Source organism: Lynx rufus, unplaced genomic scaffold, assembly GCF_022079265.1.
Source record: "Lynx rufus isolate CCGP_SWC_20201006 ecotype Redwood Valley unplaced genomic scaffold, mLynRuf1.p SCAF_5, whole genome shotgun sequence".
Classification (NCBI taxonomy): domain Eukaryota; kingdom Metazoa; phylum Chordata; class Mammalia; order Carnivora; family Felidae; genus Lynx; species Lynx rufus.
In genome coordinates this window covers 142,103,783-142,175,871 of record NW_025814867.1, presented here as the reverse complement: position 1 = coordinate 142,175,871, position 72,089 = coordinate 142,103,783, and the positions used below count along the sequence as shown (strand labels likewise).

The window sequence follows — 72,089 nt, the reverse complement described above, 5'->3', positions numbered from 1 at the left end:
ATTTATGGAAATGCACTAATTGGGTTTCAACTATGTGAAAACAGAAACTAAAATTATTATATACTTTGAACTTTATGCCCACATTTAAGCGATTCAGACAGAATACTTGATACATTCCCTAGTCTGAAAGAACTAGAACTAGAACTTTGTAGTCTGACTTATTTATATCTGAGTCTACTCTTTTTTTGATTTGGGTAATTCCCTTAAGATTCCTCCAATCTTAATTTATGTATTGGTAAAATGGGGACATTAGTCTTTATTTTTTAAGAATAAGACAGCAATTGGGGCACGTGGGTGGCTCAGTCAGTTAAGCGTCCGACTTCAGCTCAGGTTATGATCTCACAGCTCATGAGTTCGAGCCCCGCATCGGGCTCTGTGCTGACGGCTCAGAGCCTGGAGCCTGCTTCGGATTCTGTGCCTCCCTCTCTCTCTCTCTGCCCCTTCCCGCCCCCCTCATGCTCTGTCTCTCTCTTTCTCAAAAATAAATAAACGTTAAAAAAAATTAAAAAAAAAAGAATAAGACAACAAGTAAGTGAAAAAAAAGATGTGTGTGCAGTGCCTGGCATACAACCGATTCTAAATAAACATTACCTAATTTAATGTAACATGATATAACTGCACATATCAGTAGATGGAACAATGGCAACATTCATTTTACATGTTGCTTTATAGACATCACAAAGCAAAGGTACACTATTAACAAAACTGGTCTTCATTTGCAAGTTAACCATTCCCTAATCACTTAAATCTCTCCCTCCGCAAATAGCAAAGAAAGTGTAAAGACTTCTGAAAACAAACAATGTTGGCATTGAAAAGAGGCTTCCGTGCAGTTCATATTTGGTTGTACTGGAAATCTTCCACTTAGGGAGAAAACATTAATCATTTCACCAGACCGACAAACAGCCTACTAACAAATTCACAGCCCACGTTGAAAGGGTTTGGTGTTCCAAGAATGTTTTTTTAAGATTTGAATTAGTAATTTAAATTTCTTTCTGCTCATCACATCTACCTTACTGAGGCAACTAGAGCAAGAAACTTCTGGGTAGCATTATTCTCCCTTAGCTATTATGTTGGATTATGGAGACATTTTGATACTTGGCTGCAATGAAACTTCTGAATAAAAACCGTTAATATAATACATACGTATTTGTCTATTTGGTGGTTCTAGTGACAATGTGTGTAGACTCAGCTTTTACAGTACAACTACATCGCATATGTTTAATGTGAGGGGTTTTGGTTATTCTGATAACTACGTTTGTAAAGCAAAGGTTATGGTTTATCTCCAAGAAACAAAATGGGTGGCATTTATGGGAATCGTGCAGATCTGAAGCCAATAACTGGATAAGGCGAAGTTACCATGGTGTCTCACAAATACAGTTCTCGGCCCCGGTTGCATGACTTGTGAAACCTGTTTCAGATTAATATAACACCCGCCTAAAATTGATAGTATCATGATACAGGTTTTGGAGCCAGAGCGGTATGATCGGAAATCAGGAATTCGAAGGATCCAGTTGCAATCAGCTTTCTTTTTCTGAAACTGAATCAACGTGTGATTTTGTCGAGGATGATGATGGCCGATCACGGTCATGACAGAACTGTCAGGTCACAGATTTAAACCAACAGCGGAGACAATCTGTGCTCCCTTTACAGCTGTGGACGATTCTTCGGCTTCCTTTGTGTTCGTGTGTCGTCTATGAATGAGTCAATTATAACTGTCACTAAATTTTCCAAGGTCTTTAGAGCTAACAAAGAAGCTGTGGTTCCCACTGATCATACCCTGAGGCAGGCCTGTGCGAGTGGAAGAGTTGTTAAAAAACAAAACAGAACGAAACAAAACTGTATGAGTAGCCAAGACAGTAACCAGAAAGCACATTTGCATGAAGATTTCTCAATTAGATTAACTTGTCAAGCATGTACCAAAATCAAGTCACACTCTAATGAGGGTTTATTGTTTTGTTTTGTTTTGTTTTTCATAGGAATGGAATAATGTCTTTAAACAAAGAGGACTTATTGTCTGTGTTGTACCTTAGGACCTTGCCTGATGACCTGTAGTGACCCAAGACAGGAGAAAAGACCAGGGAAAGATCGGGAGATCAAAAGCACCCTACACCCTGTAGAGCAGAAAACACTGTAGGGCAGACCCAGTCCTCTGGAAAATCCAGGTAGGGCATGCCACCATTTAACAGAAGTTTACATTCCACATAACGTTCAGAAAACTCTGAGGCAGACACTAGAGCACCCCGGAAAAGAGAAATTATTTGCCAGAAACAAAAGGCCGCAGATGGAAAGCCAGTCCCTTGACAGATGTCAACTGGCGACTAAGAAGAAAAAGTAGGGACTGGTATGCTCCACACGTTACTAAAATGGGAGCTCAGACTTAATGCCTGAGATTGAGGTCAAGGGCAAATTTACAAAATCGTACACTGCCTTTGATGTCTTCACTGCTTTCTGTCCTGTAGGCAATGGGTCAGAGAACTTTTTCCGCAAAGGGTCAGATAGCAAACATTTTAGGCTTTGTGGGCCCCACTATCTGTATCACAATAGACAATTTGTCAGTGAATGGTCTTGGCTGTGTTCCACTAACGTGTTGCTTACAAAAACAGGACGGTGAGCCAGGTTTTGCCATTGGGCTGTAGTTTGCAGACCCCTGATTTAGATGTTAGAATAGAAACATGCCACGCCAAGTGACAATTTAGGTCGGTGCCAGTTAGCCTCATATGGTCAACATAATTCTGTACTGGATTTTTGGAACCAGAGGAAGTGAGTGCCAGGAGTAGTGAGTTACTATACCCCGTTTCCTCCGTGGCCTCTGCTTCTGGCTCAACCCCTTAGTTACTCCATTCAGCTACATGAGCCTTCCTGTTACTCAAACATTCAGGAAAGCTATATATAGCCTCAGAGTCTGATCTTGCTGTCACCTCTGTGCAAAATACCCTTCTCCTAGATCAGGGGAAGAGTCACGGTGCTCTGAGCTACAAAAGCACTGGTAGAGTCACAGTACTTGAGTGAGAACCAAGAGGGGAGCAGACACTGGTCTTCACTGAATTGAATACCCTGATTTTGGAAAAAAGCAGATGAACACAACACCTGGGATTGGGTACAAGGCGTGTGACTTGTCATCTCATATCAATGCCCTTCAGAGGACACCCACTGAGAGTGGACCCTAAACCACTGGGTGGATAGGGTGACTTGTTCAGTCCATGTCAACTAGCATCTCTCCTTGGCCAACACCAGGCATGCACCGTGGGCTCATGATGAAGGTAGTCATGGAAGCTGCTGGCAAGCCCGAGCACAGGCTCCCTATTCCAAAACTGATATAGTTCCTGCTGGTGCAGATTATCCTTCCCGCCAAAGCTGGGACGTTTTCTCTTGAGGATAACCAACCACTTAGTTGTAAGTTGATTACACTCTTTCCGCAAAGGTCTGCAGGGAGCCTCAGCAGGACCCATGGAAGAGTTTGCCTGTCTTATTCACAGTGCCTAAGATAGTACCCTAACCAAGGGTTTAAAGATGTACTGACGTGGGATTCTTTATTATAAGACCTCAGGCAAATAAATCTGTTTTGTGGTGAAACGGTGTAACAATGGACTCAAGCCATTGAATACTGAATATCACAACACTCAAAGAAAGGTCTGAGGGGCACCTGGGTGACTCAGTTGGTTAAACATCCAACTCTTGATTTCTGCTCAGGTTGTGATCTCACGGGTTTGAGTTCGAGCTCTGCATCCAGCTCTGTGCCGATGGTGCGGAGTGGCCCAGGGCTTAGTTTCCAAGAGCTGATCGATGGGCAGTCCTGAATACAGGTGTTTCTTAGAAATGCGAAAAGTTTGAGCAGCCGTCACCTATTGAATTAAACCTTTCTTATAGGTTATTTGGAAGCATGAAGTTAAATATGGGTGAATTTAAAAAAAAAGTCTAGAAAATGTGAAAGTCTTTGCTTCTATGTGGTAGGACTGGGGGTATGTAAAAGGTTGAGCATGGTACTTCTGGTTTGAGTAATAAATCTTATGAGTGGCAAAGCCAAAAGGAATTACAGCCAAAAGGAAATACCTGTATACTGTTGCATATTTCTCTAAATTAAACTATTAGGCTATTATCTCTTGTACATTCTTGATTTCTTGATTGAGACTGATGTCTTCTTTAAAATCTTTCTTATAATAAACCAAGAAATAGTATTTTCCATGTTAAAACGTTTCACTATATTTAACAACTGGCAATTTTCTATTCTGTATTCTCTTCCTTGATTCTACTTCCATTTATGCATAGTGTACTATTTTTTCAGAATGTCAAAACTAGGGGCTCCTGGGTGGCTCAGTGGGTTAAGTGGCCGACTTCGGCTCAGGTCATGATCTCGCGGTCTGTGAGTTCGAGCCCCGCGTCAGGCTCTGTGCTGACAGCTCAGAGCCTGGAGCCTGTTTCAGATTCTGTGTCTCCCTCTCTCTGACCCTCCCCGGTTCATGCTCTGTGTCTCAAAAATAAATAAACGTTAAAAAAATTAAAAAACTATAACTTCATACTTTGGCATGCATTTAAACTTTCCTGAATATATTTAAACAAAAAAAATCAATTTTCAGTATTTAGTTAATCTTAATTTAATGCTTTTTAAACAAAACTACTTAACTATTAATATTATGAAAGGTAAGGTATGAAAACCTTTTCAGACAATATGAGAGCTGTTGGAAAGTGTGTCAATAGAAAAATAAAATGCCATTCTAAGTGTTTCTTTTGGCCAAATGCAACCTGTAATCTGAGACTATGACATGTTAACCATTGGTCAGTTTCAAGCACTGGAACCTGTATAGGTACTGGTTACATATTAAGATAAAAGTAAGAAGATGTAGCTATGCAAATCCCACAGTGGAGAGAAGATTGTTTTCTGCAGTGGTTTTTATGAGCATATCCATACCTCTGCCGGCAAATTCTTCCACAAATGCTTCAGCAAATGCTTCAGCAAGCATTAGGTGATCAAATTTACATTTGTCACAATGGAGAGAAATGGTTTTGACCTCTTAACAGCAAAGGGATTCTGGTCTGCAATGAAACTCTAATTAGACTCCAATAGAGGATATTATAAATTTCTTCATATAGATTTTAAAGGAAAAACGAAATAGAGAACCGCTGTTGTGGCTTGATGTCTTATTGTTAGATTGTTTTGTAATTACCGATGATCCTTTCACAGAGTTTTATGTAATTTATTTCAACTTCTCTAAGACTAAAAAGACCATGATACGTACGAACCCTCATCATTTTAATACTGGTGTCTATATGTGAAGAAATAAGGCTGAAACTTTTTAATAATAGTGTAAAGTGTTTTATGCTTGTGTTTTGTAGTACAGCAGATGTCAAAACAGGTATATAGACCCACACATTTCTTAGAGAAAAGAATTTTGTTCTAATTCAGAGACAGAGTTCTAATAAAAACGACACTCTCATTTAATTGGTAGAAATGCTAAAAATCATACATGCGGAGAGGAACAACCTGGCTTTTTCATGAAACAGCATTCCCAGCATGCTGCATAGTTTTGTGTTTTTATTAGTTATTGTATTTTTATTACGTTTTGAATTATTTTCTCTTTCTCCCAGGTATTCACCTGGTATCCGAGCTAGGGAGTACAATAAGAATAAACACAAGCCTGCAGCCAAAATGAATTTGGGGCAACTACGTAAATGCTGGCAGGCCTTCATTTCTTATGAGAGCTAATCGCCTGAAATGATTAAGTAAACCACCCCCAAGCAGAAAAAAAATATATATATATACATTGATCGGAAGGTCAAACGTAAAGTGCTGTTACGGAAACAGCAAATGTAATCCTACTTTACTGCCAGAGTACCACATCTCCGTTCCAAAAGGTTTTCTGCTCTGAAAAAAATAAAAATAAATAAATAAATAACTAAAATAACAGTAAGCATTTTAGAAACGTTACAGAAGCCAAATCTCCAATAAGGGGCAATTCAGCAATGTCAAGGTTCAGGTTAAGAAAGAGTGGTTATTTCCTTTCCTCTATGTTTCTTTCAATAGCGACATGATTTTTCTATTTTCATTTGGTGAAGGAGGTGAAAGAAGCATTAAATGCAAATTCAGCAAAATAGAGCTAAGTCATACTCGCCAAAAATGACCGAAAACAAACAAACAACACGCAAAGGCATTGTTGACTGATGCTTGTGCAGTGGTTTAACACAGAATCTCATTCTGTGCTGCTGCTTGCTCCATGACTCTCTGCTTTCAGAAAATGAGTATTTCTCTTTATTTCCAAAAAAGGTTTATGCTTATGTCAGAACATTGGAACATTTTTTGCACGTGGGTCTTACCATTTTAGTTCATCCAATTTTCATCTGAGAGACCAAAATGGACCCTTCACAGCAAATATTTAATATAATATAATTTAATTTAATTTAATTTAATTTAACATTGTATGTAAAAGATGTTTTTGTGTTTATTTTTTTATTTTTTTGCTTTAAAGTGTTGGAAAGGTACGTGACTTTGAAAAAAGGCAAGTACGCAAAAGAGTTTACAATTGTCTTCGCCAGTCACCCCAAAGTACCTGTTCAGCCCAGTTCTCACTTTATTGTCCTCCAATGGATTTCTTCACTGCATTTATTCTCCTGCAAGGTAGCACTGGTGCTCTTGAAACATGAAGCCGGGGATTGCGGGCATGTCAGGACAAAGTCTGCTTCCAGAGAATAATGAGATTTCACATGTAGATTTTTCCTTGCTTAATTTGTTTTTAAATATTGTGTTTATATGTACAAGAAGTAGGATCTCCGGAGAATTGTGTGCTGCCTAGCCTAGCGCCGGATCAATGTTAGAAGTTTTGCACTGAACTTGAGAGGCACTGTGTTTTATTTTTTAACTGTATTTTTTAAATTGCCAGTTATAGGTGGCAAAATCACATAAACATCAGGATTTTTATTGGTTGGTGTTTTACCTCATCTCTCTCTCTCTCCTTCCCTCCCTCTTTCCCTCTCTCTCTCCTTCCTTCCCTTTCTCTTTCCTTCCCTCTTCCCTTCCTTCCTTCCCTCTTTTCTTCCCCCCCTCCTTCCTTCCTTCCCTCCCTCCTTCCTTCCTTCCCTCCCTTCCTTCCCTCCTTCCTTCTTTCCTTCCTTCCTTCTTTCCTTCCTTCCTTCCTTCCTCGCTTCCTTCCTTCCCCTCTTCCTTCCCCTCTTCCTTTCCCTCTTCCTTCCCCCTCCTTCCTTCCCTCCCTCTTTCCTTCCTTCCACCTTTCCTTCCCCCTTTCTTTCCTTCTTTCCTTCCTTTCTTTTTTCCTTCCTTCCCCCCCTCCCTCCTTCCTTCCTGCCCTCCCTCCTTCCTTCCTTCCCTTCTCACTTCTTTCTTTCTTTCTTTCTTTCTTTCTTTCTTTCTTTCTATCTCTCTCTTGGCAAACTATACTCAATAAATCAACAAAATTATGAAGGCTGTGTCTACAAAACAAAATATAGACAAGCAAACAAACATTTTGTGATACTGAGTTGGCCTTGGAGTATGAAAATGATTGATACAGGTTAATATTATAAATCAGTATAAAGAGCAAAAGCAATCATGTCACTATACATAGTTGTGTTTTAGCAAAATAAATTTAGCATTTATGAATTCATATGTATTTTTCATATCTTTCATACCTTAAAGCCATACGAAGATACAAGAAAACACATTCTTAAATAGCCTTCACCTACTGCTTTTTACAACATGCCTAAATCAAACTTCTTCAAGCAAAGGTTGATAGTAAATGTTATCTATACATCAACTCATGTCATCATTTGCCATAAAATCAATTATTTGGATACATTATACATGCTTGAATGGTTTGTTACCTGACTAATTTCTACCCTTTATGAGATTTAGTGGCACTTTCATATAATAATTACAATAATAAAATTTTGGAAGCTAGTCTAATAGGAATTTTTCTCATTTTTCCTTTTATAGAAAGAGTACTTAGTCTATATTCTTAACAGACGTATTTTGCTTTGCTTTTTATTACTCTTTATAACATCAAAAATAGCCTCCATATTGTGCTTTTATGTGAAAAAAATTACACTTTTTGTGCAGTTTTGAGTGAAACATACACTTCCCTTGGAGTGTGAAAATGAACTTCTCTCCCCCTTAGAGAACATTGTAATGTTCAGCTTTAATAGCCTCTCCCTAGAGTAAGGGAAAACCTTTTTATTTCTCACTATAAAAGAAAGAATGTGTCTTTGTCAAGATTTCTTTAATAACTGGGACTTGTTCTTACTGTCTTTATACGAACCAAGGTCAAGGGTTCACAAGGTTTAATAATCCCCTGTCCTCTCCCAGGACTAAAACCATGAAAACATATCCTGAGAGTAAAATCAACTTTATGTTTATTTTTCAAGCAGGTTTGAAAATATCTTATCTTTTTTCCCATCAGTCAGAACTAATATGGAAATTTGTATCAATTTTATTTATACTATATAACTTACATGAATTCTACTCCAAGAAAAATACCACATTTCATTTTATTTTCCTTTTGAAAATTCACATGTACATTCCAACACATACCTAGTCTCCAAAGCAACCACCGAAAAAAATTTGTGGAATCAGGGATTAAAATTGAGACACCATTCTTGTGAGTTACAGTAATGAAAACTGAAGCAATAGTTAAATTATCTGCTAGTTGAACATTAAATTTCTTTCCAACTTATTCATGCAGTGTATGACTTAAATTCAATTAAGTCCTCCAAAGTTGTGAGAGTTACTTACATTCTGAAAACTAATCTGATGGTCTTGTTCAGTGGAAGAAAAGTGCAAGAGACAACGGAAGGGGCCTTGGAGCAAGGGAAGGTCAACCAACAGTTGACATGTTGCCAGAGGTGAGGGCAGTTAGCGAACGTATTGCCTGAGATGCTACTTATGGAAGGAGGTGAAGATACTAAGGAAGTGTTTTAAAGTTTCTTTTTTTTTTGCTTGGAAATTCCAAATATATAGTTTTGGGTGTGCCTACTCCAAAGGCCCTCACATCTGGAAGGATGGACTGATCTTATTTGAAATTATGTCAGATTAACTGAAGACAGACTTTAACTTCTACTATTAATATGCTTATTTTAAGGCTATGGGTGTCCCCACACATTTTTGGGAGAGGAGTTAACAAATCACACAGTGAGAATGCAGACACGGTCAGCCAAGTTGTTTAATGGGGTTCCCAAAAAGACCTTCTTCCTGTCTAGCTCCAACTTGGGGCTTTGTTCCCTTACTTTATTGACAGGAATAAGGTAGGAGAAAAAACACTTTCCCCTCTTTGTCTTTAAAGAGATTGGTGGTTGATGGGGCGCCTGGGTAACTCAGTCAGTAGAGCGTTTAACTCTTGATTTTGGCTCAGGTCATGATCTCAGAGTTTGTGAGGTCAAGCCCCACATCGGACTCTGCATTGACAGCGTGAGCCTGCTTGGAATTCTGGCTCCCTCTCTCTCTCTCTGTCCTTCCCCTTGCTCTCTATCTCTCTCAAAATAAACAAAAATAAACTTCAAAAAAAAAATAAAGAGATTGGTGGTTTCAAAAGGTTTAGAGTATGACAATGCATTTAATAGCCACTCACACAAACTCACTTCACCATGAGTCTGCATATGGGAATCAATGAATTTATCCGTATCTTTATTCTTTGTGCTCAAATGACCCTCACCAATTCTCAGCTTTGTGTGACAAATTATATAACATGACACTGTGGTGGGCTATTCTTGGCAATTGTTCCCGTTAAATGAATTCTTAAAATGTTTTGTAAATCATATTTTCCTGTTATTTAGACTTCTGGTTATAAAGTTATATATCACATATAATTCATTGTAAAATGTACTATATAATATCTAATAAAGTAATAATTGCTGCTGTTTATTGAACATATGTCAGTATGCATAAATATGTATGTATGTTATGTATTTATACATAAACATATGTATGTCCATAAGTACATATAAATACATACCATGCCCTTTTTTTTTTTTTTTTTGAGAGTTCGAGAGAGGGAGTGCACTAGTGGGGAAGAGGGATGGAGAGAGAGAGAGAGAGAGAGAGAGAGAATTTAAACAGGCTCCACACACAGCATGGAGCCTGGCATGGGACTCAATCCCATGACCCTGGAATCATGACCTGAGCTGAAATCAAGAGTCAGACGCTCAACCAACTGAACCACCCTGGTACCCCTATACCATGAACTCTTAAAGATGGTGCAGGCAAACTTTCACTAATCTTTAGAGAGGCTTTATGAAGAAAGTGTGGCCTGGAGGCAGTGCTTTACATGGAATGAAAGTTTAGAGCTGTGGTGGATGTTGTGATATGATGTCCAGTCTCTTCTGAAGGACTTGCTCCCCAAACTCTCAGGAATGCTGCCAGAAGAGCTCTCAGCTGTCAGCTTGCTCAAGACATTGCCTTCAGGTAAAGGGCACCGTCTTGTCCAAGATCACTCCCCTTCTTGGGACTAGACCCCATGCATTGAGTGGGATGGTGCAGTCATATGACAGCTTAGACCACTTTGCTCCAAATACAAGAACTCCAAAGGGCCTTTCCAGCCTCTGAGCTCCCTGTGGGATTGGCCGAGCCTTTTGTTCTTCTCTCTGCCGGATCTTGCTTCCTTTCCTCCCCTCTCTGGTAGAGATCCAGAGAGACTTCCCTAAGCTAATCTCTGACCTTAGAGTCTGCTTCTTGAGAGACAAAACTTGTAACAGTGACCATATAATTATTGTCCAAGCTAAGACATTTTTTTGGGGGGGGGTGCAAATGAAAGAGTATGCCGATCAGATGGAATGCAGGTACCACAGGCATAGACTAGAATAGTCCCAAGTGAACTCAAACTAACGGTCACTCTAGGGTTGAGGAAGCATAACTACAGGTCCCATACCACCTTACTAGTTGTGGAATGTTAGGGTGATTACTGACCTTCGTATGTCTCCCTTTCCTCACGTATAAGACCAGGATAATAATACCCACCTCCCTGGAGACTTCCAAGACTTGATTTCTTTTTTACATTTTTTTAAAAGTTTTTATTTATTTTTGAGACAGAGAGAAACAGAGCATGAACGGGGGAGGGGCAGAGACAGAGGGAGACACAGAATCGGAAGCAGGCTCCAGGCTCTGAGCCATCAGCCCAGAGCCCGACGTGGGGCTCGAACTCACGGACCACGAGATCGTGACCTGAGCTGAAGTCGGACGCTTAACCGACTGAGCCACCCAGGTGTCCCTTCGAAGACTTGATTAAGATAATGTGAATAAACCATTAGTATAATGCTTAGGACTTAATACTTAGTAGCTCTTATCATCATTATATCCAGTTTAGAGCTGAAGATGTGAAGCTCAAGGAGATTAAGTAAATCCAAAGTTTACACATCTCATTAAGTGGGAGGACCAGTATTTAAATTCGGTTTTCTGACTCTAAAACCCATCCAGATAACAAAGTTGCTATACTATCTTCTTACACACCTTTTCTTGTCATTTTAAGAACTGGTTTTTTAAAACCCAATCCTCCTCAACTATCTGATACACTAAGTACTCTTTTAACTGCAAGTGACCCAAAAAAGGCACAAAAAACTCAAACAAACTTCATCAAAATGGAATTTTTTCACTCATATGATAGAAAAGTTCAGGGGGCGTTCTGTGCTCCAGCCTGGCTGCTTCCATGTCCTTGAAAGGTATCATGAGAATTTTATATCCCATATTCTATATATGGGCTGCTTTTCTCAGCGCTGGCTTTATTTTTAGTCACACTTTTCCACATGTTTGGAAAGATGGCTATTAGCTGCACGCCAGTGTAGCATGTAATTCCAGACTTGAGAAAAGCACATTTTTTTTCCCCACCATCCACACTAATCCCCTTTTTTGGTCCTATTCGACATAAATACCCATCAGAGTTTTACACATTCCTCTCCCTCCTTAAACCTCCAACACGCCTTCCCTTTCCTCTCTCGGCTGATGGCCTGGATTTTCATTTCACTGAGAAAATGAAATCAATCAAAAGAGAATTTCTGATAATCCCACCATCGAATCTATCAATATACCTGCATCTGAAATCACACCCTTTGCTTTCCTTCCTTTGAGAGTGGATCCTCTGTCAGTGCTCTTATCAAAGACCTATTACTAGAGAACATTTCCTAAAATGTATTCTCTCTGGGTTCCTCCCCATGATTTCTCCCTGTACTGAATCATTCCCGTCAGCATTTGTTTCAAAGGAAGAACTATGATGCAAATATCTCTTTTAGTGCAATGAGAGAAAGAAAAACAATGGTTTAGTTTGGCCTTAAGGATTGGTTCAGGATGTAAAGGTTCTTTTAATACTGAGTTTGATTCTATTGAATTACTATCTTCACAATATAACTTTCCACATATGCATTTCATGGCTCCTCAGTTTTTCTACTTTTCTCTCTCAAAATAAAAGTACCTGATACTGGCCTGTTTTCTATACCCTCAGGTCCTCATTTTTCCCTGAGAGTGAACAGTAATGATAATTAAACAATTGGGTGAAAACCAACTCCTGTGAATGTGCTAGTTGCTTAACAGGTATCATTTCCTCCTCGGGTTACTGGATTCAACCTCCTTTAAAACTGATGACCCCAAGAGAAGCTGATGGAATAATTCTTGAGATGATTTTAGGTACATCTGGTGAATCTATGACCTTGTTCATGCAAAGTCTTAAGCCCCTATTTTTTACGATATTTGAGACATATTTGGTATGGAGAAGAGGAGGGGGAGATAGTTCATCAAAGATGGTTGCTTTGAAAAGTGAATTGATTCTTTAAACCGTGTCTTGAAAATACATGATCGTGGAGTCCACTAGTGGTGGAGGTGGACCATGGGTTCACATGATGCGATCTCATCTAAAATTTATAATCTCTGAGGATGGAGAAATTATCAGCAAAGACAGGGTTGGTTTTCAAAGAGGAGAAGGTAGGTTCCCATGCCAGTATTAATACAAATGAGATCATATTTTACAGTTTGAAGTCTATCCATGTTGATTATTTCATCCAAACATGACACAACCTTGTAAGGAAGCAACTGTTATATTTTCAAAAGGTACAGATACTAAGGCCAAGAAAAATTAAGTAACTTTCCCAAGGTCATCCAATGGGTAAGTCAAACTTACTCTACAGGTAAGGAAATTGGCCACCTGACTCTAGATATACGCGGTGATCATTATCACATGCTGCCTCCAATAGCTAGTTTATAAAGAGCGTCCTGAATGAACCTTACCTTTCAGTCGGTATTCACACATGCTCGCATAGTCTTCACCCACAACGAATCAGGCCTGGTACGGTGTAGACAATAGAACGTGGCATGCTTCTTGCTACCTCTCTTGCAATGCATGCTCTTTGAGAAGCAAGGTGCCACTTACAGATTTCAACTACTCTGACACTCCAAGCTGTTAGGAAACTCAAACAAGCTATGAAAAAGAAACCTCTTCTATCAGCTCTGTCAGAAATCTTATCAGAGGTGTCAGATATGTGAGGAAGCTGTCTTAGATGGTCCAGTTCAGTTGAATCTCTAGTGACTGTCACCCTCTGACTGCCAACTTAGGAGATACCTCAAGCAAGAAGTCCCCAGTGAAACTCAGTGCATGCACATTATAATAAATATATTTTTTAAGTTATTAAGTTTTGGAGTGATTTACTGTGCAACATTAGATCAGCAAAACCTTGTCTATATCCAAAGATGGGAAAGAAGCAGGAATCAAGGATCATATAGGGTTAATGTTAAGAAGATGCACTTCAAATTTTGAAAAATGCTACGGAAAGTATATAGATACAGCGAAATACAGAGAGCCTCAGACATCATAAACCCTGAGACCAAATCCTCTTTTTCCCATTTTCTAACCTGGCGACTCTTGGATAAATCCCACCGAAGTTCTCCAAGTCAAAATGTGATTATCAATAAAACTATGAAAACGAAGCATGGTTGCTTTCGGAGTCTCAGGTGAGAAAATTTAGTGTGTGTTTTTTTGTTAATTGAAAAATCTCGCAGATGGTTACAATATTATTGTGGGAAGACATACCAAGGCAGGAGAGCATGGTCCTGTGCACAAGAGGCAAATTATGGTTGAGTTAATGGAAACGAGCTTGAGCACTGGAGTCATTTACCATATGCTATTGGGTATTTATGCATAAGGGGCTGTGCTTAGGTCTGGCAATCTGGTGCTGAACAGAACATAAAACGCTACATGGGGCTTATAGTCTAATGCCTGTCAAATGACGTTCATTTAAGGCAGCTATTATTAACATAAAAGAATCAATGTTTCTCTCAGTAGTCATCATAGTACTGGTATTGGCAGAGACGGAATTTGTCATGGTGACACTGGCAGAGAATTTCTATTTTGAGATAGTCATGGCATGATTAGTCACTCACTAATTTTTGTGAGAAAGTTTGAAAATTCTCTCACACTCTGTTTAAGGGGGAAGGGGGACATCAGCTTCATACTGCTCTTAGAAGATAATTCCCTAGGAAGACCCTAGTTTAAAACCAATGAAATAGGAAATTTGATGGTTCTCATGGAAAAATAATTAAATAGACATTCATCTGGAGCGATTACTTTCCTTTTGTCAATAACACACCAGGAATTAAGCATGATTATGTTTTTCATGAAAATCTTGGCTTTGAATTCTTGACCAGTGCTTGAAAGGAAAACACACATTACTAAAATGGGCTTATCAAATAAAAAAATATGTACAGAATCCACTTTGGGGCGTATAAGCACTGCCTTCTAGGTTTAGAATACGCAATTTCAGAAATCATAGCCTAGAAAAGATTTGAGACTAGTATGGTGTGATGCAGCCAAAGCAAACAGCATCACTTCAGGGCTTACCAGGAACTTGTAGGTTTGAAAGAAAGGAATCCTGTTTCGCAGAAGAATATGCGGCCACTGTGTCTCATTTGTAGGAGGTTCACATCTCAATACTTCGATGCTTGTAAGTCATCTCTTGAACGTTAACTTCAGACAGAAGAAGATAATCATAGACCTCAGATAACTAAATTTTCAGAGAGTTTAGAGAAAAGACATATATAGGAGAAAACTAGTTTGGATCAGAACTGTGTCCAATTACAGCTAAATTATGTTGCTTTGGAAAATATCAAGGCTTTATGGATATCTACCAGCATTTCCCAAGATGTTAAGTTAAAAGATTAACTCTTAACGATAAATTGGTTTTAAATCATATATGTGAAATAAATCTTATTTGCATATTATAATTTTACTTATTAGCAAGGGCTAATAAAAATATTTCAATTTCTATTGATACGCAGTTGTACCGTAATATGAAAGAGAAGTGATATCAGTGAAAATGGTGCAGAAAGAGCATCAAAATTCTTTCCTTTCTTAAAAATGCCTGAAAATTACTCCCTTCATACAAGCAATGAAAAAACTGGCAGGAATAATCAGCACCAATTTTTTTTTTAAACTCCAGAAATTAACCAAATGTATTCAACACTCCAGACACTCTGTGTGTGTATGGGGGTGAGTGGTTTAATATCAGAAAGAATTGTGAGGTTTGTGGTGTTTTAGTTTGCTGTATTCTCATGCCCCTTTCTGTAGTACCATGGTAGACTTAAAAACAAAGAGCCCTCGATCATGAACACTGGTAGCCTGGCAACCACCAGCCTCAATCCCAGAGGACCGTCTTTATTTGACCTGGCAGGTGGTTCAGTGAGAAACCCCACTTACAATTCTGTCTTCATATGACCTAACTTGGAGCTTGCCCAGTGTGAAAATACTTTCCCTGGGATACTTGTTGAAAATATTTAGAGGCAGTTTTTTTTTGTTTGTTTTTTTTTTTTTTTTAACTTCATGGTAGCCCGAGGTAGTAGATAATGCTTAGAACAAATCAGAGGGAGCCATGACGCTCAAAAGGAAAAGTGACAGAATGAGATGTCAGCACGGGTTTTCAAAAGATCTGACATGTTGCTGAGGATCTAAAAGTCCACCCACAGGGATATGGTGGCATACATTCCAAGCAGAGCACCTATTTTCTTTCTTTCTTTCTTTCTTTCTTTCTTTCTTTCTTTCTTTCTTTCTTTTTTTAAAATTTTTTTAATGTTTATTTATTTTGGGGAGACAGAGACAGAGTGCGAGTGGGAGAGGGGCAGAGAGAGAGGGAGACACAGAATCTGAAACAGGCTCCAGGCTCTGAGCTCTCAGCACAGAGCCTGATGCAGGGCTGGAACCCACAAACCGTGAGATCATGACCTGAGCCGAAGTAGGACGCTTAACCAACTGAGCCACCCAGGCGTCCTGTCTTTCTTTCTTTCTTTCTTTAATATTTATTTATTTTTGTGAGAGAGAGAGAGAGAGAGAGAGAGAGCAAACACAAGCAGTGGAGGGACAGAGAGAGAGAGAGAGAGGAACAGAGGATCAAAAGCAGGCTCTGTGCTGACAGCAGCAAGTTCGACCTGGAGCCCGAACTCACAAACCACGAGATCAGGTATTATGAGATCAGGTACTGTGACACCATGACTTGAGCTGAAGTCCCAGACTCAACCTACTGAGCCACCCAGGTGCCCCAACAGAGCACCTATTTTCTAGAAGATATGAGAAGGCTTCAGCTTCTACCAGTGGCTGACGTGGAGGCTCTGGTAGAGCAGGAAGTGAAGACGAAGTCAGAGTTTTCAACTCCCCAGCTGGTGTTGGAGGCAGAGTTTTCAACTCCCCAGCTGGTGTTGGAGGTGTGCCCCGAATGCACACAGAGACCCTTGGCCAAGATGGCCGATTTATTCCATCCAGAAAGAAGGAAACAGCACAGATTAGAGCGGAAATAAATAATACAGAGTATAGCAAAATAATAGACAAAATCGAAAAACCATTAAGTGATTCTTTGAAACGACGATCTAAATTGACTGTGGCTTTAGCAGAAATGGCAGTTAGAAAAAGACACACAAGACCCACATTGCTACAATCTGGAATGAGAGGAGGAACATCACTATTGAAAGTTACAGAAATAAAACTTATACGGAAATGCTACAAACATTTTTATGGTAATTTAGATGAAATGGGAATTCATCTCACGAATTTCATATTCCTAAAAAAAGGAAGTCTTGTGGAGATGTAAAGTGATGAAAGTGCTTTGAGAAGCAGCTGGAACGTTCTAGATAACATTAAGCATAGAGTTACCAAATGACCCAGCAATTTTGCTCTTAGGTATATACCCAAGAGAACTGACAACATTTTTCTATTTGTTCACTCAAATACTGGTACATTAAGGTTCACGGTAGTAGTAGTTACAATAGCCAAAACATGAAAATAACTCAAATGTCCATCATTTGATGAATGTGTTATTAAAAAAGTGGTATATCCGTATAATGGAACATCATTTGGTAATAGAAAGGAATGAAATACTAATTAATACATGTTGGAACGTGAAAAGATCTGGAAAACATTATGCCAAATGAAAGAAGCCAAACACAAAAGTCCATATATTGCATTATCCTGTGACATGAAATGTTCAGAAGAGGCAAATTTACATAAAGTAGATTAGTGGTTTTCAGGGGCTATGTCAGAGGTGGATGGGGAGTGACTGCTAGTGAATACAGGCTTTCTTTTGGGGATGGTGAAAATGTGCTGGAGTTAGAGATTGATGATGATCACACAACCTTTTGAATATACTAAATATGTTGAACTGCATGAACACTTTCAGAGTGTGAACTTGAAGGATTGGGAATTATATCTCAATAAAAAATACAGGGAAACAAAGAAACATAGAGGTGGTTGACTTGATGCATAACAAGCTTCCATTTAAGCAGGATAAATCAATAATATGAAAGCCCTTTGGTCTAGCAATCTTTATCTTCTTTATCAGTCTTTATCTTCTGGGTCCTTGAAGGAAAGAAATAATACTTAAATTGGGCAATTGATGAGTATTTAACAAAGGAACTAACTGCAAAGTTGTGACAGAGTTTAGTGAAATCAAATAGGGATAACCCAGTAACCTTTGGCAAGAAAGATACGGGAGTCCTTACTACTCCTTGGCCTGGAAAAGTTAGAAGAAAAAACATTTTACAGAAGTATTCGAGAAAGAAACTGAGCCAAGTGGGTTGCATAACAAGGAGAGAATTCGAGGAATAAATAACCCCTCACTCTCTTCCCACCTTCCATTCTCCTGCTAGTGCTTCTCATGGGCAGCTTGAAGGCAAGTGGAAGCCAAGGTTAAGATCAGATTCACAAGACAAAAGATGGAGTTACAAAGGGAAAATTGAAAACAGGGAACATTCTAACCCATAAGAGATTGGCAAAGAGGACCAAGACTCTTTTGGACTCTTTGATTTTGATGTGAGGAGGTAGCAAGTATGGAATGAACTTGAAGTTGGAATTCTACAGCATCCAATCCCTGATCCGAAGGGACCCACCCTTGATATACGTATTATCAACAATATCTATTCTGTGGGTGGGTGCTTGGGTTAGGAGGGCCCTGTTTTGAAAACTTAGGATGGGAGACTGTGTGCTGACCTTTCGTGTCTTTAGTTGGCCAATTAATCTAAAAAAAATATCTGGGTTTCTTTTTTACTGTTTGGTTTTTCATCTGGAATTAAGACTTTAACATGGTCCTCCAGCTCTTTGATTTCAGACTTCTGGCCTTGGGCGTTGTAAGAGAATCGTTATCTATTGTTTTAAGCCACACAGTGATTCATTAAGGCAGGCCTAGGGAACTAATACACTAGAAATGTGGTCTTGTTATTAAGACAAACAAACTAACCAACATACACTGTCCCACATAGTCTAATGCTTTCTTTGTGGCCTTCATGATACAGAAAGGACAGACAGACACATAGCAATAACTTTCCTATGGGGATCCACTCACTCATACTCTTGATCAGACATGAAGAGAACCATCCAAGTCACAATGAGTGGGTCAAAGAAGGATGTTGTGCAAAGGACCCTAACCCCACTATCCATGGGGGTCTGTTATGAGGTCTTGTACCACCGGGTCCTACATCAGACTGGGACTGGCTTGTGAAAACCTCTCTTATAGGTCTGCTGGCAAGTAGAAAGGATGGTTCATTGACAATCTGAGAAGCCATGACTTGAATACACATGTAAAAGACAGATAATGGGGATGTTACCAAAGCCACCCTGTTCCAGGTTGAGACCCAATTTGGGAACTGGGCACTGGGTATCTGAATTCCAGCACAAAGCCGTGCAAGAATAGGCCATCCACTGTAAAACCATCCAACAAAGATGTAAGATAGGACTATGGTTGGTGTGTGGAAGGCTTGGGGCGCCTGAATGGCTCAGTCAGTTGTGTCCAACTTTGGCTCAGGTCACGATCTCTCGTCGTTCACAAGTTCAAGCCCTGCATCAGGCTCTGTGCTGACAGCTCAGAGCCTGGAGCCTGCTTCCGATTCAGTGTCTCCCTGTCTCTTTGCCCCTCCCCACTCCCACTCCCTCTCTCTCTCTCTCTCTCTCTCAAAAATAAACATTAAAAACAATAAAAAGAGAAAGTTTACAGTGTTAAGGCTTAAATAGAAAGGAGGATGTTTATCAAGATCTTATTAAAATCTTCAAACATAAGATTAATGAAACCATAAATTACTAAATGAATACCCCACTGCCTCAAAAAGTTAATCAAAAGCTCTTTGTTTTGCATTTTTAATAGGAAATGATAGTAGCTGATGAGTATTTAATTTTTCTTTTAATGTTTATTTATTTTTGAGACAGAGAGGGACAGAGCAGCCCGAGATGGGGCTCAAGCTCATCAATGGCGAGATCATGACCTGAGCCGAAGTCGGAGGCTCAACTGACTGAGCCACCCAGGTGCCTGTAGCTGATAGGTATTTAGTCTCCTAGTAAACGTTATCTTTGTGGCTGAATAAAACATTACCTTCTAGAAAGAGGGAGACAGCTATTCTAGGATGCAAGTCCACACAGGCTTGGGCATCTGTTTTACTGCTTCCACGGCTGGGCACACAGCTGTCTTGATGCCCTCCCTGTCCACTGTTACCGACTGGGGTAACTGGTGATGTTGTCCTTTCTCTCACGCCTGAAACAGTGTGAAAAAAACACACACACACACAAAAACAAACAAACAAACAAAAAAAAACCATTCTGTGTCTTTTGTGTATTAAAGCCATTCAAGCACTTTGACCTTGCAATTAACTTCCAAGGTGACAGCAGTTACTTTGCCAGGTGAAAACCAAAGAATAAGTGCCAAGGTCAGGTCGGGAAGTGATTTACCCAGGCGGCCAGCTGTGGAGGTTGCAGACTGAGAGAATACAGGGGGCACATGCATGTTGTCATGGAAATTATAGAAAGATGGGACCCTGGGCCTCCAGCATAATGTAGGGCTATTACCAGTCATAGCTAACTGAAGAACATATTTTTCAAAACTAAATAAAGCAAAGAAAAAAAGTTGTTTTTTTTTTTAAAGAAAATGAACGAAGTATCTGAACTGGAAGGACGGACATGACATGATGTTTCTGATAATAATTTTTAGGGAACTTCTTCCATTTCCTGAGACAAGCATCTAGAAGGTTTAAAGCCTGGAAATGATGGGGTTGTGTTAGATGACCACGTTAGCAATAAAACCCTCTCATTAAAATAAAGATCGGCATCTAGCCTCGGTCTCCTGATGATATTTTTTGGCGTTGAATCTCCATCTCAAGGTCAGAAAACTGTCTTGGAATTCTCATGACTAAGCTAATTTCACTGACTTGGTCAAAGGGGTGCTTTCCAATATTCTTTTACAACACAGTCTCTGCTACAGAGTGGCTCCAAGGGTTTCATATCTTATCCTAATTCAAATCGTACAGTCCATAATTTCCTGGTATCCAAACAAACTCAGTGGGCAGGCTTGCACAAATTTGGCCACAAACACTAGTAATCACCATTTTCTCTCAAGCTTTAATAAGAGGTCTGTGGCTACAAGGCCGGTTGCCAATGGGCAGAGGCCCTCATATCAACCTCAGCCATAAATTTGATTTATTTAAAAAAGGAAGAAACCAGCAACTCTCTGGATATAATCCACTGCCTGTGGTATGAACCTTGACCAGTCTATCCAACACCAAAACCCCTGAGTAAAGGAAAAGAAAAAAAAGACTAATGAAGCAAATATGAGCAGAGAGATAAAGCAAAATCTTTTGAGTACTCAAGTGTCGCAGTTCAATACTTCTTAGCTATTATATATATATATATATATACATATAATTTTGTGTATATATATATATATATATATATATATAATTTTTTTTCTTGAGAAGTAGAATATCAGCCCTTCCCCTTTGCTTTGTCCAGTAAGGATGCTCGGGGTATTTAATAATGATGGTGATAATAATAATAACATAAGGGCAAACATTATAATTATTGAGCCGAGCAGCTAGAAGTGATTTTCTCTATATTAATCCTTCTGATCCTCACAAGTGAAAGCTCGGAAAAATAAATAAATGGCCTTGCGTCTCAAAGCCAGTAAATGATCCAGTCTGAAGAAACCAGCTGGTTTGGCTCCCAGATGCTCACCTTTAACCGTTACGGTCTACCTTGTCTCTCTTAACCCAGCCACCCGGGAGATAAGCATTAACTCCAATGTGTAAAAATTCTCTAGTGAGTAAAATAAAGCTATCATCTAAGCAGTTTCTGTGCTCCGGAGTCTAGGGGCACAGTAGCCTAGCAGCACCAAAATGTCACTGGTCTTCACAATCCTACATCCCACCCAGTTGAGAGCAGGGAACAGAGACCAGCCGCTGTATCTACCGGAGGCCAGACCGTACTGTCCTAGGCATTTCAACCCAATGTATCTCATTTAATTTAAAAAAAAAAAAAAAAGGCAAGTTTGAAGAATAGTTAAAAGAGTTAGCGTTTCTTGACCGTGTATGTTTTGCTTCCTCTTCTTTATTTGCCTTTATTTCTTCTTTTGTAATTAAAAAAGTAAAAAGTTCAATAACAGCTTGACGTCAAACTCTGTGTTAATTTTTAGGATGGGTTTATTCAATCACTGGTTTTTACCACTGTCATAGGTATTGTTGAAATAGGTAGTGTTTTCTCCTTGACTATGCAATAAAGTATTTACAATTTTAAAGTTTATTTTTGAGAGAGGGAGAGAGAGAGAGCGCGCGAGCAGGGGAGGGGCAGAGAGAGAGGGACACAGAATCCGAAGCAGGCTCTAGGCCCTGAGCCGTCAGCACAGAGCCCGACGCGGGGTCCTAATTCACGAACTGTGAGATCATGATCTGAACCGAAGTTGGGCACTCAACCAACTGAGCCACTCAGGCGCCCCATGTATTTTAAGATATGTATATGTTTGGGCACCCGGGTGGCTTAGTCGTTTAAGCATCTGACTCTTCATTTTGGCTCAGGTCATGATCTCACATTTTGTGGCTTCGAGCCCTTTGTCAGGCTCTGTGCTGACAGTGAGGAGGCGACTTGGGATTGTCTGTCTCCCTCTCCCTGCCCCTCCCCCATGCTCTGTATCTCAAAAACAAACAAAACAAACATTAAAAAAAATAAAAAATAAAATAAGTTTACTTTCGTGTGCCTCAAATCCACTTAAGAAACAATTAGGTTGAAACTTTATATTCCCAGTAGACGTCTCCAGTAAATATATTTTATTAATTTCTATTTCTATTAATGTCCCTCATTTAAGATTAAGCATTTAATCTTAAATATTTGCTAACTATTATACAAACTATTTGCTGCCTCATCATGCAAAATTAAATAACATAATATTAATGATACCTATTGTGTAATTGTTTTGCACCAAGCTCTGCCATAAATAAAGTTTATTAGTTAAATTGACCTCCACTTGATAAATTATGTAGTTAATATTACTATCATATCTATTTTGCACATCACAAAAGAAAGCCAAAGAGAGTGGAAATAAACAAAACAAATCATCAGAAGAAGATGGGACCAAGATTTGTGCCCTGACAGCCTGATTTCAGAGCTGAAAATCAACCTACACGCACACATTGTTTTGGGATCCTCACCAAATTTGAGATTAATTGATTTACAAGCAATATGAGAGTCAGGGAATTTCTTTCAATGATCTCAGAGAAGAACCTCAAAAAGATAATCAACTTACCAGTAGCTGAAATAGAACTAAAATCAAGGACTACACACCTGCTGGTCATGTGACTAAGAGAACACTAGTTTTGCATGAACATCTATCAAACTCATGAAGGCAAAACCCTGTTTTGAGCACCTCATCTTGGCACGCTCCATGGTACAATATGGCAACAAGGTGATTTTATTCAAGGATAAAAATAGGCCAGCTGGTTTAGAAATATAATACTCGGGGCGCCTGGGTGGCGCAGTCAGTTAAGCGTCCGACATCAGCCAGGTCACGATCTCGCGGTCCGTGAGTTCGAGCCCCGCGTCGGGCTCTGGGCTGATGGCTCGGAGCCTGGAGCCTGTTTCCGATTCTGTGTCTCCCTCTCTCTCTGCCCCTCCCCCGTTCATGCTCTGTCTCTCTCTGTCCCAAAAATAAAAAAAAAATAAAAAAAAATAAAAAAAAAGAAATATAATACTCAACTAAGATAGTTTTAAATATGTAAAATTTCAAAATACTTAGACTGCCATGTACTTTCTATCATTATCAATCACAGCTCAATTCAATTTTGTTTTTTATCCTAATTTACAAGTGGGAAAATATGCAATACCTTTATAGGCTGATCTGTGTAAATTCTCTCCCACAGTTCCCTTCTTATATAATTTAGGAAAAGCTGTGTCATGCCAAAGTTCTATACAGCAGCAAAGTTGAGTCACTGGATAATCAGTGAGTAATCAGCATTCAGGTGTCTCTTCATCATTAGAGCTAAGACTCCCTAGTTCTCTTTGTTATTTGTAAAGATTATTTAATAATAAAAGAAGAGCCTCAGTCTTCCTCAGTGTTTAACTTTTGAAGACGGGATCTAGAAAATGTCTTTTAAAAGTGTACATATTGCATTCTTCCTCCTCCTGTAATTTCCTGACATATCTTCTAACAGTGTCCTGGGTGTAGACATTCATAATTGTCATGTGAATGTATGCAAACTATAGAGCAGGAAATGGTAAGCCTTGTTCAGGTGCTAAGACACTCCATGCCAAAATTAGCATTCTTTCCCCAGAAATTTGGTGTCTTTATTGATGTTGCTGTTTAGTAAAACTGCATTCTGTACATTTCTGGTGAGAGTAGGTGGTCACAGGATTGCTTTAGATAACTCTAAACAACTGCCTCATGGGGATTCTCCAGGGTTGAGAAGATAGCGTTCCTCCTAGTCATTACTCATCGTATGGGAACAAACACTTTGGCTAGCTCAAAAAATTGCTAAATGTTTCCATGGTTGAGATGTAAATCTAGAATTCCCCGACATTTTGGCTCTCCACTTACTGTTTAAACTAAGAAATTGGAAATTCTCACTAAGAGTCTATGCTGTGAAACACATCATTTTCAATTTATAATTAAACTGCTACTATTTGATTTAGATAAAGGGACTTTTTGTGCATGTCTGTGTTGAGCACATGCCCAAACACTCAAGCCTGGCATATACAAAGTAATAAGAATGTCTTGTTTTAGCATCTACTAAAAAAGAGAAATAGAGAAGCTCTACTTCCTACTGCCTTTACCTGAATTCGCCTTGGAGTAACTACATTTTCCTGGCTATACGATGAATCTAGTGCAGTAAGTTTGCTTACAGCAAGTAGTATTAGAAATATTTTCAATTGTAATACAATTGCTCTTAAATCCCATACAATTGTTAAATGGAGACATAAGTGAAAGGAAAATTATGATCAATCAGTCAAACTACAATAAATAATTTTTAGGTGAAGAAACAGTCAAAAGAGCATGAGTTTGGAAGTTTGCTCCATTTGCTTATTACATGTCTCCTTATCTTTTTTTTTATGTTTGCTTTTGAGAGAGAGAGAGAGAGAGATTGAGAATGAGTCGGGGAGGGGCAAAGAGACAGGGAGACACAGAATCCAAAGCAGGCTCCAGACTGAGCTGTCAGCACAGAGCCCAATGCAGGGCTCGAACCCAGAAACTGTGAGATCAAGACCTGAACCGAAGTCAGCGCTTAACCAACTGAGCCACCCAGGAGCTAATTTTATCTGCTCCTCTGTTCTTAGTACGTCAAAATGAGCAAAAGGGAAGAAGTAAATCTGAATCAAGGAGACACGTAAGCCTTGAATTAAAACTATATAAACCTGAATTCTAAAATAAATGAGAAATATGCACGTGTCAACTTTCTTTGACTTTAACTGCAGTCTAGATCATGCTAAGATTTCATGCTAAAATTTCAACCCCCAAATAATAACAGAACATATAAAAATGAGATATAAAATTGTAGAAATCCATATTAAGGCTTTCAAATTTAAACTGTTCTTAAAAATTCTGCAATACGAGATTCTGATAAAAAAGAATATAAGTAAATTCAAATTGAAGGTACTCCACATGTTGCCATAATATGACAGTAAAACTTATTTTCTGAAGAAATATGCGATTTTAAAACTAAACGGAAACAAGACCAAGCATCATCTAGAAGTCAGTTTCTTGTTTTCTCAGCACTGTGGGCTACTTTTATAAGAATGAGATAATTGGATTTACTGAAAATGAAATTTTGATGAAGTGCTATGTTGAAGGATAATATTCTGTGAAATCCTGTGTTATATTAGAAGACACTAATTGACAACTACTAGATTATTATGACACAAATGCTATTTTATAGTTGATTTTTTTCCCCTAAATTGAGTTTTTCCCCTACATAGTGACTATTTGGGTGTTTTCTGTAATGGGTAAATCATATTATCCAACTTTTAAATCCAGATCTTAGCCCAGTGACTTATTGCAATCTGACTTTACCACAAGAAAAATTTCCTTTCTTCTCCTTAGCTTCTAAAGAGCCTGTGAAGAGCATTTAAAATTAATACAATGTAAGTAGCTTCTATTCTTGCAAATTTTCTCTTGTTTTCTCATCTTGTTTGCAAACTGCTGAGTCAAGTTTCATGACTTACACAACTCTTCTTTTGTATCACCTCTGTGTTGCTAAATTATAGGCATTTCTTACCATGGATTTGTAGATTCATTAGTTGATTTATTAACTGTAAAATGAATAAGAACCCCAAAGGCAATTCACTATTAAAAGGGGTATAGATTAAGAAAATTACCTTCCTTAGAAACTTAAGGTGAGTTTTGGACCTCATTCTCTTGATATGTAGATTCAACCACACTTCCCCTTTCATAAGAAAACCAGCTTCGTTTGGGAAACATCTTCTAAATTGTTTAGGTCTTAACATTAATGCTTTTAAATATTTATTTAGAATCTTTATAAAGATTGCATAGGAAATTGAATACAGATTACTAAAGAGACTGCACCCTACACTTTGGCTGAGTGGTTTTATTTTTCTCCTTTCTATTTTATTGAGAGATAATGACATACAGCACTGTATAAGTTTAAGGGACAGAGCGCAATGACCTGACTTACACATGTTTTATAATGATTAACACAATCAACTTAGTTAACATTCCTCATCTCATGTAGACACAAACACATGAATGGTTTCAAAACCCTAGTGAGTAGAAGTCACCTGGATTTTTTTTTGTTCAAAGTGCAGATATTCAAGTCAATTCCAGGTCCAGAGACTCTGATTCAGTAGGTATAGAACATGACCTGGGAACCTGCATTTTAAATATACTCAAGGTGCATCTTAAATACACCTAGATGTAGGTAATTTTCCTACTTGGGAAATGTTGCTTGAGGGATTTACATTCTATAACAAAAACTGATCACGTGCTTAGATACTTTAAAGAAAATTTTATGAATGAGATATGTGTTCAGTATGTATTCTCTCAATCTCTGCTCATTTTTTTGTCTCTTCCTTTGTTCAGCTTGATTGTTTTGCGCTTTTGCTTCTGACTTTCATGCAAGCCTCAGCTTTCTTCATCAGTCCACATAAAATGGACATTTCAAGGGCCTTTCCAAATTCTTTCTTCAAATATTCCTGAGCTGGATGAATCCATTCCCCTTCTCTTCTTTGTAGTGCTTAATTTGAATAACTCATGACACGAATTTATACTAAATTCATGAAAGATTTCCTTATTTCATTTTTTATTTCCTCCTCATTAACTATTGTCCTAGAAAAAAGAATCACATTCCCCCCCCCAATACAAATGTAAAGGACTTCAATATGATAGTTCTGAAGTAAGTATTACTTTAATGCTGTGCACATAAATAAGAAATGCATGAAAGAAAAAAAGTAATGTATGGAGGAGATATAAATTAATCTTGAAATTAGGTGGGACTACTAGTGAGCAAAATGTATGCCTACTCAAAGGGTTTTTAAAGTTTATTTATCTATTTTGAGAGAGATAAAGAGAGAGAGGGCACGAGCAGGGAGGGTAGAGAGAAAGGGAGAGAAAGGGTTCCAACAGCTTCTGCACTATTAGTGCAGAGCCCAATGTGGGGCTCAAACCATGAACTATGAGATCATGACTTGAGTGGAAATCAAGAGTCAGACACTTAACCAATGGAGCCACCCAGGTGCCCCTCTAAACCTTTTGCTTTTACAAGAAATTGAAATCTCAGTTTTTAGAATCTTTAGCTGTTTACCTTAGCAAAAAAAATATTTAGACCACTTATTTTAATTTTATTAAAAAATTTTTAAAGCACTTATTTTTATTTCTTTAAAATTTTTTTTTATTGTTTATTCTTGAGAGAGACAGAGAGACAGAGTGTGGGCAAGGGAGGGGCAGAGAGAGAGGGAGACACAGAATCCAAAAGCAGGCTTCAGGCTCTGAGCTGTCAGCAAAGAGCTCAATGCAGGGCTCGAACTCACATGTGAGACTATGACCTGAGTCAAAGTTGGAAACTTAAACCAACTGAGCCACCCAGGTGCCCCTAGATCACTTATTTTTAAAACTATAGTCAATTATTATTTAAAAGAATTTTTTAATGTTTATTTTTGAGAGAGAGAGAGAGACAGACAGACAGACAGACTGTGAATGAAGGAGGGACAGAGAGAGAGGGACACACAGAATCTGAAGCAGGCTCTGGGATCTAAGTTGTCAGAATAGAGCCTGAAGTGGGGCTTGAATCCATCAGCCATGAGATCATGACCTAAGCTGAAGTCGGAAGTTCAGCTGACTGAGACACCCAGACGACCCTAAAACTATAGTCAAGTATTTATTTCACATTCATGTAGCTAAGATAAGGAGTCGAGATGGCCTGGAAGATAGAATTACAGGAATCAGAATGATTTATTAATTTACTATTGTTCAGAGCATTTGTACTTGGTTGTTATGTATTCAAGTGACTAGAAAGAAAGAGGGTAGCAAATAGGTCATATGAATTGAAAATCATTAATTAATCTTAAAATGAGTGTCCAGAAATGTGGATACTGTAAGGCATTGAGTAGAAACATTTTACGTCTCAATACTCTATTAAAACTTACTGCCAGCAAAAGCAAAATAAGAAAAAGAGAGAAGATAAACTTCTTCAGGGAAAGAATTATAACCCTAAACCACAAACGGTGGAGCAAACCTGCCAAAGACTGTGATATCTTAGCTAAAGCAAAGAGGATCTGCTTTCATACTCACAATCAATCTGTATTCAGAATGAGCATTTTGCCAAATGTCGTTGTCGCTATTCCGGAAGTATATATCTCAAAAATCTTTTTCTTGGGGAGCCTGGGTGGCTTAGTTGGTTAAGCATCCAACTTCAGCTCAGGTCATGATCTCACTGTTTATGAGTTCAAGTCTCGCGCTGGGCTCTCTGCACTGATAGCTCGGAGCCTAGGGCCTGCTTCAGATTCTGTATCTCCCTCTCTCTCTCTCTGTTCATGCTCTGCCTCTGTCTCTTGAAAACGAATAAACATTAAAAAAATTAAAAGAAACGTTTTTCTTAAAATAATAAGATCTAATGCAATGGTTTGCTCATGGTAAAAGAAGGAAAAATACTGCAGAGTAACTCAGTGTTATACAAGCATAAAACTGAAGGAATTAAAACTTGAAGGAGAATCCAGGCTGATGTTCCATTTTTGTTTCATATACACTTGGCTCTAAGCAGAAGGAAACTCACTGCATAAAAAAAAGTAAAAGGAAGAGGAAAAGCATTAACCCACAGCTGATAATGTAGAGATCCTATAGCCCCAGGAAAATAAATCTGAGTCACAATATCTCTGGAAAGTTGAATGGTAATGGGAAGCATTTGCCCAGGGTAGAAAATTAGTAAGATAGTGTTCCATAACAAAAACCTAGATAAAAGACAAAATAAACTGCAATACCATACTACCCCTCCCTAAAGTACCCCTTAGCCAATACCTGAATCTATTCTAACAAAAGAATTCCTTCACTAACAAGGGAAAACCCATAAGGCTAGCTGGAGATTTCTCAACAGAAACTTGGCAAGCCAGATGGGAGTGGCATGATATATTCAAAGTGCTTATTGGGAAAACTCGGCAGCCAAGAATATTCTATCCAGCAAGGCTAACATTTAGAATAGAAGAGATAAAGAGTCTCCCAAATAAACAAAAACTAAAAATGCTCATCACCACTAAACCAGCCCTGAAAGAAATATTAAAGGGAACTCTTTGAGTTGAAAGGAGACACCAAAAGTGACAAAGACAAGAAAGGATCAGAGAAAATCTCCAGAAACAATGAAAATATACATAATAAAATGGTAATAAATACACATCTATCAATAATTACCAAACATTTAAAGAAGAGTTAATAACTGTTCTTAAACTATTCTAAAAAACAGAAAAGGGAAAATTTCCAAATTTATTCTATGAGGCCATCATTACCCTGACACCAAAACCACTAAAAAGGGGAGCTACAGGCCAATTTCTCTCATGAACGTAGATCCAAAAATTCTCAGTAAAATACTAGCAAACTGAATCCAACAATACATCAAAAAAATCATTTACCCAATAAATGGGTAAATAAATTGGATTTACCCAATCCCAAGTGGGATTTATTCCTGGGTTGTAAGTGTGGTTAAATATTTTCAAATCAATCAATGCGATATGCCACATTAATAAAAGAAAGAACACAAACCTTGTGATTGTTTAAACACATGCAGAGAAAGCATTTGACAAGGTACAGCATTCTTTCAAGATAAAAACCCTCATAAAGTAGATTTAGAGGGAACATACTTCAACATAATATAGGCCATTTATATGAAAAATTCACAGCTAATATCCTCAATACAGTAAAAGTGAGAGCCTTTCTTCTACAATCAGGAACAAGACAGGGATAGCTACTCTCACCATTGTTATTTAACATAGTGATGGCAGTCCTGGCCACAGGAATCAGACACCACAAAAAAATAAAACACATCCAAATCAGCAAGGAGGAAATAAAACTCACTATTTGCAAATGACGTGATACTCTATATAGAAAATCTGAAAGACTCCATCAAAAAAACCTACTAGAACTGATACACAAATTTAGTAAAGTCGCAGGATACAAAACCAACCTTTGAATTTCTGTATACTAATAATGAAGTGGCAGAAAGAGAAATTAAGGAATCAATCCCATTTACTATTGCACCAAAACCAAAAAGATACCTAGGAATAAACCTACCAAAGAGGTGAAAACCTGTACTCTGAAAACTATAAAACACTAATTAAAGAAACTGAAAACATAAAGAAATTGAAGGATATCCCGTGCTCATGGATTAGAAGAACAAATATCGTTAAAATGCTATACTACCCAAAGCAATCTACACATTTAATGCAATCCCTATAAAATACCCTCAGCATTTTTCACAGAGTCAGAACAAACAATCCTAAAGTTCGTATGGAACCATAAAAGACCCTGAATAGGCAAAGCAACCTTGAACAAAAGAAGCAAAGGAGGCAAATTATATTATAAAACTGTAGTGGTCAAAACAACACGGTTCTGGCATAAAAACAGACACATAGATCACTGGAACAGAACAGAAAACCTAGAAAGGTACCCATACTGGGTCATGGTCAATTCATCTTTGACAAAGAATATCCAGTGAGAAAATAACAGTCTCTTTAACAAGTGATGTTGGGAAAACTGGACAACAACATGCAAAAGAATGAAACTGGACGACTTTCTTACCCCAAACAAAAAATAAAATCAAAATGGATGAAAAACCTAAATGTGAGACTTGAAACCACAAATCCTAGAGGAGAATATAGCAGTAACCTCCTTGACCTCGGCTGTAGCAGGTTCTCTCTAGCTGAGTCTCCTAAAGCAAGGAAACAGAAGCAAAAATAAACTATTGGGACTTTATAAAAAAACAAAAAGCAAAAAACAAAAAACAAAAACCCAAAAAACTTCTGCATAGTAAAGGAAGCAACCAACAAAGCTAAAAGGCAACCTATGGAGATGATATTTGCAATGACATATATGATTAAGTGTTAGTACCCAGACTATATAAAGAACTTATAAACCCAAAACCCCAAAAAATGAATAATCCAATTAGAAAATGGGCAGAAGACATGAATAGACATTTTACCAAGAAGATGTGTAGATGGCCAACAGACATATGAAAAGATGCTCAACATCACTGATATTCAGGAAAATATAAATCAAAATTATGAGATATCAGCACACACCTGTCAGAATGGCTAAAATCAACCACACAAGAAACAACAGGTACTGGAAAGGATGTGGAAGAAGGAGAACTCTCTTGCTCTGTTGGTGGGAATGCAAACTGGTGCAACCACTCTGGAAAATAGTATGAAGATACCTGAAAAAGTTAAAAATTGAACTACCCTATGATCTAGCAGTTCAAAAGGATACACGCACCCCAATGTTTATAGCGGCATTATCTACAATAGCCAAATGTGGAAACATCCGAAGTGTCCATTGGCTGATGAATGGATAAGAAAGATGTGAGATATATATATATATATATATATATATATATATTCATATATATATATATATGAATATGTATATGTGAATATATACGTGAATTTTACTCAGATACGGGAAAAGTTTTCAATTAGCAATAATCGCGCCTCCTATAAACTTCATTGGCTACGATACTGCCACTGCGCAAAGCTGAATTTTACTCAGATATGAAAAACAATGAAATCTTCCCATTTGCCATGACATGGATGGAGCTAGAAAGTATTATGCTAAACAAAAGAAACCAGAGAAGCACAAATACCATATGATTTCACTCGTACGTGGAATTTAAGAGACAAAATAAATGAACCAAGGGGAAAAAAAGAGAGAGGGAGGCAAACCACAGACTCTTAACTATAAAGAGCAAACTGATGGTTACCAGAGGGGAGATGGGTGGCGGGGGCGGGGGGGGTGGGTTAAACAGGTAATGCGGATTAAAGATGGCACTTGTGATAAGCACTGGGTATTGTATGGAAGTGTTGAATCAGTATACTTTACACCCAAAACTATTATTACACTGTATGTTAACTAACTGGAATTTAAATAAAAACTTGAAAAAAAGAAAAGAAATTGAAGTAAAATATTGAAGAATTGTAGGAAATAAAGTCATTGAAACCATAACACCAGAAACTATACCCAGAAAAATAGTATATAGCTAGAAGAAGCCATACAAAATAAAATGAAAATGACAAAGACAAGTTTCAAATACGCAATACAGTATTACTAATTATAGTCACTGTACTGCACAACAGATAACCAGAATTGATTTTCTTGTATAACTAAAACTTTGTACCCTTTGAATAACATCTTTCATTTCCTCTTCTCTCCAGTGCCCAGTAACTACCACTCCACAGTCTTGTTTTTAGGAGTTTGACTTTTTTTTAGATTCCACATACAGGTGAGATCATACAGTAGCTGTCTTCTTGTGTTTGGCTTATTTCACTCAGCAAAATGTCCCCTAGGTTGAATCATGTTGTTGTAAATGGCAAACTTTTCTCCTGTTGTAAAGCTGAGTAATATTCTACCGAATGTAAATACCACATTTCCTTTTGTGATTTGCAAATACCACATCCTTTGTTGGACACATAGGTTATTTCCACATCTTGACTAGTGTGAACGCACTGAAATTAGCATGGGGATGCAGGTATCTCTGTAATATGCTGATTTCATTTTCTTTGGATACCCACCCAGAAGTGGTATTCCTGGATCATGTGGTAGTTCTATTTTAATTTTTGGAAGAACCTTTATACTGTTTTCCCTAATGGTCCATACCAATTCACATGCCCACCACCAGTGCACAAGGGTTCCCTTTTCTCTGCATCCTCACCAATACTTGTTATCTCTTATATTCTTTATTGTCTTTGACATTTGCTAAGAGAGTATTTCTTATGTACTTTCACCACACACACACACACACACACGTAACTATGTGAGATGATGGGTATGTTAAGTAGCTTGATTGTGGTAATCATTTCACAGCATATATCAAAACATCCTGTTTTACACTTTAACTACAAATTTTATTTGTCAATTAAGTCTCCATAAAGGTAGAGGGAGAAAAATGTTCAGTGATGATAGGCTGTCCTGCTGTTACATGGTTTACACAGATTTTACATTTTTCATGGCATCCCATCTATCCACAAGGTCGTAGCACAGCAAACAACTGAATTAAAAAGACCAACAGAAGAGAGATGAGACCGAATCTCTATGTACACATTCATTAGACATGATGGATTCTCAGCTTGGGAACACACTTTCTCAATATCAACCGATTTGAGCAGGAAAAGAATGTGCACAATCTACAATGTACAACATAATGGCCCATGAAAATTAATCTTCAACAAAAAGGGAAAGACATAAAATGAAAAAGGCATAGAAATCCTTGGTAAAATGTTGGTAGATACTCAAACATGAAAATGGAGACCCGATGTCTGCCTATTGGTGCTTTGAAGAATAGGAATAAGCGCTTATAATGAAAATATTATCTTGTGAAAACTTTTATGAAATGAAAGGAGACTTGAGTGTGGAGATAAAAATAGCACATTGATCTTAAAATAAAAAATTTAGATAATGATCAGCACCAATACTGACTTTGATTTAATTATTAGATTTGAGGAATAAAGAAAGAACACAATTGACGTGCAGGCAAAGGAAGTCTCTGAGACTTCCACTGTTGCCCGTGAAGAATTACTATCACCAGAATTAGCCTCCCTTTGTAAACGTATAGAAATTCAGAAACAGCATGTGAACCAACTGTTTCCATGCATTAAACAACAGGCAGCACAAGACTGTGATGTCTGACAGGTGGCAGACAAGAAGGTATGCCCTCGATTGTGCCAGCTTACTTTCTGAAAGCGGTTTCCAGCCTGCTGCACAGCAATGTGTAATCCAAAAGGGAATAGCATGATTTGCTGAAAATAAGAGTCAGGGATCAAAGTCTAGGGGGGCCAAGGCACTAGATGTAGCCACAGACTAACACAGGGAAAAGCCTTCAGAAAGAGAACTGTAGAGATCTACAGAGAGATCCCCTGAAGTCTTTGGGGAAATACTGATCTGCACCCGCATGAATTAAAACAGCACAAGAGAAGAAAAGAACCACCATAAGCCACAAGCCAAAGGAATTCCTGGAAGTCAAATAGGTCTGGGAAGAATTCGTCTTTGCTGCAGCCAGAAGGGAAGACATGTGATAGATAACACTGATTATCAAGTGGAGTTCTCAGAAGAATCGCACCTTAGTGGTAGAACAAATTAGCTCTAGAGACAAGCCTGCTCTGAATTCGCCATAACCACCCTTGCAAGCAAGACACAAAAAACACTCAGCTGATCCCCAGTACCTTAACTGCATATAAGAATAAAATCCATCTGTCTTTAACGAAATAGAATGAAATCCTTCATTCAACAGCATAGAATTCAAAATGACCAGCATAAATTGAAAACTGGAAACACAAAGAAGCAGGAAAAATGTTCCATGACAGGAAGAAAAAATCAATTGGTAGAAACAAACCAAGAAATGACAGAGATGATTGAATTAACAAAAAAGACACAGAAGATAGATCTATCTGCTCTTATATGATGAACAAAAGTATCAATGCCCTTAGAACGCTATCAGATAGTCTAACAATACCTGTAATTGGAACCCCAGAAAATGAGGGAAGTCAAACAGTATTTGTAGTCGCAGAGGCTGAGATTTTGTCACATCGATGAGACTGTAAGCCAACAGAAGTATAGTGGCCTCCAAACCCAATCAATATAATGACCAAATTGGAGAAACCTAGTTATAAACAGAAAACATTTAAAAATGAGAAAAAGGAAAAGGAACATGTTCCTGACAAAGGAACTAATTTAATAAATACTTCTCATCATAAGCGTCCATGTCATTAAATGATAGAGCAACGTTTTTGTACTCAAAGCAAAACAATCAAACCAACAAGTCAATCTAGAAATCTATTCAAAGGAAAAATAAAAAACCAAATGAAAAAGTTTTAAGTAAAGGCAAATAGGCCATTTTCAACAAAAGTGACAGATTTAATCACAAGTTCCCATGCACTAGAAGAAATGATGTACGAAAGGAAAATGACAGGAGGTGAAAGGGTAGATCTATGCAAAGGAATGAGGAATACTGGAAATAATAAATATAAAAGACATTCTTCCTATTTTTAAGTAATGTTAAAAAGCAATTGACATTTAAAACAAAACTAATAATGTATTGTGATGTTTATAATATAGAGAAGAAAAACTATATGACCATAGGACAAAGAATTATCAGTTGTAGAAAGAGGAATAGAAGGGTTGTAATGCTCTTAAGCTAACATAAAAATTATTTGAAGGTTGTTCTGAACAACAACAACAAAAATACAGGTGCAACACCAAAGACACAATCTATGAAAGAAATAGTTGATGAACCACACTCCATTAAAATTGAAAACTTCTACTCTGTGAAAGACAATGTCAAGGGAATGAGAAGAGAAGTCACAGACTGAGAAAAAGAATATTCGCAAAACACTCATTCAGTAAAAGACTGTTGTCTGAAATATAAGAAAAACTCTTAAAACTCACACTAAGAAAACCAACCTGATTAAAAACTGGGTCAAAGACCTTAGCAGATTCCTCACGAAAGAAGATACACAGATGACAACTAAGCATGTGAAAAGATGCTCCACATAACAGATCATCAAGGAAATGCAAATTAAAACAACATGCCAATACAGACCTATTAGAATGGCCAAAATCCGGAACACTGATGACACCAAATGCTGGCAAAGGCGTCGAGCAACAGGGACTCCCATTCCTTGCTGGTGGGAACGCAAATTGGCACAGCCGCTTGGGAAGATGGTTTGGCAGTTTATTACAGCAGGAACGTATGCTTCCTATACACAATCCAGCATTCTCACTCCTGGGAATTTACCCAAAGGATTTGAAGACTTATGGCCATGCAAAATCCTGCACACAGGTGTTTATAACAGCTTTATTCAGAATTGCCAAAACTTGGAAGCAACTGAGATGTCCTTCAGTGGATGAATTGACAAATAAAGGAAGTCAAAGAGTTGAAAGAAGCGAATTTGAAAAAGGCTACATACTGCATATTTCCAACATGACATTCTGGAAGGACCAAAACTATGGAGACAATAAAAGGGTAGGTGGCTGCTGGAATAGGGGGAGTGGGAAGGTAGATAAATAGGTAGAACACAGAGGATTATTAGGGCAGTGAAAATACTCTGTATGGTATTATAATGATGGATACATTTCATCATACATTTGTCCCAACCCATAGAATGTACAATACCAAAGTGACTCTGAGGTAAATTAAACTATGGTCTTTGGGTGATTATATGCCTATGTAAATACATCCTTGGTTATATATAAAAAAAAGTACCATTCTGGTTCATGATGTTGACAATGGAGGAGCCTATTTATGTGTGGGGGAAGGAAGTATATCAGAAATCTCTGTACCCTCCTCTCAATTTTGTTGTAAACCTACATATTGCAAATGTAAGCAATAGTGATAGAAACCAAACAGTCAAAAAAGGTAAGGGCACACATTTCTTTAATGTAAGTAAAGGGCATAAAGTTTTGCAAACACACAGAGGTATTAAACAGAAGATTAAGAAATCTTCTCCCATTGGAAAAGTGAGCTTCCTTGGCCTCATTAAGGTAGGAACCCTTCTTATGGGAATGAGATTTCCCCCACCCCAGGCGCAGAGCTGCCATTACTATTGAATTAGTTTGGGGTCCAATGTGAATGGGTGATCATTGCCATGTGCTTAGTCTTGCTAGGGACATCTAGAATATACTTCCCAATTGCTTTATAGAGAGGGAGACTGAAACATTTCCCTATCCAAAGTCCTCTTCCACTGGTTGGATTACCTAAGAGGCATTACTTCCCTTTCCCCAACTCCCTCTTTTGCTCCTGCCTGAGACTGAGCGGCACTGATTAGCTGGAAGGAGCTCACAAACCCAGAATCAGGAAGACACAGGCCTAAGATGGAAACCTGTCAGTTAGCGGGACACAGGTGAATTTCAGGTATATCCAGTGGGTCCAGGAGATAGATTGCAAGGTATCAACTGTATCTTTTATACCCAGTTTTTTTTTTTCTTTCTCAATTACATACTCTCTGTGTGGGGGTTCTGCAAATCAGCCCGCAGGTTTGAGGATTTACTAGAAGAACTCACACAGCTCAGAAAAGCTGGCCTTTTTTCAGTTATAGTTTATTATAATGAAAGAATATAGATTAAAATAAGCAGAAGCAAAACCGCACATTGAACAGCGTCTAGAAGAAACCAGATGTGAGCTCCCAGGTGTCCTCTCAGTGGAATCTTACACCAGCACTTGATTCTCTTTGCAGTGAGATGTGACAATACGTGTGAACTGTTGACCACTAGAAAGATCACCTGCACCTCGCTGTCTAGGGCTTTCTTGGGGTTTTATCACGTGTGCATAAAGTGCTCATAGCTACTCAGTTTTCAGCCTCCCCACCTCCCAGCAAAAGTTGAATTGATACAGCCTAGTGCAAAGCCCCAGCACACGAAACAGATGTTCCCAATAAATCACACCGTTAGCATAAACTATCTGGTATGGTCTGCAGTCTCAAGTATTCAAAGGTTGTTATCAGGCAGAACATTCCTAGGACTCCCATGTTATTCCCCAGGAGCTGGTTGAGGGCCAGTCCTGAAGACCTGTAGAATGTGCAGGGTTTGGGGCTCTCTAGGATTGCTGAATTAACCCTTTATTGCCTACCTTCCACTCTCAATCTTTTCAAATCTTTGACAACCAAGAGCAAGTAACTATTAACAACAGTGTGCTCCTGAGTACTTCCTGCGTGAATCAAAGGGCAATAGCCTCATCTCTCCTCCCCCCGGCACCTTGCGACTTTCGAGTGTGGTCCGTGAATCAGCAGCTGTCACTACATGGAGGAACTTGCTAGGCATACAGAATCTCAGGTAACCTCCTGACTTTAGCGAAGTGGAATCTGCATTTTAACACGATCTGAAGGTTATTAGTGAGTCTGTTAAAATCTAAGAAGCACGACCCTAGCAGGCTTCTTTGTGAGGGCACTGTGAGCCATCCTGCAGTGGCCACTTAGCGATGTGTTCTGGAGCAAGTGATTTAAGGTCTCCGGGCATGCTGTCGAAGAAGATGGATTTGGGGCACTCTCAGATTCACATGTGTATGTATATGTGTAACATATATATGTATCTTGCAGTGACATGTCAAACATCGATTTAACGTATTTAAAGGGTCTAGTACAATGACTGGCTCCTTAGTGGTAGCTATGACAGTAGGATCATGATGGTCATGATGATCCCGACCAATACAGAGAATTGAAGGGGAATATGGGGCCACGGACAGAAATCGCTGCTAGGTGTGCAAAGACATAGGTGGAGAGCCAAGAAAAATGTAAGAGAGGTCAAGGAATAGTTTTTAAAAGTATGAGTACTTGTTTTTCATAAAAAACCAATGGGTTTGGGGTGCCTGGGTGGCTCAGTCAGTCAAGTGTCTGACTCTTAATTTCAGCTCAGGTTATGATTCGCGGTTCATGAGATAGAGCCCCGCGTCGGACTCTGCACCGACTACATGAGTCTGCTTGGGATTTTCTCTCTCCCTCTCTGCTCCTCCTCTGCTCATATTCTCTCTAAATAAGTAAATAGGTAAATAAATGAATGAATGAATAAATGAATAAACTTTAAAAAAGGCCAGTGGATTTAACAGGTAGGACACTGGAACAATATTTAAAAAAATTTTTTTAAGTTTATTTAGTTTTGAGACAGAGACAGAGAGAGACAGAGAGAGTGGGGGGGAGGTGCAGAGAGAGAGGGAGAGAGAGAGAATGTCTAGCAGGCTCTGTGCTATCAGCGCAGAGCCCAGTGTGGGGCTGGAACCCACAAACCACGAGAACCTGACCTGAGCCGAAACCAAGAGTCGAACGCTTAACCGAGGGAGCCACCCAGGTGCCCCACACTGGATAAATTTTTAAAGGCTTGCTTCAATATATTGCTTTCAATATAGTAGAGTTCTCTCTAGAAAAATGCTCTCCCCTCTACTCCCAGATGAGGCACATCATGAACCACCTGCTTCTGACTCCCAGCTTGATCTGTTCTCTTTCTACTGAAGCAGAACAATGGATGTGTGAATTGAATGACTGTTTATTGTCCAATTCTGACAATGTTTCTTTTAGGTATGCATAAATGAAATCAGTTATCAAGTAGGACAGCAAGAGCTCTCCCTCATTCTTATGACTTCAAAGTCTACTGTAGTATATAAAAATGATAAATTCATGCTTAAAATGAGCTCGAAATGCATGAAAAATAAGATACCTAACATGCTTTTAGAAATGTACTCTTCTTTCAAATTTATATTATATGTTGATTTCTAAGAACTGTCCTTTTCATTTTAATATAAATTTATAAACAACATCTATAAACCTTGCTAAAGTATTATTTTAAGCACCTAAAAATATGCTTTTCATTGAAATGTAGAATGGACATGCGTCAAATGTATTTAACTGATTAAGAAAGGAACTAGTATGTGGATAAATATGGATTAAAGAGTATTTTGAGGAAGTGGGTATTTACAGGTATTTTGAGAAAAGAATCTTAGAATAGAACTACTATGAGACTTACAAACTGGTTAATGTCCTAATGACCATTAATACATAGTTTTTAGGAATATACACGCTTCTGGACAAAAGGCCCCAAGTTCATATGTAGCTTCAGTGTCTGGTCTCTGATCAAATAGTCAGTTGCAAAGCCAAATGCAGATACAATTCTCTAGAAAATTAGATAGTACTGTTAAACAATGCTCCAGGATGACATTGAAAAGCCATGCTAACCAACCTTTGACTAATTTTCCAGTGTTAAATGGTTTTTTTTTATTATATGTAATAAAATGTTGAGTACATTTTAAGTTACACGTCTTAATAACAGTGTAATAGATACTCTAAGTGGACTCAGGGACTTATACTTCATCTTTATTAATTTATCCTTTCTCATCCTATAGAAGTGAATTTAAAATGCTTAATGCTTATAAAGTCACAGAAATATAAGCATTCTCTAGTTTTGAGATAAGCCTGATTAACTCACTGCAGAATAATTAAACATAGATCCCATGTTTATAAATGTAGTCAGATTGTCCCCATCACCCATGTTAAAAAATAAAATTGCCTTGGGGCACCTGAGTGGCTCAGTCGGTTAAGCGACTCTTAGGTTCTGCTAAGGTCATGATCTCACATTCGTGGGTTCCACCCCCGAATTGGGCTGTGTGCTCACAGTGCAAAGCCTGCTTGAAATTCTCTCTCTCTCTCCCTCTCCCTCTGTCCTTCCTCCACTTGCGCTGTCTCTCTCAAAATAAATAAACAAATTTTTAAAATAAATCAATAAACAAATCAATAAAATTGCCTAAAACAACACTAAATACAAGTTGCCTCTTAATTTAATTGCATAACAATAAAAGATTTATTATTTCCTTAGAATTCTTCTCAAGCGTGAATATATTTAATACACATCTAAGTGTATTCCAAGTATCATATTCCAAGTGTTATAGTTCTTAATAAATTTAAGAGAAATTTTCGGAATCTTTGGACACGAGGCTCAGCATTAGGAAACGTTAAAAGCTTCCTAGGTAGTTTTAGTTCACAGCCAGAACTGTAAACCACTGCTGTGTCCATCATGCTCTTTTATATTCTTTGCCAAGAAGAGAAAATAATTGGTTTGGGGCAGCTTCAGCTTTCTCCAACAGCACCGACTTTTGAGCCCTCAGGTCCTGGCACATTTGTGATGCCTGGACACCCTCACTGTGAAGTCCAGTATCATGTGATCATACTCAGTAAGACAGAAGGATACACCGAGAGTTCAAGCATGATTTAAATGATAACTAATTGTGGTCTATATTTCCAAATTTACGTTTTCCTGGCCTGTGTGTCAAGTAAGTTGACATAAATATGACTTTAATACTTGGGAATTCCATTAAGTAAGGGACTTTTCTTGTGGATATAAAGGTAAGATGAGATTAGGTGGGTATAGAGAAATAAAACAGTGAAAATGAAGTGCTAAACGTGTAGTCATTTAGCATTTAATTTTCTTCACTGCTGACATGACTAAGGAAAAATCTCAAGGAATACACTACAGAAAGCTATTATTTAATAATACATGCTACCAGAAGGGGGACGTTCATCCCGCCAAAAAATTATAAAAAGAAAATTATCAGAAAGCTGGGCGCTTAATTTCAATGTTTTAATTTTAGTCATTTTTACCTAGTTCTTTCTTTTGTCTTTCTACTTTTTTTCTTAAACTTTTAAAGACAAGCCAACTTCCAAGGTTTAAAAAATGTGTAAGTAGACTGGAGCTTACTCAACAAAATGAGCCAAATTAAAAATTTGAGGCTTAGTTAACATAAAAAATATGTTAAATTATTATTAATAAAGAAAAAACAGTACGTCTGCTTATTATAACACATATCCTGAAGTGGGCAGAGGCAGGTTGCGTAAAAGCCAAGATTCTGCCTGCATTGGCTTAGAAGTTTATTGTAAAACATCACCGAGCCAAGGACATTTAGAGGAGCAACGCCAAGTTAGCGTGAAGGTGCCAGCGTAGAATAATCTTTAAAAGATGGAGACTCCATCATTGAAGTAACTCAAAGTACAATTCATGTCACATCAACTTAACTGTAGACATCTATTACCAAGATAGAGAAGCATATCTGTCTATTAATTGCTAAGTAGAACTATTTAGCTTGTGCTCACCCACTTAGTGTTAATAAATCCTCTATAAAAGCTTCTTTTTCAATGCTAGTTTTCATAAAGCCAAGTTTCGATGTCTGCTATTTTTGGTCATTATTTCAATGTTAAGGTATAGGCAGAAAAGGAGAAGGATGGGGTACAAAAAGAAAATCCCGACCCCTATTGAAAGCCTATTGTTTTTCAAGAGGGGTTGTTTGACCTTGAACACAGTAGAACCTGGGAGTCTCTGTGTTACCATAGGGCCCTGTGGCTTCCTTGCTAGTCTATTTTTCCCATTGTGAATCTCCTTTCAAATGGGCTTGAAATCTGGTAAGTGTTTAAGGAGTGTTTATTCAATGACTATCAATGAAAAACCACAGTTTTTACCATGAGGATGGAAATAATGATGAATAGGTAGATTCATCTACCTATTCATGAATAAGATGCATAAGATAGATTTTCTGAGTATCAAGCATTCACTAAATATGAAGATAATCATTGACAGGAGAAGACAAGGAGACACATCAGCAGCAACAGATACAGTGTTTGGGCAGATAAATCCTAGGGATATATCAGAGGGTGGAATCCCAAGATTCAAGGTATTGATCATTCCTACACTTTTTTTTCTTTAATAGTTGATTCATCAATATTTAATTTGGCTCACCAAACGGCATATATCTCACTTAAAATAATGGTTCTTCTTACCACACATTTTTGTATTCTGATGGGTTCTATAACCTGCATATCAAACAATGAGTCTCATTATCCATCATGAGACACAACGACCCATCCCAAAAAACACGAAGGCAAGCAATCATCCAGAAGTTTCCTAGGATCTCAAATGATTCAGAGATAGTCCTGACTTCAGTCATTTCTCCAGACAAATTTTTCAGTGGAGGCATTGACACCGGACAGACAGCTCATAATGTCCTATTTGTTCTAGTATCTGATATCAGTACAAAGTTCACAAATTATGTGTCTACAGATTGTATCTATGTAAGATTAGTTTATTTGCAATAAGTCAATTTTACTTAGAGGAGCTCTGTTGTCCCTCCATAGATCCTGTATTGAATAGGGGATTACCGATTCAACTTATTGCAGGACTAGAATAAATCAGAAACCAAAACTGCTTTCGTTTCTAGAGCAGACTTTTCTAAACCTAGTATTTCAGTTAAGTAAAATTATTTTACATAGTCAGTTAAGGCATTAAATTACAATTTCTTTATTAGGTCCATTTGGACTTCATACAATTCTGTCCATTAATACGAAGTTTTTCAGTTAAGTATAGAACATAGAATCAAGGAACTGTCAAAATCCAGGTTTTCTCAAACAAGGTAGCATTGGATATTGATTAAAAGATCTTAAATAAAAACCCGTTTTTATTCTTTCGGGTTTCAAACCGTGATGTTAAGGCCAATTGTTTGGGAAGTTAATATTTACTGTTAGATGACTGAAAACTGCTGTATATTTAGGTGTTAACGGTTAAATACAGGTTTGTACATTAAATTTAGTTAGTTGGGCTGAATAGTGACCTCAGATTTAGGGGAAAAGAAGAGTGTAGACTTCCAACTACTTATGCAAACCACTGCTGTGAAGCCAAGGCTAACTCAACAGAACAAGACACGGTTTTTATATTTCGTCAGCATTTACCAGTTTCTGGGCCAAGAGTAAGATTATATAGTAAAGTAAAAAACACAGTTTTGCATTAACTTTTTAAATATTATTTTAAAACTAACCAGCAAACAGAAAACAAATTTGAAAGAATTTTATTTAACTATTCTTTTAATGTAAGTATCCATCCTTTCCCCATATAGTCTTTGAAATTATGTTTTATACACTAAAACTTCATATTCGCCAATACAAAGCAGTCACCAGACCTCACTTTGGAGCAGGAGTGCCTCAACATCACTGAGGAAATACATAAATTAATTATTAAGGAAATTTTAGTATGCTTGAGAAGAAAATGCTTTGGTGAATGATGTGGAAAGCATTCCTTTAGAAAATACCAATATCAAGATCAGGCTATAAAAACAATTTTAACTTTAGGCCCACTTTATTATTAATAGGTGAATTATTTTATTGCAACTGTATTTAAAAGAGTAAACTGTCTTGTATTTTCGACTTGTGACCATTTCTCTCCCTTATGCTATAATTGCCAAAACCACTGATGTCAGGAACAACAGCTCGACTGTTCTCCAGCCTCCCTTTGGGACTTGGGACACAAAAATAAATCATTAGCTACTACCCAGTATGCAGAGTTGGAATCAAAAGTTGCCTTATTCTGTCTTCGAGAAAGGCACCCCACTACCAAGATGACAGGAAGTGCTCCAAATTAACCCTAAGTTCTGATTTAGCCTCTAGCATAAATAAGCAGGTGTTGACATTATAAATAACCTCTTATTAGGAAAGACATGAAAAAATAGTTCTTTTAAATAATGTGTTTAGGGGTCAATGGGACAGGGGAAAGTAAAAGACACCATAAAACCTTAAATTACTGTGCAATTAAAAAAATATAAAAGACCTGCCTTAGTAGTTATACAGTGTTGGTTCTAGTCTCTATCTGCTGTTCAGTTATTATACACCATTCAAAAAATCAGGACAAGAATCCTTTACAATAATTTGCAGAGATATCAGTTCTATTTGAAATTACATAAGAAATGAAGGTAAATGCACCCTTTTTATAGCAGCACCATACACAATAGCCAAATTATGGAACTAACACAAGTGTCCATTGACTGATTAATGGATAAAGAATATATATATAATATTTATATATATATATAATATTTATATATATATAATATATATATACAATGGAATATTACTCAGCCATGAAAAAGAATGAAATCTTGCCCATTTGCAAGGACATGGAGGGAACAGGAGAGTATTATGCTAAGTGAAATAGTCAGGGAAAGACAAATACCATATGATTTCACTCTTATGTGAAATTTAAGAAACAAAACAAGTTAACAAAGGGTGAAAAGAGAGAGAGAGAGGCAAACCAAGAAACTGACTCTTAACTATAGAGAACAAACTGATGGTGACCAGAGGCGAGGTGGGTGGGGAGATGGGTTAAATATGTGAGGGGGATTAAGGAGTGTCCTTGTGATCAGTCCAGGTGATGTATGGAAGTATGGGATCACTATATTGTATACCCAAAGCTAATATTACACTGTATGTTAACTAACTGGAATTAAAAAAAAAACAACATTAAAAAGGTAATATATAAATCAAAGTATTATTAGAAATAAACTTACCATTTTATTGTATGAAACTTTTTTAATGCTTGTTATTTTTGAGGGAGAGACAGACACAGCATGCACAGGGGAGAGGCAGAGAGAGAGAGACAGAGAGACAGAATCCGAAACAGACTCCAGGCTTCCAGCTGTCAGCACAGAGCCTGACGCAGGGCTTGAACTCACAAACCATGAGATCATGACCTGAGCTGAAGTCAGATGCTTAACCAACTGAGCCACCCAGGTGCCCCTAAACTTACCATTTTAAACACTTTATGTCAACTATACTTAAATAATAAAAATTTGGAAAAATCCTGTCATTTTATTTAACTGATAGAGAACAGTTAGCAGAAACTGCTGGAGTGAGTGATGGCAGGGTGGATAATTTATACACCCAGAAAGATGTCTAGTACTCCTGGTTAAACTGAAGGCAAAATACTGTTGAGAAACATGGGTTTGGGGCTCCAGTGTTGGTCTGAGCTATACTCACATGAATGAGCTTGAAATCTTTTTTCTTGGAGTTTCTCCTTTTATCAACTACCAGATGAATTTCTTGGTTCAGATCATCCATTAATGACTCTAGAGTCAACTTTAGTCAAACATTTAAAAGATTTAATGGTAGTCTTTGCTTTGTAACCTCTTCTTTCTGAATCTTCCTTTTTGATGAAATCTTAGGATTCCTTGGACTCTTCACCATTTCACATCTGGAGAAGCTGGATCTAGGTAACCAATTATACTTTATTTGTGGCTCATTCACATTTGTGTGTGGTGAGCACATAAATTTAATCATAGAATGCAAGCACATAAATTTAATTATAGAATTATATTTTCATTTGTGAAGAAATTTCAAACCAAATAAGTGATATTTTGAAGACAGAGAGTCAACCGAAATTAAGAACTGCTAATATGACTAAGTTTAAAGTAAATTTAATCTACTTAATTTTGTTATAGGGATTACATATATGATGGTATGGTTCTTCCATTTCAGGGGTATTTTCTCCCTAGGCAAGTCAGTGCTTTCCTGGAAAGAGTGGTGCAAAGGGATAGGGCCTGAATTCAAATTTCTGCTTTCAGTTTCTTTAGTAGTTGAAATCCCCCTAACCCTGACCTCAACACAGGGAGATCCGATCTTTCTCTGGCCACCCTCCCGACATTCCCAACTGATAATGCAAGCCCCCTGCCTCCTTATATTTTAAAACCACTCTGTTGATTTTGGAGGGAGGGGCCACATTTTAGTGTGTCCAAAAATTTTAATGTGTATTTAATGATATATTCTTTACCATTATGTTTCCCTCTTTCCCCTTTATTTCATCCTCTATAATGCACTCTACAACTCTAGAGATGCTTTTGACTGTTGTGTTTCAAAAAGGTATTTGTTATTGGAATATTACTCCTTTATTAATTGAGTTTTGACTTTATAATGTAGATCACATAGGGTCAAATTATACAAATATATACATATACACAAAATGTTAAAAACTTAGTTTATTGCTCAAACTTTTAAGAATTTTATTTATTTCATAGAGAAACACCTGAAATGACTCTTAACGACCACATAAATGCAATCATTAACCTGAATTATAGTAACAGACCTCACCTGGTACCCGGGGCCACACTCCCTTGGTCCACCAGTTTCGTTGAAGCCATTTTGTTTATTTGCATTAAATTTTTTAACCATCTCCTTCCAGTGGGTGTAATGCCACATGTTTGGAAGCTGAAAAAGGCTGCTCAGTTTGCAAATAAGCACAGCCAGGAAATGCTAGAAAGTTAGAACCTCTGGGAACAAAACTCAACTAGTGTGAGACCAAAAATCAAGAAATAAAAACCCATCCTCCTCATTCTTTAGGAGACCAGTTCTGAGGTATGTTCTACAGAGTTCCTCAAAGGGTCAGTAGCAGGATCGATTCCATTTGCCAACAGTGGTGACCAATTTAACAGTTCACCCTGTGTCGGCTTTTCTCCCTTCCCTGTTTACTTTCTCCATTCCTTTATTTCTGCTTCTAAGAATACTTAAGTGAAATACCTGTGCCCTGTTCCTTCTGCAGATTTTAAAGAAGCCAAGTTAAGACAATTATGTAGCTTTATACTATCCCAAAACATTTTTTTCCCTACAGAAGTAGAACCATTAATAACCCTCTGCTTGGTAAGTGGAAGCTCACCATTACCAAACCACTAATTTTCTTGTGGCTTTCATGGATACTCGCTATAACAATTACCATCACAATATATTTTTACCACCATGACTTTGACCTCATAATTTCTTCTCCCATGTCTTGTAAATGCCCTCAGAGTAGAAATACTGTTTTATTTAAACGTTTTTATTTATTTTTTCAAGCCTAATATTACCTATATTGCTATATTGGTTAACAAAAGTCTTAGTACATAATAGCCACTCATGGAATGTTTATAAATAAGAGAATTAATTGTGTTACATTTTATTTTGTGTTTATAAGATTAGCTCTCACTAGATGTATTAAATTCAGTGAATTCAGCTATGAATTAACATTAAGACTAGTTACCTATTGTCTGAAATATTACATGGAATCAGACACCTATGCTTTTTTTCTGTAAAAAATATTTGAGATTACTGACTTCAGTATTAAAGTACATCAGCACAGCCTGAATTCAAATACAAGAACATAATGTTATTCTCAGTAATCCATATTTCACTATTATTAATATACACTTTTCAACTTTGGATTAGCAAATTTACTTTAAAATATTTTCATAGGCAAAAGACATCCCATGTTCTTATGTGAAAACCATCTCTTCATTCACACCAAAACAACAAAATTTCAACCAAAAATTACAGTAACTTAGAAAAAAAGGAATATATAACATACAATCTTAAAGTAATAATTCAGAATTTCTTCAAAGCTACCTCATTAGAGGAAGTTCTCTTTTGATTAACCTCCAAAACTACATATCAAATATTATGTTGAAATAGAATTAATGAAGAATATAATCTTGAACTATTCTCATTCTTTTAAAAATGATGCTTTGAAATAGGCTTTCCATTCACTATTTTAAAATTTGCCAATAGATAACCAAGTTAGTCAATTGTGGATGAGTATGTAACAATGTTTTTCTCCATAAAGTAATATACATTAGCCCTAACAGAGTAAATGCAAATGATAAGAATATGTTTATGTCATGTGTCTTCTATGAAATTACAGATTTAATTTGAATACGGAAAGATATTACCTCACTTATTAATCTAACAAGTGCTTTCAAATGAAAGTATTATTTTTGAACATTCTTTCAGGTAAAAATACAGTCTTTGAATGAGATTGGATGTGTAAGACAAATTCACGGAGATTGCAAGTGCTACCAAAACTTACAGATATTCCATGTTAGATAATGTTAAGAGGTGAAGTGATGAAACTTCTCGAGTAAACATTGATCTCACAGAGTCTTGTTTAATTTCTGTGGCCCAAGTAAATGACATTCTAAACAACATACAGTAAGTACTTCATAAATATGTTCTACTTTGGTTTTTTTTTTTTGTTTTTTTTTTATAAAGATTTTTTTTTAATTTTTTTTCAACATTTATTTATTTTTGGGACAGAGAGAGAGACAGAGCATGAACGGGGGAGGGGCAGAGAGAGGGAGACACAGAATCGGAAACAGGCTCCAGGCTCCGAGCCATCAGCCCAGAGCCCGACACGGGGCTCGAACTCACGGACCGCGAGATCGTGACCTGGCTGAAGTCGGGCGCTTAACCGACTGCGCCACCCAGGTGCCCCTCTACTTTGTTTTTGATTCATGACTAGGATATCTTACTTATTCTTTTACTGACTTCTCATCATTCTTCAGAGCATTGTTGTTATTATTTTCATTTTTATCCCTCAATAGATTTTGAAAAATATATGGCATATCTTAGTAATATAATTTTATAGAATAAAGTTTTGCAATTTAGAAAAAGAAGAAAATGAGATGTTAACATTCTAATATTGTTTATGTGAATAGATGATATAGGTCCTCCAAGCTGAGGAGAACTTTTTGGTCTTAGCACCCAGAGGTCAAACTTCATGGCCAGTGCACCTGCTCATTTTATCTGAGCTCTGTTCAAATTTCAGTTTAAGTACTTAAAGGTCTTCCAAAAGTTCCCTTCTGATACTTTTTATTTTCATTTTATTATCAGGTTTTCTTATCGTATTAAATGCCACAACATACCCATTCAGCTCTACTAAGATTTAATTATCAGAGATTATACATTTATTGTGCATACAGGTGGCAATGCAGTAGTCAGTATTTGTGGCAAAGCATCTGAGAACTTACAGAATATGACAAAATAATGAGAGGCATAGAAAACTAGAGAATATATTATGGGAAGAGGGTGGTCAGCTCTTCATCTTTTAGTCACTTAGGTCTTTGAATGAGCTTTAGGTTTACTATTGTCTGTTAGAAAATATCTTCACATCCTTTGAGACTCTTAAAAATATCATCTCAACTCTCATGGGACAATGGCATTTGTTAGATTAATCAGTTCAGTCTTCTTCATTTTTTATTATTTTGACCATCTCCAGATTTCCACAATGTAACTTTATGTGGAAAAGTTATAGGCATTCTTAGTCAAAAATGTCTTCTCCTCATGATATAGTGAGTTGCCCAAACTTTCCCATTTGGATCATTTGGGCTGTTCCTCTTGATTCTTTTCCTTGATCCAATCTCTGAGGATTAAATCACACATCCAATTAGTTCCTGCTTTCTCTGCCTTACCTTAGATTCTCTTCTCCCACCCAGACCCTTGGCAGTTTTCTAGTTAGTGTCTTGTGCATCTAGGCTCTCCACAGTCAATGACTTCCTCACTCTGTCATGGGAATAATCTTCCTAAAATATAGAACTGTCTACAGGTTAAATTATGCTTCTACACCATGAAATATAAGGCCCTTCACAATCCTGCTTCACACTGATATTGAAGCTCCATTGATCATTGCTCTTTGTTTTTTTTTTTTTTTATTTTCCAGTCCCTAAAAGCACAAACAAACTCTAGAGCTATGGGGTTATTAATGAGTACCGTGGGACTTGATGTGCCCACACCTGTATACCCTCGTGTATGTTCTTCTCTATGTCTAAGCTAAATACAGTAAGACATTGGATTGTGAGTAACTTGGTCTGTGAGTGTTCTGCAAGACAAGCAAACATTTCTAATAAATTTTAACTCGATGAATGAGTGATATCTTGCAATATGAATAGTATGTGACGTTGAACATCACATGATCACAGCTGAACCAATGGTTCTTGACGTTCACTTTGATATACAAGTGTTTTGGATTACAAGCACGTTTCCAGAGTTAATTATGCTCCCAAACCAAAGTTTTACTCTATTCTCTTTCAAATCTTTCCCAAGTATTTCTTCAAAGCTCAGGGCAAAACCCCTGGTTTCCTAAAGCCTTTGCTTAGTACCTAAACATAATTAACTGCTCTCTTTGCATTTCAAACTTTTAAGTACACCATTGTATTAAAGTGCTTATCATATTAACTCACAGACTTATGATTAAAATTTGCTTCCCTGCTAGATTTTAAGTACCAATAGAGCAGAAACTACTCATTTCTGACCATTATAATTTCTCCCGTTTTCCCAATGTAAGGTAATTTTTACATGGTAGGTATGCCCTTTTGAAAGGTCAGACATTTTAGTCATAAGATTCTAGAAAAAAAATCATCAGTGTTTTTCTTTATACAAACTTCATTGAATGCTTATAAATAAAAAGTGTTTTACAACAGTACTTGATTCTAGGGATTAAAAAGTTAAAATAGCATTGTCATTGCTATACAATAGCTCATGGTATGCCAGAAAGACAACTAAATATTTAGATAATGAAATATAAATACATTGTGAAATATGCTATAATGTATAAAGAGGTGTGGAATCACAAAATAAATTTTAGTTGATTGTTGAGTTCTTAAAAGATCAAAACATGTTCTAAAAGTAAATATAAAAGTATTTAAAGCACTTGCATTATATTATTATTGTCTTATGTTCTATTGAATAGTACTACTTAAGTGGTATTTTGATTTTTAAAATTCCAGGAATAAAACTTCATATGATCTGAGATGATATATATATACTCCTCTTGAACTTAAGTCTATTAGTAAAGTTGCCAAGATTTTCAGTTTGAAAGACAAGTTTGTTATCTTCACATACATCCATATACTTTTCATATACATTCAGAACGCTCTATCAATAAATCAGGAACATTGGAGAAAAATGCATACATAATATTTTCTGATGCATATGAGTAAAAATAGTAAAATGTTTAACATAAATAACATTTTAAATACCATTCCATAAGAAATTTAGTTATGAGATGGATTCTAGTTTATTACGATTTCAAGAACACCTAATTTCATATGAACCAAGAAAAGGAAATCTGACATTGAAGAAACTGGAAAGTTTGTTTCCAAAGTGGCTAAGGTAATGTGACTTATTGAAATATCTTTCTTGGCCTATTCAACAGTTTTTTTTAACTTTTTAATGTTTATTTATTTTTGAGAGAGAGATAGAACATGAGAAGGGGAGGAGCAGAGAGAGAGGGAGACAGAGAATCCAAAGCAGGCTCCAGACTCTGAGCTGTCAGCACAGAGCCCGACACGGGGCTCGAACTCACCAACTGTGAGATCATGACCTGAGCCGAAGTCAGACGCTTAACCGACTGAGCCACCCAGGTGCCCCTTTACCGTTTTATTTTATCTTTTATCACTGTAAAAATGACTTAGAATCTATAACAACACTCCAATTAATGGGATAGTTCTATGAGAATTGGTATACCTAATACTATTCTAAAAATATTAGTATTAATAAAATTTCAATTTCTGTTACTATATGATATAGTCTAGTGTGTTTAAATAAATGCTTTGTTCCATTTCAATCTGTGCTAGAAATCAGTGTTCACCCACTTTTTTTAATGTAAGAAAAAATAAAGAAAAATTAGAAAAAACCCAAATTGCTGATTAATTTAATGGATTTTTAGTTTCAATTGATCATGCTAAGACAAAATTTTATTAGTACAACATTTACAGACATATTTATACTTGGGGGGAAACTTAGGCTCTTTTTACTACGACTCATGCATGTATAAGACATGCCATAGATTTCATGTCTATATTTCTCTAAGCCATCATCATTATCAGAATTATTAACCACTATATTTAAGTTTCTTCTGTAGATAATTGTACCAGCCAGGTTGGTTTGCCTCTTGCTGCAGTAATAAATAACCTCAATATCTTGAGTGGCTTATAAAACCAGATTATTTCCTCTGTAAGCTAATGTCCATTGCATGCTTGGGGATGCGTGGCTGTACTCATCTTAGCCTTTTAGTGTCTCAATTGTTGTCCATTGCCAATTGTTGGTTGCCAAGCCCAAGGGAAAAAGAGCCCTTAGCCTCCTACCACCCTAGAAGGGACCTGTACCACTTGTGCTTTGAGTTCATTGTCAAGACGCAGCCACAACTCCTCCTCCAGCCACAGTAAAGTCTTGTGCCCAAAAGGCAGGGAGATGGGTGTATGTGGGATACAGCATAAATGACTAGGATTGCTTAGGAGGTGAAAGGTCTAAGGTAGAGTTATAGAGAATTTTCACTACCCTCAAGATGTGTATAATTTCCTCTGCAATGTACTCTTCACTAGCTGGAGTTGTTTGGGGTTAAATAAAATGGTAAAATTTCTTCAGAAATTCTCATTCAGAAACAATGATGAAATGCCATTTTATAAACATTTGCAAGTGTATGGCAAATATTTCCTTTGAATGTTTGAAGTCCAGTAATTGCCAACATACTCAGTTTTCAGGACTCACTCGCGTCTTAAGCGTCTCAATGCCTCAGGTTTCTGAAGATGGAGATTCAAGCAGTCTAACCACACGATCTAATTCAACACCATTCGTTAAAATGATCTGGAGGTCTCATAAATAAATTCAGTAAGACTCAGAGCCCAAGTCTCCTCAAGGTCTTGTACAAGACTGGTATGTAGTGGTTATTGGACTTTCAGCTGTACACCTGACAGCGATGCCTTTAATTCCTCAGAGCAGAGAGGTAGACCGAACACCTTTTAAAATGTTATGACTTCTATATATTTTGGTCTATCTTGCCTCATTAGAAATTGATTCTGCTATTCTCAAATACAGGAGTCGGCTTTATTTTGGTAAATTTGCTGTACTTCCTCAAACTGGATGCCATTAGACCACAATAAAGACACTCTGGTCACCTTCGGGCACTTAAAGCTTCAATTCTGGCTAAGAATGGGATGCCAGGTCAGAATGCAAAGCAATAGAAGATCTGGAGGGGTCTGTGTTCTATAGTCATAACTTACACGGACATGTGAGATTTGATCGATTGGAAAGGCAGCCAAGAGGATTAGGTAGACTGCTTTGGGTTAGAATGGGAGCAGAAGTAGAATTCTTTTCAAATGTTTTATGATGTTTCAATTTTAATATCTCACCTGTACAGGCATCTAACCCTACCCTTGGTTGCTCCTTTGGCTTGGTGTGCTTGTGACTAATAACCTTACCATTTGGAAACACGTCAGCTTTTCAGAAATCAAGTGTTTTCCCTTATGAAACAAAATTAGAAGTCTTTATTGAATGACATTCACATGGATAAAAAATTATAACACTTAATGGCTAGCAATAGTATTCCTTAGAGATGGTAGCGTCCTTAACACACACACGAAAAGGACAGGGTGGGGTCAGTTTTACTGCTCACACCTGTGCAGTGCAGGCTGGAAGATGAAAAAGAATGATTCCACATCATGCTCAAAATAGAGCCTTTATTAAGCATCAGCTTTGCTTTAAAATCCTTTTGGTTTTGCTATAATTCTCTGCTCATTTAAAAAAGGGATACTTTGAGTGATAGAATCCAGTTAAGCTTATAAGAATAATTGTTTACTTATTTTTAAAAAATAGGTTCAACTGCTAAAAGCTTCTGTTTGCCACATATAAAATGTTTTAATTTATTACAAAAGAATACCATAAGGTCACTTTGTACATTTCGCAGTTATTAGCCAGTAATTCAAAACCATTTATTAGTAAGGCATCAGGCTAAATAGGCTTTTGTGGTAGATAAAATCTAAAGATAAACCCTGATGGCCCACACTTTTGTATAATCCCTCTTATTAAATGTGGGTCTGTAATGTTTCTAATCAAGATACGACAAAGATTGTGGGATATAATTATTGTGATTAGGTTACATTATATGGCAGAGGTGAAGAGATGTTGCGCATGCAGTTAAGGTCCCTAATCAGTTGACTGTATGTTGATCAAAAGGATGACCACTCTGAGTGGGCCAGATGTAATCAGTTGAGTTTGTTAAAAGAGGACATAGATATTACGAAGAAAAGAAGTCAGAGACTTTATCTCTCCTGCTATCCTTGAAGAAGCAAACAGTTGTTGAGGATAGGGCCATATGGTAGGAAATGGCAGGAGACCTCTAGGAGCTGAGGGCTTTCAGTTCTATAATCACAAGAAATAAGTTCTTCCACTGTCAATGTGAGTTATAAAGAGTACAGATGTCAACCCCAGCTGACACCTTGACTGCATCCTGTGAGACCCTGAGCAGAGAACCAACTAAGCTGTTTTTGGATTTCTGACCCATTGAAACTGTCTGATAGTAAGTGGGAATTGTTTTTTTTTAATGGTTTTTTTTTTTTTTTTGAGAAAGAGAGAGAGAGAGAGAGAGAGAGAGAGAGAGGACAGAGAAAGAGAGAGACACAGAATCCAAAGCAGACTCCGGGCACAGAGCCAGATGAGGGGCTCAAACCCACGGACTGTGAGTTCATGACCTGAGCTGAAGTCAGATGCTTAACTGACGGAGCCATCCAGGTGCCCCAGTAAGTGGGAATTGTTTTAACCTGCTATATTTGTGGTAATGTGTTATACAGCAAAGGAAACTAACACACCCTACATGGCAAATCTTTGCTTCCATCTCTCAACCCTGATATTTTATTGAGAGATACTTTATATACAAATTTACAGTAAAAGTTAAACTATGGAAGTTTTCATGACAGAGGTTAAAATAGATCAATGAGAGTTCAGAAAAAGGAGCGAGAAGTTCTTTCTGAAAGGATCAGGGACACTTCATAAAGAAGGCAGATCTGTGGTTATTAAAATATGAGCAAGTTCCTCTAGGTGAACATAGGAAGGGCATCGGGGCTGCTGACTTTCGAGAACAGAGATCTGTGGGCAGCTGCGTGCGGACTAGTGAGCTCATTTACGTGGGTGTGTAAAGTATGTAAAAGGGAATAATGAGAATCCAGGTTGAAATGCAGTTCGGGTACTTGTAGAGATACTGTACCTAGTGGGGGGGTTATTACTAAAGGTGTTTTGATGGGGAGACAGTTGAGACTCTTCCTCTTACTACTTGTGTGGCTGGGTGCAGATTACTTCCTGAGCCTCATTCTTCTCATGAAATGGGTAAGGAAGCGACCTACCTGGTAATGTGGCTCATTCAACGGCAAAGCGACTGGGTGCTCGATACAGAGCGGCACAGGAGGTTGTTACCCACACCATCTCTGATACAGAGCGGCACAGGAGGTTGTTACACACAGCATGGAGAATAAAGCAGAGGGCAGAGGTTGCTAAAGGCAAGCTAGAGGGTACTGTATTAACAGTCAGAGTAAAATGTGTGAGAGAGATAGGAGAAGCCGGAAGGATACCAAGAACCAAGCATACTTTCTTGCCACTTACAAAACAGTTCTACGAGCAAAAAGAGAGCATCACAAGATAAGAAAAGTTTAAGAAAAAAATTTTTAAAAAAAGCCTAAAGCATCCTTGTTTTCCTTCCCAGATCCAATCTGTTGTTTGATACCATTATTATATCCATTATTTCCATTCTTACAGCTGCTCTAGGCAGAACTGATTTTGTTTCCCGATGAAAGCGATGAAATGTTTTGAAACGTGGACTGACGTAGTCACATCTGTTCCTAGAACATAAGCATCGCTGCACGTGGAGGGCAGGTAGGAGCCAAGTAAGGCAGCAGTTGGGAGAAAGCCTAAAGGAGTACCGTGTCATGTGGTAGAGACACCCCGAGGCCCAGATGAGAGCCATGATGGCAGGAATAGAAAGAGTGTTGCGGTTTTAGACATAACCCAAAGGGAGGCTTTCTGGAATCTGGTGGATGAGTGAATATGGAGAACGAATATGGAAGAAAGAGAGGTGATTCCGGTGGCATCCTACGCACAGTCTTCATTGGCCCCCATGAGTGGATGTTGCCCATCTGTCCCCAGGTTCCTGTAGAAGCCTAGGTTTCTGTTTCTTGCATTCTGGCGGAAACTGGAGAAGAGAGGGGCATTGGAATTTGGATTGGACGTGGGTTTGTGGAGTCTATTTTCAGGTGAGGAGTGAATTGAATATGTCGATTCAAAGAGTGTGCAAATCAGAGAAGAGAAAAAGGCAAGAATGTACAAGAGAAAGAGGAAAAAATCAGTGGCCTGGAGTGATGGAGGAGGGAGAAATGGGTATTTACTTTTGGAGACGGCCAGGAAGAGAAAAGGCGTTGCCATTTAAACGAAGTACAAAAAAAATAAATTGTTAAAAGAAACATTTCAATGTCGAGCACATTTGTACCATATTCAGTGGGTAAAAATAACAGTTATCATTTAACGTTTCTATCTTAATATCAAATAAAATATATCTGAAAGGAAAATGAGTTTTCCTTTTAAAACTTCAATTGATTGGTTTTCCACTGTGGTTAAAAATTCCATTCATACTTAAAAGGCTTTTTAATCCTTTTTTTCCCTTCCAAATAAATATAGTTAAAAGCAAAGGTCTATTCTTTTCCTAAAATGCCTGTATAATTAGGAAATCACTGTCTAATTAGATTCATTGATCCCATTCTGGAGCTTTCAAACAGAAAGACATTTTGTGTAGTGACTTGGTGAGAACGGCGTTAGGAAGTCGGGAGTAGCAAAGGGTAGAAGAAGTGTTACTCAGAGGTTAGGAAGGGCTTGCCATCCATGGAGGAAGGCCACCAGCCTGCCCTGGGCCCTGAGCCATCGGTACTGTTGCTGAAGCTGTTGTTCCCAACTGCTGCACCTGCCACAGCTGGAAGCTTAATGATGTCTCCCTTCCTCCTACTTCCGGTTTATTCCAAGTATCTCCACAAGCCAAAGCCAGCCAACTCCCATTTTTCAAGGGAGTTTTGGAAATCTAGTTTGCTAGCTTCCAGCTCCTGTGATACTGAAAGGAGCACGGAAGGGTGAAAATGGCACTCAGTGCGCAATGACAGGCGGTGACTGGAATGCTCACCTATACCTTCCCAAGGAAGAAAAACAGGACGCTCCAAGATATATAAGGATTATTTGAATAATATGAGAAGTGCTATGAAATTACAGTGTCAGAAGAAACCGGACGCATGTTAGCTGAGTTGGAAGATTCAAATGTCTTTTTCTGCCTTTTTTCATTATATTTCTATTAGTGACCTAATCCAGGGCTTTTCCCATGACCACCGAAATTACACACACACACACACACACACACACACACACACCTATGTGTGTATGTAGGCATGCAAGTATGTATGTGTGTATGTATGTATGTATGTAAACAGCGTATTTCCACAATAGTCATAGTATAGATTTGATGAGTTATTCAGGAGCTATTTATGGACAGTTTGCCATGTGCATTTGACTAGGTTTGATGGGGATTAAAATCAATAATGTCAGCCAACATTTATTGAGAAGAGATTTTGTGCTTGGAACTTTTCTAAGCATCTAATATGTAGTATCTCATGACATCCTTACCGCTATGCTATGAGGTTGGTACTCTTACTGTGTCCTTGTACCAAGTTATGACAAAGTAACAAATGAAAAGCAATGGAAGAAGAAGCACAGAGAGTTGATGCAACTTGCACAACCTTGCATTTCATAGATGGTACAGTAGTCAGAGCAATAAGAATTTTATAGCATTATAAAAACAATTAATTATGTTTCAAAACATTTTAATATAAAATAAAGGCTTTTATGTACCATAAGAATTAAACAGAATGAACTGAGAAATACTTACTTAGATGTAACATTTTTCCATGTCAGTATGAATTCCATTTGTGTAGTCAATATTCAAACATATTTTATGAAAAAATTTTTTAAATCTCCTAAAAGGTGTATGTATGTGTGTGTGTGTGTGTGTGTGCACATGTATGGCAAAATATATATAATTTTTCAAGACCACTTTCCTGAAGTGTTTACTTTGGAAGATGTTGGAAATTTGCAATTTACTTTTAGGACAGTGACATCATATTGAATGGCGAGACCATTATGGAATTTCTAAATTTGGAAAGAGAAATATTTTTGTACACATTAAAGAATGTTAAAGTCTTGACATCATTTCTATTCTAGCAAGAAAAACTAAAGAAGACTTTGAATTGGTATGTACATATGCCATGTGATGCGTGTGTATATATCTACACACAGACACACACACACACACACACACTGTGTGGCATAGAAACCAGCCACAGAAGAGCTCAGGACCCCACTCCACCCTTTCTGAGACCATATCGTTTTCTATAAGAGTCTCTGTGATGACCTTCAAATGCTAACCAGGCTCTCCATCCCTGTCTTAGATAGCAGCTATTTGATTTAATGTTTTCTGGCAGTTTGTGCAAACATCAGGTTGGGATGTCTCAAACAAATTTAAAAAAAATAATGTTCACTGGTAGTATCTTTCCAATTTTATTTTTTAATGTTTATTTATTTTCGAGAGAGAGAGAGAAAGACAGCGCGAGTTGGGGAGAGGCAGAGAGAGAGGGAGACACAGAATCTGAAGCAGGCTTCCGGCTCTGAGCTGTCAGCATAGAGCCCGACGTAGGCCTCCAACTAGGGAACCTTGAGATCATGACCTGAGCCAAAGTCATATGCTTAACCAACTGTGCCACCCAGGTGCACCTCACTAGTAGTATTTTTAATTAAATGACAAGGTTTAGACATTCAGACCCATTCCTACCACTAAAGTGTATTTTTTCTAATATTAAAATTGTGACCATCTACATAACTTTTACGGCAATTCATGGAGGCAAATTTCATGGGCCTTTTCTTTCTTGTGATGTGAGTGAAAAACAGAGCAACTGTTTAAATATATTAGCCCTATAGCACTACAGATATTTTGGTTGAGACTTAGAAGGGATAGCAGAGTTTAGACAAACCGTGGAAGAAAAATTAAAATGGAGGAAAGAATAGCAAATCCAGGTTATTTGAGAGAAGATCAGGTGGGGATGGATAGAGAGGAAGGGAAAATAAATTTCCTCCGAAATTTTGATAAAATATAACTGTTGTTGTTTTTTCTATTATCTCGGAACTTGGGTTACACCTTATGTATAATGCCCAAGAACGAATCATTAATTTCAGGGTTTCTAACCTTCAGAGAAAAAACTGTTCCTTTTAAGGATACTGAGGTGTGGCCCGAAGAATTTTTGACCTAAGGGCCAAGGAGAATCAGTAGTAATATCTGTACTATTTTATATATTTCTCTGGGGAAACTACACATCTGTTTTTCTGTTTTATCCTCACAATAATTCTGTAAAGTGGGAAAGACAAATATTACACTGCGCATTTTATAGATGGGAATCTGGGGTCCGTTAAGGTCAAATGGCCTGGCTAACACTGAACTATTAAGATTAGAACCCAGAGCTTCTGATGTTTTATCCAGAACTATTTCTAGCACCCTGATGCCTCGCAGGCAGGCCTCTTAAAAGCAGCTGTACAACAGAAGTGTAAGTCAAGTTTCTTCCTTTGGACAAGTTCTTTTCATTTGCTTTCTTTTCCTGCATTAGGAATTTTGAGAGGGCTAACACCTTAGTGTATGTACGACGGATTTTTCCTATTAGGTAACAGTGCCCTTTGCTTCACCCACCGCACAGCTGGGCTAAGTAATTCTAAAGGAATGCTGTCATGTCAAAGACTCAAGAAAAGTAGGTTGAGTAAAAATCAATTTATTAAAACAAATCCAGGTTTTCTCATTCGTTATACTTTTAAGAGTCCCTTGGTTAAACATTAAGGTGTTCTTACCACAGAAATAAATAATAATTTTATGTGTTTGGATATATGGCAAAAAAGAAAAAAAGATTACACTTTCTGAAAATGTGACTGTTTACAAAGCCCTAGAATGTGTACTTTCAAAAAGCTTAGAAACCAAACTCATAAAAACACAAACAACAGTGCTTTGACACATAGCATTAGACTGTAGAAGACTTATTTTGATGACTAATAATAATGCTATGTATTTTTGCCTCTTAATGATTAACTTAGTTGATTTGTTTAGTAAGTTCTATCAGACAACTCTCAGAGATGGATTCATTTCAGGTGTTTATTTAAAAAAAAAAGGCCATTCATCCATCAGAGATTGAGGTCTAGTTTTAGTTTCCTGTGGCCTAGAACTTGGCTTGTTTTGTTCCATGTGAGATGAAACTCATGTGATTTTCTTCTCCCTGCAATCTAATCTGTCAGCTACAGAGGATTCATTGGAGTTGCTCCTAGGAGATCTGTTACTCCCAACAGTGTGTTCCTTTAAAAATAGAATCCACTTGAAATGACAATGGGGTGTGTATTTCACTCATGGCAGAAAGACATTGACAGTTGAGTCTGAGCACTGGATTTTCTCAGGTGTTTCAGTGAATTTACAATGTTGAGCGAACTGAAACCTTCACAAGGAACGAATGATACTGCTGCTCTAATAAGGGCTGTGGGGAAATGATGTGGGTCCCTTTCATTGTCCAAGGACAGCTGGTAATGGGTAACCATCTCTGAAAATATAATGCGACTCTAGGACCAAATCGTGAGCCAGAGGGTAATACGCTGGTGGAAAACAGTATATAACCTGCCTAATAGATGCAAAAAATTAAAAAAAAACCCACACATGTCTACTCAAAGAATACTTACTATGACAAGAATTGTCAGCTCCTGGTCTACTTAGAGGTCATAACTGAAGCTGGAATCTCGAGGAAATCTCTCTGTTCACCTGATGAAGAATCTTAGCCAGTAGTTTTCAAATCGTCCTCAAGATACTTTTTATATATAATAGTTCACGTAATCCCTCACAATGGTCCCATTCTACAGAGGAGGCAACTGAGACACAGAGAAGTTGGGGAGCTTGCTCGAGGTCTGACAATTAGTAAGTGGCAGAGCTGATATTTCCTCTCTGGCAGTCTGGTTGCAGAGTTTATTCGGTTACCGCCCCCCCACCCCGTTGCCTACAGCCCCCCAGAGAGTATGGGAAGCGGCCCCACTGTGCTCTATGGAATCTTACTCCCTCCGTGGCCTCATAATTCCACCTACTCACATACTCTCTCCTCCCATCTGGGAGTTTTCTGTACCAAATCTGCTCTTTTGTCTACTTCAATTCCTTAATATTCTCTCACAGGAAGATCTCCATTCCTCACATTTTCGTTCTTCAGAAGTATAAAGGGTGAGAAAATCCCACTCCCTTCGCAAAGTGGAACCCAGCTGCAGGAGGGAAAAGGATCCTGACTGAATTAATTCATCCTGAACGAGAAAGGTTATTGGCAATCTCGTCTTTGCATTTCAAAAGGAGCAAGAATTACCAAATTAACCTTTAATTGGTCAGATTTCAGGCAAACTATACAAAGTTTAACACAAAGTGTCTTGGGTTAAACTATATTTAATGACCACTTTTAGGGCACAAATGCTTGAACATCAGCAACCTCAGTCTGTTCAACCTGACAATGGAGGATCAAGGAAGAGCCTCTTGCTGCCCCGTAAAACCAGGCACACCCAATCACATCCAAGGTTAAGATTAGGGGTTCAAACCAGCCGGGGCATAGGCAGGAGCCTGTGGTGCTGTCTCCCAGGGTCAGGGTGCTAGGTTTTGGAGAGCAGCCATTTTGTTGTACGTGTCTGCTTCATTGACCAAAGAAGAGTAGAGTCATAGTGCTTTGGAGTGGCTCCCACACCAACAGGAGCCCCCCCCCCCCCCCCGGAGAAGTGGCTTTGTTAGTACCGTGTAAAATGCTGAGCCCTTGTTCGGCTCAAGAGGCTGCTAGCAATGAAAACTGCTATTTGCTCGGCCATGTCACTTGATCTGGTAGAAATGCTTCCAGTCACAGTTGGATGAACCTGTAGCGAAGAGTATAAACAGGTATCTGTAAACTTGCCGAAAGAGAAAATATTTTCCAAGGTCCGTGAAAAATCCTCATGTTTTAAGTTGGCCATATTTGGTCCATTTGTTTTTATATAAATTTTAATTTTTTTTCTTAAGAGGTTTTTTTACATTTTTTTTAATGCTTATTTATTTTTGAGAGAGAGAGACAGAGCATGAATGGGGGAGGGGCAGAGAGAGAGGGAGACGTAGAATCCGAAGCAGGCTCCAGGCTCTGAGCTGTCAGCACAGAGCCCGACGCGGGGCTCGAACTCACGAACCGCGAGATCGTGACCTGAGCTGAAGTCAGGCACGTAACCAATTGAGCCACCCAGGCACCCCGTTTTTATTTAAATTTTTAAATTTAAGTACAGTTAGCACAGTTAGCACACAGGGTTATTTTCAGGTGTACAAAATAGTGATTCAACATCTCCGGGGGAATGTTATGCTGTGGTCCCCACAAGTGTAGCTACTGTCAGCATCCAATGCTATCACAAATCATTGAAGATATTCCCTACACTGTACCTTTTATCTCTTATTTATTCCATAACTAGAAGCCTAGTGTCTCCCACTCCCCTTCCCCCATTTTGTCCATCTCCCAAGCCCCCTCTCCTCTGGCGACCATCAATTTTTTCTCTTTATTTATAGGTCTGATTCTGTGTTTATTTGCTGATTCATTTGTTTGGTTTCTTTAGATTCCACTTAGAGTGAAATCATATAGTATTTGTCTCCCTCTGTATGACTTATTTCACTTAGCATAATATCCTCTAGGCCCATCCATGTTGTCACAAATGGCACTATCTCATCCTTTTTTGTGGCTGTGTAATATTCCATTCCACAACATAATCTTTATGCCTTCAACCATTGATGGACACTTAGGTTGCTTCCATATCTTGGCTGTTGTGAATAATGCTGCAAGAAAACAGGGGTGCATATATCTTTCAAATTAGTGTTTTCACTTTCTTTGCACAAATACTCAGTGTTGGATTATTTGATCGTTTGGTATTTCTAATTTTAATTTTCAGAGAAAACTCCATGCTGTTTTCCACAGTGGCTGCACCAATTTACATTCCCACCAGTGGTGGGAAGGATCCTTCTTCTCCATATCCTTGCCAGCTCTTGTTAATTCTTGCCTTTTTGATTTTAGCCATTCTGACAAGTGTCAGGTGGTATCTCATTGTGGTTTTGATCAGCATGTCCCTGATGATGAGTGATGGTGAGCATCTCTTCATGTGTCTGTTGGCCATCTGTGTGTCTTCTTTGGCAAAATGCCTGTTTAGGTATTCTGCCCATTTTTTAATCATATTGTTTGGTGTTGAGTTGTATAAGTTGTTTATATATTTTGGATACTAACCCCTTATCAAATTTATAATATTTGAATTATCAAATATAAGTGAGCGTATATTTGCTTGTGTGCATATGTATATATTTGTGTATGTGTTATGCATGTACATCTATGAAGAAGTGTCTTTAAACTTGTCATAAAACTGAGAGGTATCACCCACATATGTAGACGTTTAACACCCAGACTAGATTGTTCTGTCGTGTATACAAAGACAACCCAGGTTCATAAAGACAAAGATATGGTTTTGAAACCCTGTGGAATCACTGAAGAAATATTGAACTGTGCTCCATAACAGTTAAATCTTAATTAGGTTTTGAACAACAGCACTCAGGGTTTTGAGCAGATAAAGTTTCCATCTATTCATCACACCCCCGAAGTTTCTGTTCCTGAATCATTCTCGATTAAAGCCTTTTATTCGGTCCTTTTCCAAAGGTAGTTATGTTGGAGCGGAGTATGGTATGCATGACCCTCTGCAGTCCTCTTCTGGCCTCAAGAAGACTGTCCTCCCCTGTCTTATGAAATACATTTGACTTTGGCTGCAGGCCACAATAAGGAACACATCAAATACCAGGAATAGGCACGTAATCCTAGAATAAACTGATATCCACCCAGCTGAACTTGTAAGAAAAATTCATAGGCACAGAGTCAAGTAAATAATCATAAGCGTTGTACTTTTTCATACATATATTTGTTCTAGCCACGCAGTCACTCCCTCTATTCATTACGGTTTCCTTTAACGCCTGCTAGTCGATTTCTCATGAAAAACATTCCGTGTGTGTTCAACGATCACTATTATCTACTGAGGTAGCTTTGGGGTTCTTGGGGTTCTTACAAGTTGCTCTTAATTGTTTTTTTTTTAAATACGTCATTTCAAACATGTAATTTCTTAAGGCTGATGCCAGGTGGGGGACGTATTTTCCTTAGAAGAAAGTAAGGAAAATTCTATGACTCTGGCTTTTTTTTTTTTTTTTCTTTTTTTTTTCCTGCCCTCCTTTCTCTACCAAAAGGTAAAGTGCTTTACCTCTACCATGTGGTAAAGTGCTTGCGCCACAGACACTGGCCTTTTCTTCTTGTGGAAAAAAGGGCTGCTGTTTTACGGTGGCCTGGAGGCCCCGAGGCCGCTCTCTGCCAGGAGCTCCCGCTCTAATGGCTTCACCAAGCGCGCAGCACCAGCTGGGGAGAAGTCGGGGCTGAGCCTGCTGGCCGTTTGTTTGCCCAGTAACCTGGAGCTAAGGCTTTCTGCTCTCCAGAACCTTCCTCTCTCTTTCCTCTTCCCTTCTCTCTTTTCCTCTGTGCCTCTTGATCAGACACTTCGCACGAAATGTATCAGAGGGTTTTTTTCCTTGGGTTTCTATTAGGGTTGACATAAATAAGATCTATGTAGAGACGAGCCAGGTTTTTTAGGCCACATGTTTTATTTATCTGCTTTGGCTGCCTTTTTATGGTCAGTGTCAGCCATCCGATTTAGTGAGCAAAGCGTCCACGGCAGGGACAGGCTTTGAAATAAATCTTGGCTCCGCCAGGTAAAGACCTTGTAAACTTTTCGGTGCCGCTGTTGGTGTATCTGCAAATACAGGCCTGAGATGAATAGAAAAAATTATGTAGGAGAGTACCCAGCCTGCACTTGGCCCTCATCACGTCTTGTGCTATTCCGAAAGTAAATGTACAGTATGCTTGATGAAAGTAGAAATATCTCATGGTTCTCTGAAAATACTAACTTAATACATAAACAATATTTATCCTACCTAAATGCACTTGACTTTCAATGTTAAAATATTAAATGAGGACATATTTTGGCCATAGTTGGAGAGGTAAGGGTAATTTTAAAGCAGATTAAATTTAAAGGTAAACTACCAAATAAATAATTTCCTGAAATTAAAAGAATAAAAGAAACAAAACAGTGAGGTGGGGTTTTATTTTATTTTATTGTATTTTTTTGGCCCTAACTCCAAGTAGTTTATACCCGTGATTTGCCAATAGATCCTTGAATTTGGAAATTTATTTAAAAATCTCAGAAGCTAAGAGTATGTTTCATATTACTGGGTCCTTGGTGTTCAAAATGGGATCCCTGACTCAGCAGTAACAATGCGGCTTCTCAGGCCCAAAGCAGGACCCAGCTTCCAGAATCTGCATTTCAACCAGTCTCCTAGGTGATTCATCCACACAATATTCAGCCGCATGCATAACTTTGCATCTGTAGTTGGACAGTCATTCAGCATTGCTTGAATGTACCAAATGACAAAAAAAAAAAAAAAAAATCTGTGTTCAGGCAGATCATACCATCGGTCGATAATTCAGCTATTAAAAATATCTTTCGTGTTTGTAAAAAAAAAAAACATGTCAAAAGGATAAAAATGTTGACCCTTCTGTAACTTTTACTAATTTAGTAATGTTTCCTTCTAATTTCTGGGCACAACAGTCACCGTCCCATTCAGAAAGGTGACAGTAAAGTATTTTAAAGGAAAAAAAAAATCACACTTTCCTATTAGCCCTGTTTTACACTAGGGATGGGCAAGCTACTGCCATGGGCCAAATCTGGTTGGCTGCCTGTTTTTGAAAATAAAGTTTTATAGAAACACAGCTATGCCCATTTGTTTATACATTATCTCTGGCTGCTTTTACGTTACCATGGCAGTAGGGAGACAGTACAGACCACAGTTTCTAAAATATTTTCTATCTGCCCTTTTATAGAAAAAAAAAAAAAAGGTTTCTGATCCCTGGTCTATACACCAAGGATTCCCATTTTCTCCTACAACAAATATTTACCAAACCTCACGTGTGTGTCAAGCACTGGGTTAGAAGCTGGGGTTTTAGAAATGGAAAGAGACCCTGCCTTCAACAACATCCTCAGCACATTCTTTCTTGTATACTAGTACTTGTAAATGTCGTTTTAAAATATAACACCTGGATTTGAAGTTCAAATGAGATCGATGCATAGAGAATAGCAGTATTTTTATTAATGAAGTATATAGTACACAGACAAATATCCATTCTGATATGAATTTGCTACTTTTGTTGGTAACACCTTGAGATACATCATTTCTTCATCTTCAGCTTGTATCCAAATTTTGATAAGCAAAAATTTCCAATTAGTAAGTGTGCGAGCATATGTGTACATGTGTGTGTTCATGAACACCTCTTTTCAATCCAGCTCTCTTTTACCTTGTTTTTGCTGAATTAGTTAATTTTTTTAAAAGTTGATTTATTTATTTTGAGAGAGAGAGAGAGAGAACCAGCAGGGTAGGGGCAGAGAGAAAGGGAGAGAGAGGACCAAAGCAGTCTCTGTGCTGATAGCAGAGAGCCTGACGTGGGGCTTGAACTCATGAACCATGAGACCATGACCTGAGCAGAAGTCAGATGCTTAACCGACATTTTTTTTTAATTAAAAAAATAATTAAATAGAAAGAAAATGCAGAATCACATAGACTTAAACTTGGCATGACAGTTAACTATGCCTCCTTATATTTTGATTTTTGGGGAAAATACTTACCTTCTAAGAATTTAGTTTCCTAATCTATAGAAAGTGAATAAAATTAGTAATGATCTTGCAGGATTTGGGAAAATAACAATTGAGATGGTTTGCACATACTTAGACTATTGCCTGGCCTCTGGGTCACCAGTGCAACACTCCCAGACAGCACAGGATAACATCGACTGGTCTAGGCTAATGACATGCACAGTAAAACCTTGGTTTGCAAGTGTAATGTGTTCTGCAAACAGCCTTGTCAACCAAAGTACTTGTATATCAAAGCGAATTTCAAGAACCATTGCCTCAGTTGTGATCAGGTGACGTTTGGCGTCACATAGTCCTCTTATTGCATGGCATCGCTTGTTTATCAAGTTAAAATTTATCAGAAATGTTTGCTCATCTTGCAGAACACTCATGAAACAAGTTACTCGCAATCCAAGGTTTTAGTGTATTTTGGCTTGAAATTAAGAAACACGTCCTATCGCGTTCATGTTCTCTGTTTCATCAGTTTAGTACCTCTTTTAAAATGGCAAAGAAGGTTAGTTTGTCCTGACTTTTTCTCAGCCGATCCATCCTGGATCCTACTGAGGTCTCTTATTTCTTTGTGGGGAAGAAAGGTACAAGGAATCATGAGAGAAGCCCTGGACTTACTCATCAAGGCTCAGCTACTTCCTCAGTGTGATGCTAATGGATTCTGACTTCAATTACAGCATGTTTTCTTGTTTTGTTTTGTTTTGTTTTGTTTTGTTTTGAGACACGACTAAGCAATTCTCTAACACCAGCTTGGTGTCCTACAATTCAGCTCAATTCTGACACTGTCTACTGGGAGTCAGCATTAGATCCCATGGGTTAAGGGCTCAGTCCTATAACTTTGCACTCCAGTTCAGATGTCGACTGCAAGTTCATGTTGTTACCTGTACTTCTGGCCAACTGTAAATGAGAGGTTCCCATGACCCCTTCCTTGGGTTTGATTAACTTGCTAGAGAAGCCCACAGAAGTCAGGACACCAGTTTACTTAATATATTACAGGTGTATTATGAAGGATGTCAAAGGAGGTGCACCTGGGTGGCTCAGTCGGTTAAGCCTCCGATTCTCAATTTCCACTCAGGTCATGATCTCACAGTTCATGGGTTCGAGATCCAGGTTGGGCTCTGCACTGACAGCATGGCGCCTGGTTGGGATCCTTTCACTCCCTCTCTCTCTCTGCCCCTCCTCTGCTTGCATGTGCTCTCTCTCGCTCTCTCAAAATAAATAAATAAACAAACAAACATTTTTACAAAAAAAAAAAGGATGTCAGGGGCGCCCGGGTGGTGCAGTCGATTAAGTGACTGACTCTAGATCTCTGCTCAGGTCATGATATCATGGTTCATGAGTTCGAATCCTGCACTGGGCTCTGCACTGATGGGGCAGAGCCTAATTGGGATTCTGTCTCTCCTTCTGTCTGCCCCTCTCTCGCTAGTGCTCATGTTCTGTCTCCTAAAATAAATAAATACACATAAAAAGAAGGATGTCAAAGGATACAAGCCAACACCCAGCTTGAAAAAGACACATAGAGTGAGGTTTGGGACAAAGGAGCTTCTGTTCTCATGGAGTTTGGGGCCCAGCAAAGTGACACATGGGAGCAGTCTGGTTTACCCTCCTAGAATTCTGAACTCAGTTCTTTTGGAATGGTATGGATGCTTCATTACACAGGCATGATTAATTAAATCATTGGCATTTGGAGATTGATTCAACCTCCAGCCCCTCTACCTCTCTGGAGGGCAGAGCATGAAACTGAAAGTTTTAACTCTGATCACAGGGTTGGCTCTCTTGGCAACCAGCCCCATCTTTAGGTGCTTTCCAAAAGTCATGTTGTAAACATAACAATAGACACCTTTATCACTCTCAACACAGGAAATTCCAAGGGTTTGAGGAGCTCTGTGCCAGGAACAGGGACAGAGAAGAAGATCGAATGTATATTTCTTATTATAAATCACAATATCACAGAGGCATAAAGCAGACCAGTGAATCTAATTATGTTTGGTAATTTAAAAGATACAATGGTGGAAATAATTTCTGCTCTTAAAAGGTTATGAAGATCAGAAAAAAATAATATGTGTGGAGTTGATTCATTGGCTAAAACTTGCTATAGAAGTATGAATGTCAATATACATGGAATAGTAGCATCTCTACCGGAATTGTGTTACACCCCCCAACTTACCTCAGAGCCGTAATCCAGATTCTTCCTTCTCACCAACACCCCTGGAAGAGGAACTTACCTACACTTATTCCTCTCTTTGTCTTTGCTTCCCTCCCTTCAAGACTAGCTGTGGAATGACAAGGGATGTCTTCAGTATCCTCTGTCCTTTCCACCCCTAAAGCAATACACAAGAACTCATGTTGTTTCAATGATTGTTATTTAAAACTGTCCCCTGCTAGGAAACAGGGTTAAAGCACTAGCAGCATCTAAACCTTGGAGTGATTTGAAGTTCTGAGAATTATAGAAAATTATCTGCATTATGGATTTTGGTTTAAGGTCCTTGACTTCTTTCTGAGGCATCAAAAGGAATCCCCATTAGATATCATTCCCAGTTTTTTCCCCCCTGATAATAGAACTTGCTACATTAAGTGCCCTCCTGTTAAAGAAAACCATAGCCTGACAGTAGAGAATGCAATGAAAACAGATGTCGTTCAGGAACTATTGCAATAGGGGAAAGGTGACCTCAGCGTAGAACTGGGTTCTGTTGTGACGACAACAAGAACAAGTTGAGATTTATAGCGAAGAGCAGATTGGGTGGGGGTGGGGGTCAGTGGATGGAAAAATACTAAGGGGAAACATCGCAGGTAGGGGGAATTCTTGTTAAACTGACCTAGGATGACTCTTGCTGAAAGCGGAGCAGGGTGATCAGATATCAAGGGTAGGGTATTCTCTGTAAATTGATTTAGCAAAATTCTTCCTGAAAGCAGGCTGTACAGGCCCAGAAAGATGGGGAGGCCAAGGTCAAGGCTTAGTCTAGAAGTGGACTTAGAGAAATCTGAATAATGTTTGGTCAGTAAAAGAGTCTTTTCACATCTCAATCTGTACTCCAGAAGCTGTAGAGAACAAGATGGAGTCACTCATGTCAAACAGTGTCTCATGTCAAGCAGTGTCATCAGCAGCCAAGGACATCACAGGTATAACCAGATATGGATGAAACGTACGGGCGGATGATCAGCAGACTCAGGAGAGGTTTGCAAAGGCCAAGACTGATTAAACTCCTTTACAAAGGAGTTTGATGCAGCAGACTATCAGACTCTCCAGACACTGACCCTTTCACGTCTGACTACGTCTAAGAGGCAGCTGCCACCAAAAGCTCTGCCTGATTGATAGCTGAACAGAACTGAGATCCTCTACTGCTTGGACATAATAAGCCGAATGTGCTGAGACCTGACCCAGACCAGACCGAGGCCTCGTCTCAACTGTGTGCTCACGGATGACTTCGTGTTTGGTCTGTTAACTTCCTACCCCCTGTTGTACCTTGTTTGTTGTATGACTTTGGCTTGCACTCTCCTTTGTGTGATGTATAAGAAGCCAAGTTAAAATACGTGGTGAGGGGTGGGGCGCCTGGGTGGCTCAGTCGGTTGAGCATCCAACTTCAGCTCAGGTCATGATCTCGTGGTTCATGAGTTCAAGCCCCACGTCAGGCTCTGTGCTGACAGCTCAGAGCCCGGAACCTGCTTCAGAATCTGTGTCTTTCTCTTTCTCTGCCCCTCCCCTGCTCATGTTCTATTTCTCTGTCTCTCAAAAATGAATAAACATTAAAAAAAAACATGTGGTGAAGGGTGCCTGGGTGGCTCAGTCAGTCAAGCATCTCACGTCAGCTCAGGTCATGATCTCTCAGTTTATGAGTTCGAGTCCCATATTGGGCTTTCTGCTGTCAGCACAGAGCCTGCTTTGGGTCTTCTGTCTCCCTCTCTCCCTCTTCCCTGCTCTCTCACTCTCAAAAATAAGCAAGCATAAAATAAAATAAAATAAAATAAAATAAAATAAAATAAAATAAAATATGAAATAAAATAAAATAAAACATGTGGTGAAATGTCACTGGGTTTGGAATCCTGAACCTGCTTTACTATTCACTTTAGTATTTACAAAAGGCCTGCAGACCAAAACTCCTTCCTCTCTGGGAAACATAAGTTGTTACTCCTAATGCCTTGAACGGATTGGATGAAGCCCACTTACATCACTGAAAGTCATCTGCTTTCCTTAAAGAGACTGGTTGTAAATGTCACCCATATCTAGACTATACTTTCACAGCAAGAGGTAAGCTAGTGTTTTACCAAACAACTTGGCATCATAGCCTAATCAAGTTGGCGCATACGAAGACTGCCACCACAGTGTGTATTTTCAACTAAAGGTATGAATTTAAGCCAAGAAAGTGGAGGAAAGTGCCCAAGGAGCAGGTAAATGAGAAGACAGACCTGTACGAGGCTTTAGAAACAATAGTATTATGGAATTTAAAGAGAAATGTGTTTCCATCAAAGATATGACTATCGAAGCAGGGCTAAGTTAAAGGAATTTAATAATATTGAATTTGATAAAATACTTGAGGTGGAGGAACAGAAAAAAACCCCAGCAGATTTGTTCATTTGTAAAATGTTAAAGAATAAAGTGAGAGGGGAAATATAAAGATAGGAAATAAAAAAACACCTACGCAAATAAGAATTAGGGTGATGTCCACAGGAAAGATGAATGGTAATAATTTCAGAATGTAGCATAGCTGAAAGAAAGGTTTGTTTCTTTGTTTCGTTATTAAGATAGAGGAGGGGGGATGGTTATAATGTAGGTTAGAATTAAGAATTTCTGGAAGAGCTAAAAACGTGTAAAAGTAAGGCAGAGAATGCATGCTTACACACACTGAGTGATCATCCTAATTATAACCCGCTCCCACAAAATGGGCACCTGGGCTGTCTCCACCATCCCCAAGATGGTGCTGTCCCACAAAACAAGGAGGTTGGTAT

General features: G+C 38.1%; 1 pseudogene; it reads right to left on the bottom strand.

Moving 5' to 3' along the window:
- Positions 1-31,770: 31,770 nt before the first annotated feature.
- LOC124527475 (uncharacterized) lies at positions 31,771-31,922 on the bottom strand (annotated as a pseudogene).
- Between the last annotated feature and the right edge of the window lie 40,167 nt (positions 31,923-72,089).